This window comes from Mus pahari, chromosome 3 (assembly GCF_900095145.1).
Source record: "Mus pahari chromosome 3, PAHARI_EIJ_v1.1, whole genome shotgun sequence".
Classification (NCBI taxonomy): Eukaryota; Metazoa; Chordata; class Mammalia; order Rodentia; family Muridae; genus Mus; species Mus pahari.
In genome coordinates, this window is record NC_034592.1 from 152,387,465 (window position 1) to 152,452,355 (window position 64,891).

The following is a 64,891-nucleotide window of genomic DNA, read 5'->3' on the forward strand; positions in this document are numbered from 1 at the left end:
AAGAAGAAGAAGAAGAAGAAGAAGAAGAAGAAGAAGAAGAAGAAGAAGAAGAAGAAGAAGAAGAAGAAGAAGAAGAAGAAGAAGAAGAAGAAGAAGAAACTGAGTTTGCAGGGGGAGGTACCAGGTGGAGTGGGGAAGTTGAAGGGGCTCAGGGGCTCTGTCTGATCTTCAGGAACCACATTTATCCTTGTTCTGGGTTGGGGGGGGAGGGTTTGTTTCATGGAAAGAGAGACATACATTTTATACTTGGAATGCAGACCAGTCGTTTGTAAAGATGACTGCAGCCATACCTGTAGAGTGTGCTGTGCACGGCGCCTCCTCTCTCCTGCATGCTGTCTGTATGATGTCCGCTGTTGTGCTAGGAAGAAGGGAAAAGACAAGCTGTTCTGCTTGGTACGCAGCAGTCTGCGAGGTTGGGAACACAATGCTGTACATATTTGTATATACTGACTATATCGCCCGCCACGTACAGACACAGATTTTCTTATATTTACATGGTTCTGTTTCCTACCAGACTAGCCCTCAATGCAGGATTGTTTTGCATTGGAAAAAAAAAAAGTATATGCTTGTCACTTTTCCCCTGATCATTCTTCAATAGCTTATGGAAGGACTGGGGCTCAATTTCCTAAGAAATTCTAAGAACAATGTGTGTCTGCCTGCATGAGTCCCATCCGGTCGCTGGATCCAGGGAAGAGCTGATACCCTGACTCAGTTTCCTTCCAAAGGCATGCTTTACCCCATGGGAAAACTACAAGCTCATCCATGTAGAATTAGCCTCTTTGTATGTTATCTAATAGTGCCTGGAAGAAAAAAAAAAAGATTTTCTTAACGTCTTCTTTAGAGGAAGAATTCATAATTGTCAAAATTTGAAACATTAGCTTAATTTTGTTTTTATGACCTTGTGCTTCCACCCCTTATTTATTCTGTTACTGTTGTAATGGGGCCCCAGGCCATTCCTGACATCAGCGTGTTCCTCCTCGGCATTAAGGATGTTTTTAAAATTACACAGATTATTGAGCCAACAGGCTGTTTTAATCAAAACCATGTTTCACTTGTTTAGGAGGCTTATAAATTGTCCTTGCAATGAAGAAGACAGAAGAAGAAGAAGAAAAAAAGAAAGAAAATAACAAGAAAGAACAAACATTACAAAACCAAAAGTTCTCCACTAGGGAGACTATACCACCCTGTGGCCAAACAGATTCATCACAGACAGGCGCGAATCGCCCACCGCCCTGGGAACCCAGAAACTACTTCTCTTGGTGTCTCATCATTTCAAAATTCATTCTCAAGGCCAACACTGTTTGCAAATTTCTAAAGGCCTTTGCCACCACATTTCCACTCAAAGGCAAATGGTCCAACTGGAAAAATCATCTCCCGGTGGGAAGGATGAAGAATATTTCAGAAGAGATGGACCTCTTCCTTTGGTCGCTGGGCATCACCAGCCTATCACAAGCCTTCCTCACTACTAACAATCTGGTGTTGATGTTCCTTAAGAGTCACGTCTACAGCCTGACCTGCTTAGCTCCTTGATGAACAAAAATAACTTATATGCGGACCCACTTCAAGCCTGTGCCTGCCTATGCCGCCTTTGCCTGGCGGTTTTCCGCAGAAAGAGACGGTTTTTAATATTACCACTAAAATAAATTCTGAGGGCGGATACGAAGAAAGCCCTTGAATTATATTTTTAAAAAGCCATTATTTTGTACATCTAAAGAGTGGGCTTTTTTTTTCTAAAGGTAAATCATTCTACTTTGGGGATGTAATTAAAACCCTAGATAACCAATAATACTTTTGGCTGCTATGAAAACATTTCAGCGTACTTGTCAAGGTTGTATGGAGTGAGCCCCATATTTCCATCAACAAGTTATCTATAAGTATATTATTTACATTTTTAAACATGATCTTTTGTAGCAAAAAGAAAAAGAAAAGGTCTTTCCCCACCCCACCCCCACTCAGCTGTTATTGAAAATAGACTATTCCTATCTGAAACCTCATGCTAATCCACATAGGAAGTCTTAGCTTCGGATATAAGGACCTGGGTGTGTTCGCTGTCAGGTTTGCCTGAGGCTGCCCTCCATCATAATTCTACAGACATGGAACCACGGTTCGGGAACCTGGCTGTCTTGGCAGCCTTGATGACTCGCCAAGACGCTTCTCAACCATTAGCTTGGCAGATGTTCCTCATTTCAAACTCCTCCTTTGGCCAATTGAAACAGGGTGGGGTGGGGGGAATTAGAGGAGCAGAGAGACAGAAAGGAGAAAAACACACAGATGCACTTAAAACATGAAAAGAATTATTTATATGATAAAAATATATTTAGATTTTTCAAAGCACAAGACTGAATCGAAGTGCTCTTTTTATGCTTCCTGGAGATGGCTCTGTTAAATGTCTTTCTACGTCAGGCTTTAATAAATCTGTAATGACATTTGATGGATTGATTTCTGCCTGCGTGTGGTTTTTAAAGATGGCAAAGAGAGGAGACAGGCAAGGGAGCGGGTAAGAGGTGGGTGGGGTAAAGCACCCTCCCACAAGGAGGCCAGGGAGGTGGGGTATTGGTAGGCCTCTCCTTGTAGACCTGATGACCCACTTCCAGCATCTGCTCTCATTCCCATCTGTCAGGGCTAGTTCCTTTTTCCGATGCCCACGCCCCTTGCTTGTTCTCTGGGCTAGCCCTGCAGGCTCTCCTATCCCAGGGCTTACACCTGAGTGATTGATAAGGACATTGCTGCGGACGGCCCAGCTCTCCCTACCGAGAGGTGGCGCTTCCGGGCACTCGGCTTCCCTCCATGATTGATCCCCTGCATTTCCTTTAATGTCCTGGGAGCATGGGACCCCGTGTCACACACACAGGCTGCCCAAGCGACAGTGAGGTGTGGCCTGTGCTCAGCTGGCTTTCAGTAGCTTGACTGCAGCTGACCTGAGCTTGTTAAATGACGATGGCTGTGGAGCCACTTGTTAGCTCTAATTCTATCCCTTGGCTCCGCGCGTTGGTGTCACGTAGGAGAGACCGGACTAGATACAGCGCGCAAGGGGAGCAACCGAGGCACAGGTAGGGATGAACAATCCGGCACAAGTCAAAGAAAGAGGATTTGGGTTTCCTGGGGACCTACTTTGTGCTGGGTCTGAGGGCGACTTTGACAAATGAGAATGGCAGTGGCTTGGGGCAAGACTTGGCCTTTGAAATAAACTGTACTAAAATCTAGGCTCGGTCACCCGCCATCTGCGTGCAACGCCAGGAAAGGCTGCAGAAGGAAGGAGACACTCTGCCAGAGGGAATATGAGAGACACACAGAGGTGGCCCACCAGGCTGAAGTCACAGGATTCCAAAGGGAAATGATGCTGAAGGTAAAAATCCAGGCCATCTGTTAGGTTGTCTCAAAAGAGCACTAAAGGGCCGGGGCTCCGTGGTTAAGAAGACTGGCTGCTCTTCCAGAAGACCCAGGTTCAGTTCCCAGTCCTCACATGGTGGCTCACAACTGCTTGTAACAACAATTTGGGGGATTTGGTACCTTCATCTCGTCTCTGAAGGACCAATACCAACAGCATGTGACAACTATACACGTGAAATAAATAATACATTTTTTTTTTAAAAAAAAAGTTTATTTTTTGTCTTCTGTGCATTGGTGTCTTGCCTGCATGTATAGCTGTATGAGGTTGTCAGTTACCATGAAACTGGAGTTGCAGATAGTCGTGAGCTGGCATATGGGGGTCCTGGGTGTTGAACCTGGGTCCTTTGGAAGAGCAGCCAGTATTCTTTAACCAATGTGCCATCTCTCCAGCCCCAATAATACATTTTTTTTAAAACAAATGAAAGTGGGCCAGCAAGGTGCCTTCGTGGGTAAAAGCACTTGTCATCAAGCCTAAAGATCTAAGTTTGATCTCCAGGAGTCAATGGCAGAAGAAAAGGAACAACTCAGGCAAGTTGCCCTCTGACCTCCACACGTGCTCCCGGAAGTTGAGACAGTTCCTCAAGTGTAGCCGTCCAGCGGCGAGCTGATGAACTGGGTTACTTGAAAGGGGGGGCTGGAAATGAAAGAGGAACAGGGTAGAGAGAAGGATGAAGCCAAGACGACAGTTTCTGATCAAGGCTCAGAGTTTAGTATTCAACACTGTATTTATATAGGGAGAGCTCACAGACCCCCACACATACCCTTTGTTCCTGCTAGATTATGTTACTTTGTTTCAGCTGGATTATGTTGCGTAGCAAACTCTGCAGGCAGTCTGCACCTGTAGGAAATTGCAAGGCAGAAGACTCCACCTGAGTCGTTAAGGTCCAATTGTGGCAAACACTTAAGGTCTTTTTTAGCCTGCTCATTGCTGGGGGAAGGGCACACCTAAATCCCTCGCTGATCCTCTCTTTGAAGACAATTATAGGTTGGGTGGACACTTAGAGCTAACAATCACATTGACAAGGATGACCTTGAACTCCTGATCTTCCAGCCTCACCTCCCAAGTGATGGATAACAGATGTGTAGTACCTCTTGGGATTGATAGACTTGATTGCGAATGATCTCCTATTGGCCAGGTATCGAAGGCTGGGGCCTCAACCTTTGAGCCACTGCCCTCAGAGCAGCAGAGGGTGGGAACCCAGTCCTCACCTCTCACTTTTGTTTCCTGGCAATGATGTGAGCCATTTGACTCCACTATACATTGCAGCCACTGCCTTACCACAGCCCCAGAGAACACAGCCAAGGCATCGTGGACACTTTCCCCAAAACTGTGACTCAAGATGGACCCTCTCTCTTTATAAGTTTCTTGTGTCGGGAATTTCAGCATAGTTACGGACAGCTGACTCTCACACAAGAGGAATAGGAATGGTCAGAGGGGTTTTAAGAACCATTACCACCTGGTATGTGGGGTCATGCCTGTAACCAAGCAGAAGGTTACAGTTAAGACCCACAAGTTCAAGGCAGGCCTCGTCTATACACAGTGAGTCCCAGCCAACGTGGGCTTCAGAATGAGATCTTGTCATCTAAAAACCCTGGGGAGGAAATCTGAGAATAGAAGGCTGGTGCAGCCAGGGAAGACACAGAGCGCAGAGCGACACGTATGAAGTCAGAAGTGGAACTGAGTAGCACTCAGGGAAGTGACCAAGGACCGTGGGTAGACCACCCAACATCCCAGCTCCCTTAGGATAAGCCCCAAACTCCTGGAGTCTGTGAGGAGCTCAGTGGTAAAGCATCTGCCTCTCTCACACAGGAAGCCCTCCCTGGGTTTGATCGCCAGTGCCATCCAAAGAGGAAGGGGAGGAGAAGGTGGAAGAGGAGGACAATTGGGAGCTACAGAAACGATCTCCTGGCTCAAGCCTGCAATCCCAGCTACCCAGGAAGCTGAGGTGGGAAGACGAGGGCTGGGGGGTGAGAGCCGGGGGCAGAACTCTTGCCCAGCCAGCTTATGCAAGGCTGTGGATTCAACACCCGGTGCCGAGAAAAGCATCCAACAATAGACGGATATACTCTGAAGCTATTATAATTTTTAAATGCAGGGACTGGAGGGCTACCAGGGTGACTCGGAGATTAAGAGCACTTGTTGCTCTTGAAGAGGACCCTCGCTTGGTTCCTGACACCCACAGAGCACCTCACGACTCTAGCTGTTAACCTAGTTCTAGGGGACCCAATACCTTCTTCTGGCTTCCAAAGGCCTTGCACACACACACCCCAATACGGGACATACACACACATAAATAGAAGTAAAATAAGCCTTTAAATTCAAGAACTGGGGACTGGAGAGATGGATCCGCGGTTAAGAGTACTGACTGCTCTTCTGAAGGTCCTGAGTTCGAATCCCAGCAACCCCATGGTGGCTCACAACCATCCGTAATGAAATCTGATGCCCTCTTCTGGATGTCTGAAGACAGCTACAGTGTGCTTACGTGTATAATAAATAAATAAATCTTTAAAAAATGATTCAAGAACTGGTGTAAAAGCAACCAGACAACTCCATGAAGAAAATATTTAAAAATATTTTCATTTACTGAAAATATTTAAAAATGAATGTAGTATAGTATAAAAAAATTTAATTTATGAAGAAAAGATGCAGTAATGTTCATTAAAACACTGCATTGTGGATGGTAAACTTATCAGGACCTGAAGCTCAGTGTCTATGTTTTTCCTAGATATATAATTTAAGATTCATTAATTTAATCTAAAAGCAGAATTACAAAGTCACTAGAGAATAATATAAGCAGGAAGCAGGGTTTGGTTGGGAAGTTACTCGAGCCTTAAAAGCTTTGATTCCCTTCCTTAAATTCTTTCTCCATTACACACAAAACACATAATGAAAACAAAAGGGGGAAAAAGTGCCTCAAAAAAGTCATCAAAAGCAAGAAACACAATGAAAAGCCAGAAACTGTGTGAAACCATATTAGCCTAAGATTTCCTAATGGGGTAGCATTACATTATCTCAAGGAAGATAAATGCATATACACCTTTGCTGTTTTGAGACAGTCTCCTATAGCCCAGGCTGGCCAGGAGCTAGCTGAGGCTAACCTTAAACTCCTGACCTAGAGTTCTGGACCTACACATCTGTGTGCCACCACTTCCACTTCTGAGGTGCTGGGAATGGAATTGCGGGGCTCCTGAATGCTAGACAAGAAATGTAACCACAGAACTGCCTCCCCAGCCCAAGAGTGCCTGCCTATGGAAATAGACAATTCTAGGTAAAACCTCATGAGCCAATGGTGCACAAATAAACTCAAAAGGTCAAGCAACAAAAAAAGAAATATCAAGGGACAGTAGTGACCAGACTTGGAGGAAAATAAGAAGAAAGCGACTTTACTTTTAAAACAGACAAAAAATAAAATCAGATGTTGCCATTCTTCGAGAAGTTTCAGAAGGGATTGCCAGGCCCCACACACATTGCTGCTGGCAGCAAAACTGGATGGGAACCTTCCAGAAACATATTAATAGAATTTATCAGTCTTCCTAAAAAAAATGTTAACACCTTTAACACCAGTACTCAGGAAGCAAAGGCAGGTGGATCTCCCCGTGAGTTTGAGGCCAGCCTGGTTTACATAGTGAGTTCCGGGCTAGCCAGAGTTGTGTAATGAGACCTGACTCAATAACAGAGGATGAAGAAGGAAGGGAGGAGGGGAAGGGGAAGGAGGGGGAGAGGGGGAGGAAGGGGAGAGGGGAGGAGGAAGAGGGGGAAGAGAGAAAGGAAGGGGATGAACAAAAAATGTATGAAAATAAGCAGCAAGCTTATGAAAAAACCTTCACCCATTCAGTGGTCCTACTGAGTGTGGAATAGGGGCTTACCTGGTAAGACATGACACTAAGAAGTGGCCATGTCCTCACCAGAGCCGATGAGGTCCTCAGCCAACTTCATAATTAATTTTGCAGAGGGTTCGTTGTTGGGTTTTTTGGTTTGTTGTTGTTGTTGTTGTTGTTGTTGTTGTTGTTGTTGGAGACTGGGAGATGGCTCCATCAGTAAACTGCATGTCTATATGCAAGCATAAGGACATGAATCCACGTAAAAACACTAGGCCTGATGGTACGGCGTAGAAACCCAACTCTGGAGAAGTACAGACAGGTGACTCCCTGGGGCTCAGCAGCCAGCCAACTTAGCATGTCCAGCAAGCTGCAAGTTCTATGTAAGACCATCACCAAAAATAAAAAAACCAGGGTGCAACATTCAAGGCTGACTTCTAGCTTCCAAATACATTTGCACACAGGTCCTCTATCTTTCTATCTATCTATCTATCTATCTACTTACCTACCTATCTATCTATCTATCAATCTATCTATCTGTCTGTCTCTTACATATACACAAATTACTTAACTAAGCTTTAAAAAAAAAAAAATGATTCGTCAGGCGTGGTGGCACACACCTTTGACCCCAGTATTAAGGAAGCAAAGACAGATGGAGCTCTGTGAGTTTGAGGCCAGCCTGGTTTACACAGTGAGTTCCAGGCTAGCCAGAGTTGTATAATAAGACCTGTCTTGAAGAAAATGAAAATGAAGGAAAGGAAGAAGAGGAGAAGGAGAAGGAAGAGGGAAGAACAAAAAAAAAAAAATGAAAATAAGCCACAGGCTTATGAAAGACCCTTCATTCATTCACCGGTCCTACTGAGTGTGAAACAGGGGCTTACCTGGTAAGACACTGCCAAGTCCGCACCAGAACCAGTGAGGTCCTCAGCCCACCTCATTCACTTCACAGCTGAGAAGCCCCGCCCCCAGCAACCAATCTGTAGGATGAGAAACCCCATACTCGAGTACACTCCGTGCAGGTTTGGCAAATGGTGGGGCCTTTAAAAACAATGGCAAGTGCTGACAAGGGCGTGGTAGAGCTGTCCCCTGAGAGGCTGTGCCAGAGCCTGACCAATACAGATGCAGATGCACGCAGCCAACCGTCTGACTAAGTGCAGGCACCCCAATGGAGGAGTTAGGGGAAGGACTGAAGGAGCTGAAGGGGTTTGCAACCCCATAGGAAGAATAACAATATCGACCAACCAGGTAACCCAGAGCTCCCAGGGACTAAACCAACAACCAAAGAGTGTACATGGAGGGACCCATGGCTCCAGCTGCATATGTAGGATGGCCTTGTCTGTCATCAGTGGGGGGAGAGCCCCTTGGTCCTGTGAAGGCTCATTTCCCCAGTGTAGGGGGATGCTAGGGCACTTAGGTTGGAAGAGGGGTGAGTAGGTTGGAGAGCACCCTCATGGGAGCAAGGAGGATGGGGAAGGGGATAAGGGGTTCAACTGGGAAGGAGGATAACATTTGAAATGTAAGTAAATAAATTAACCAATAGAATAGAGATTGAACCCTTATTAAAAGTAGGTTACAAAAAAAAAAAAATCTATGCCTACAGTTCTGAGAGGGAAGAATGTGTTTTCTACACTCTTGCTAGCCATGTCTGCCTAAACCCATTTAATGGTTCTCTGGAGCCCCAAGATGGGGTGACAAAGGCTTCAGCGGACCTGAGAGAATGGGTCTCGCCTGACTGCTGCCACTCTAGCACATTCTGCTTCAGCAGACCTGGATCCCTTTACGTCCTGGTAGCCACCAGGCATTCTGCCTCAGCAGGACCTTTGCAAACGCTGGCATCTTCCATCTTTGCTGTCGTTCACCCGCACGGGGACAGCTCTGACGAGGTGGAAGTATCTCCCACCAGCAGGACTTCTCTTTGGCAAAGACCGTTGCAATTGAGGTCACTTGTGCTGCCTGCCTCTGACAGTCCCAGAAGGCAGGACACCTGTCCCTCCGACCCTCGTCACTGTCATCTTCATGACATCTCTATGCCCTCCTCCCCTACAACATCCCAGCACCAAGACCACCCAAGGCCCCAGATTATTAGAATCAAGGGACTCATGTGTTTGAGCCTCACCATTAGAAGGGGCTTTTCCTGGCTTGGTGGTACATACATTCCGTCTCAGCACTTAGGAGGTAGAAGCAGAAGAGGAAAGAATCTAGTATATAGCAAGTTCAAGGCCAGCCCAGATTCTCTCTCAGACCTAGACACCCTTCCTCTGTGTGTCCTTGGATGTATTCCTCGAGGAGTCCTGGAGAAAATGTGAGGTGCCCACAACAGAGATGACAACACCACAGCCAAAGATGCATGGCAGGTCGCATGCCACGTGAAGAAATGGATCAAGCCAGCCCCAAGCCTGCCTTCCAGCCCTGCCCTATGGAAGCAAGCAGACAGCTTTGTCTCATTCCATCCTACACGTGGTCCCTGCCTCATCCCCTGTCCACAACCACATACAGGCAGCCAGCCGCCTGGGCAGGAGGACAATGGGCCAGCCGTTGCCTGGTAAATGAGGGTTTTTTTTTTTTAACATTACCTTTAAACATTTTACACAATATGTGTTAAAATATCACCAAGAATCTGCTGTGCATCAGGCTCTTGAGGGGAATTATCTGAATTGATCCTTTATAGGGGCCATAAAAGTATACTATCAGCAGGGACGTTGGAGCTTGAAACTTTAGTCAATAGCATGCTCTGTGCCCTTCCAAACAAAACACACCCGGGAGAAAGTATCGTGTGTTCTGGTGTTATTAAAAGATTAGAGGAGGCCCTCGGGAGGCAGAGACAGGTGGATCTCTGTGGGTTCCAGGCTATCATGGTTGACATAGTGAGTTCCAGGATAGTCAGAACAACATAGTGAGACATAGTGAGACCCTGTCTGGAAAAAAAAAAAAACAAAACAAACAAAACAAAACAGAAAAAGCAAAATCAAAAAGTCAAGGGAGGTGGGGTGGGACTAGGGGTTGCTGGAGAGATAGCTCAGCAGTTCAGAGTGCTGCCTGCTCTTCCAGAGGACCTGGGTTCCATTTGCGGCTCACAATCATTGGTAACTGCAATTCCAGGGGATCCAACTTCCCCCTTTGGACCCCCCAAGTCACCATGGGCATGAAGTACACAGACATACCTACAAGCAAAACACAACATGTGTGTGGGTGCGTGCGTGTGTGTGTGTGTGTGTGTGTGTGTGTGTGTGTGAGAGAGAGAGAGAGAGAGAGAGAGAGAGAGAGAGAGAGAGAGAGAGAGAGTTTAAAAAATATACATATCATTGGGAAGCTGAGGAGCTTGGTGACTTAGACCTGTGATCCCAACTAAGGCAACAAATTCCTAAGTCCAAGTTCTATGTGGGCTACAGGGTGAGGAGTTCGAGGCTAGCTTGAGCAACTGCGTGAGACCGCAACTCAAAATAAAAAGTAGAGCTGGGGATGTGGCTCAGTGGCCCAGGGCTTCCTTAGCATGAGCAAAGCCCTGGGTTGAATCCCCCATACTCAAAATAAAAAATCATATGGAGAGAGAGGACTGGAAGGAAAAACCCCTCAAGTTAAAGCTAATGTTCAACAAGAGGGCTCAGCAGGTAGAGGTGCTTGCTGCCAAGCCTGCTGACCTGAGTTTAACCCCTGGGACCCACATGATAGAAAAGAGACCAACTTCTGAAGTTGTCCTCTGACCTTCATTCCATGTACACCCACACACACTTACAACATAAAAGAAATTTTAAAAAAAAAAATGCTAACACCGCCCATACACAGAGAAGTCAGATACCCTGACGTGCCTCTGGCAATCTGTCGGACAAGGCTTGAAACCTAAACTCATCGAATGACTCTCAGCGGCTTCTCAGACACCCCTGGATTGTGAGGCAGGCAGCAGCAGCAAGAAGGTCACACAGCTCCTGCCCCTCACACTGGTCCCTCAGAAATGGTTTGCAATACAGACTCTTGGGCCCCACCCCTACCCAAGCATCTGCAGCATCTGCAGTGCGCCCAGAGGTCACTGAGAGTCCAGTGGCCACAGATGAACCACCCTCCTGTACCACGAGAGCCAGCAGAGATGTCGTCTGTGATTGTTCGCGCATGTTAAGTCCCTGGCCCCAATCAGAAACTCCCTTGTGAGCCTAATTATACTTATGGGTGTTCTGTGACTTGCTGTATTCCCATAAAAAGAAAGAAAAATGAAGTTCTCTTTCAGGTTTTCAGGGTAGATAATGTCAAATATTTACAGAGCAAACATCATTCTAGAGGCGCCCCATTCTCTCCCGGCTGATTAGGGGGCTGTCAGTCAAGCTGTGATGGGAGGCCTGTCAACCCTCTCAACAGAAAGAAACCTCCTGTCATGCGGGCTAAACCGTGTGTGCTGCCATGTCAGGGATGCAAGGAGCAGCCTCCCAGGGCAGGCCACCCAGGGCAAGGCTCCTGGAAGATGCTCAGTCTCTGTGCAGGGGGATGGCTTGGGGCTGCCTGCCCGGTTAAGATGATACAGGAGAGGCATGGCCTTCGCGGGAGGATGAGAAGCTCCAACATTAACCAAAGGTTCTCAAACCCAAAGGTCCCCGGCGTCTGTCAGTGCCGACTCAACGCATAGAGCTGGCCTGACCCCAGACACGAGAGGTTGGGAATGAGGCCTGAGATGTCCAGGTGCCTCGGGCTTCCAGTTGCTGCCCCCTCCCTGCTGCGCCCCTTCCTCATCTTCTTCCTCCTCCTCCTCCTCTGAAGACCAACCGGACTTGGAGAATCTGCCTGCCGCAGTGGTACACGGCACAAGTCTGTAATCCCAGGACGCAGGAAGCAGAGGTAGAAGGATAATTGAAGGTTTGAGGTCTCTGTGGTCTTTGTAGTAAGTGCTAGGCCAAGGAGAGCTACAGAGAAAGAGCCCACCTCAACCACAACAACAACAACAACAACACACAAGAAGGAAGAGCAGAAAGAAAGGAAAAGAAAAATTAAATAGAAGAAAAGGACAGAGGGAGATGGAGGGAGATGAAAAGAGGCAGGGAGAGAGGGAAGGAGAGAGAGAAGAAAAGGAAGGAGAAAGAATGGTTGGAGGGATCAGGGGAGCCAGCTATGAGCCTTCGCTACTCTGAGTGTGGACCTCCGAGCAGGAGCTTCGGAGTTACCTGGGAACTTGGGTAAAATGCAGCAGGTCAGAGAAGTCCACCCCTACTGCTGAGCAGACTATAACTTCAGGAGATGGCTCCACACACTGAACTCTGCACCTAACAGGACATCAGAGTCACCTGGGGTGGCTGAGGCAAGCAGGTCTCTAGGTCCACCTTGGTTAAATAATCTGATTATTTGAAGGACAGGAGCAAAGAAATAATGTATTTCTCCCAGCACTCAGGAGGCTGAGGCAGGAAATCTGTAAAGCTGAGATCAGTGTGGGCATCAAGAACAAGACCTCATCTTGGGAGATTAAGAGCTGGAGATGGAGGGTTCTGTGGGGGAGCATTTGCCTGGTGAACGGAAAAGCTGAGGGCTCAACTCTCAGCCTGGGTGTGTGCAGAGGGGTGAGGATCCGCCTGGGAAGACTACTAAATATGTAAATAGACAATAGGCCAGGCAGGGTGCGATAGAGCCTGCCCTTAACCACAGTCCTTGGTAGACAGACAGATCTCTACATTCAAGGCCATTCTGACCTTCCTAGGAGGTTTCAGGCCAGCTAAGACTACATTCTGAGACCCTGTTTCCAAAAAAATAAAATAAAAACGGGAGGGGACGCTGGCAGTGACTTTTTCTTTTGCAGAGGACATGAATTGGTTCCCAGGAGCCACACGGCAGCTCCCAGCCACTGGAAGCCCAGTTCCAGAGGCTCCGATGCCCTGCTCTGAGCTCCATAGGCTTCTGTACTCACGTGATGTGGATAGACTCGGACAGGCGACTCGGGCAGGCTCACACACATGCAGACAAATCAAAGTCATTCTTTATTTTCTTTTTCTTTTTTAAAGGGGAGGAAGGCTGCGGGGACAACAGCCTTGTTGGAGAAAGTATGCCACTGGAGGTAGACTGTGAGACTTCAGAACTCACACACACACACACACACACACACACACACACAGCTTCAAGTTTGCTCTCTGTGTTGTCTGTGCTTGAAGATGTAATCCCTAAGCTTCCTGCTCCTCCTATGTCCTATGGCTCCTGCCTGCTGCCACCACGCTCCCCACCAGGAGGAATTCTCACCCCTTTAGAACCTTAAACCAAAATAAGCTCCTTCTTCTCTAAGTCACTGGGTCATGGCACTTTATTGTAGCAACAGCAAAGTCACCGATGCAGGGGAGGAAAGCATCTCTCTGAAGATGACTACGCAAGCTGACCCTCCTCTAGCATGGCTCCAGGTGAACGAAACAGTGCAAGTCACGTCTGTGCTACATTCAGGTTTATAGAATGAAATTAACAACAGACAGAGTGACATGTAAACGTCTATTTCATTAACACAAAATATTAATTCAACACTGAGCCGATATGAAAAACATTTTGATGAGGACTAACATTCAGGAGACCTGACCCCATCCATTCCCAGGAGAATACATACCCAGCTTAGCGGCACACGCCTGTAATCCCAGCACCCAGAAGTTAGAGACAGATAGGAGGGTCAGGAGTTCAAGGTCATCCTCAGCTAGATAGCAAGTTGGAGGCCAGCCTGGAATACATGAAACCCTTTCTTTTAAAACAATAATGTTACTGTATTGTTCGCTTCTCTGTTCTAAGGCTTCACATTCCTAGGCACATTTACACGCACAGCAAATTGAGTCTGAACCAGTCTGGTTTCAAGCACTTGGCAGCCTCACCTGGCTGGTCACCACACTGGATGGCTGCTGGGCTTGCCATGTCTGTCCCTGAGGAAACCCAGGAATGATGGCACATACCTAGAATCCCAGATCAGGAGTTCAAAGTCACCCTCACAGCTGAGACCCGGGTCACAAAAACCAACAACAAAGCTGGTGATGGTTGCCGTAGTAACTCCATTGATGGGTGGTACCTTAAAATGCAATAGGGGTCCGGGAGGTGCTGAAGTGATGGCTCAGTGATTGAGAACACTGGCTGCTAGAGGACCTGCAGTGATTCCCCGCACCCATACTGTGATTCACAATAGGACCCAGGCACACACACAGGCATGACTGTTTTGTCTGCATGCATGTACGTGTATCCATCATGTGTGTGCCTCATGCCCAAAGAGGCCAGAGGAGAGTGTTAGATTACTGAGAACCGGACCCACAGAAGGTTGTAAGCCACCATGTGGGTGCAGAGAATTAAGCACAAGTCCTCTCCAAGACCAATAAATACTGTAAACCGTGGGGCCATCTCCAGCCCCCCAAAAAGACATCTTTTTTTTTTTTTTAAAGGAATTAGACTTCTCCCAGGCTGTTACCACCAGGGTAGGTTCATCATCAAAGGAATGGTTCACCTGGATCTTTTGGTTTTCTCTCCGGGGAGTCTGAATTTACCCAGGCCTGTTAGGAGACCTTAGTAAATATTTGACCATTAACCATCTTCCCAGAGCTGCTTTCTTCATTAGCCACACCCCATAACCCTCCTTCAGTACAAGGTTCATCTAGCTGTCAGCCAGAGAAACTGTTTTATTGAAAAGACTCATGACATAGTGAACAAAAGCTTAGGAAATAAACTCTAATCCCCAAAGGAGCACTCACTGCAGCTCCACTCACACTGAAATATTCAATTTATAGCCTATATCGAGTCCTCTGTCTATAATTTATTACCCTAAGTACAGAGGAGGGTTTTTTTAATACAAACCAATTTCAGTATACTTTGCTATTTTTCTTGCCTCTGTTAAAGCAGAAATAGCAAATTTTGCAGAGAGATTAGGAGACACATGCAATGGAGATTCACAGGAGAACCTCCTCCTATCTCCTGGTTTCCTTCAGACACCAGCTGGGAGCCCAGGATTGGGCTGGGTGTCCTGGACACTTGGATTGCTTCCTGGTCCCAGGTGGTTCTAATATACGCTGAGCACCACAGTTCTTATCAAAACAGAAATGGGGCCAGTGGCGTGGCTTGGAACGAAAAGGCACTTGCTCTGCAAACCTAACGACCTGAGTTCCATCCGCAGAAGCCATAGTGGAGGAGAGACCCGAGTCCACACACACACACACACACACACACACACACACACACACACACACACACAAATAATAAAATAATTGAACGAACTCATAGAGCCAGGAAGGAAGGTACTGGGGACACAACAGCATATGGACTAGACAGCAACCTTGCCTTGTTAAGTTGTTCGGTAGCCAGGCAGTGCTCACCTTTAATTCCAGCACTCAAGAGGCAAGGGCGGGCTGGTGAGATGGCTCAGTGGATAAGAGCACCCGACTGCCCTTCCAAAGGTGCAGAGTTCAAATCCCAGCAACCACATGGTGGCTCACAACCATCCTTAACAAGATCTGACTCCCTCTTCTGGAGTGTCTGAAGACAGCTACAGTGTACTTACATATAATAAATAAATAAATAAAATCTTTAAAAAAAAAAAAAAAAGAGGCAAGGGCAGGTGGACTTCTGTGAATTCAAGGCCAATCTGGTCTACAGATTGAGTTTCAGGACAGCCAGAGCTACACGGAGAAGTCCTGTCTTAAACGAAGGGAGGGAGGGAGGGAGGGAGGGAGGAAGGAAGGAAGGAAGGAAGGAGAAACAAAGAGATTTGTTTGTACTTGCTGGGTTTATGTCAACTTGACACAAGCTAGTCATCTGAGAGGAGAGAGCCCCCCAAAAAACCACCTCCATAAGATTGGGTTGTGGGCAAGCCTGTAGGGTATTTTCTTAGCTATTACTGATGTGGAAAAGCCCAGGCCATTAGGGGTGATGCCACCCCTGGTTTGGTGGTGTGGGTTCTATAGGAAAGCTGTCTGAGCCAGCCACAGGAAGCGAGCCAGTCAGCAGCGCCCCTCCATGCTCCTGCCTCCAGATTCTCGCCCTGCTTGAGCTCCTGTTCTGACTTCTTCTAGGATGAACTGATACATGGAAGTGTAAACCAAATAAACCCTTTCCTCCCCAAGAGGTATTTGGGTGTTGTGTTTCATCACAGCAATAAGAACTCTAAGACACTGATGTTCCGAAAATAAGAAAGGACATACATTCGCAAATTAAATAAAAACTGAAGAATGTCGGGGAGCCGGTAAGGCTTCACCAAGAAGTGGCATCCAACCAAAGATCCAAGAAATGGAGGGAGAGGACAGATCTGAAGAAGAGTAACTACAACGGAGCAGACATACTCTGGTTAATGGTATTCTCTCTCTCTCTCTCTCTCCCCTTCCCTCCCGAGTGTCACCACAGTCCATTTGTACATGGGTGCTGGGAATCCAAACTCAGGTCTTCATGCTCACCTAGCAAACACTACCAATGGTACACCTCCCCCACCTCACCCCACCCCCACCCCCCCGTCAATGTCTTTAAAAGGATGCTGCCGGATGCTACACTGGAACTGACTCTCAGGAGAGCCACTAAGGAAGGACGATTGGGTAGAGACCTGATATAACATCCTGAGTAAAGGGTGGACCAGGATGGTGGTGGCAACTAAAAATATAGGAAGACGCGACTGCATTTTAAATACACTGTTAAATTAGAACCATGGCGATTGCGTTTATGACATATTTTGTGTTGTGAAAGCAAGATGGGCTCTGAGAATAATTTCAAGGTCTTAGCCTGAGATTAAAAATATTAAAAGACTGGTACAGTTGTTTTCTGAACAGGGAGGTTTTTGTTTGCAAAGTGAAGATTAAAAATTCAGCTTTGTCCCAGCACTTGGGAGGCAGAGGCAGGCGGATTTCTGAGTTCGAGGCCAGCCTGGTCTACAGAGTGAGTTCCAGGACAGCCAGGGCTATACAGCGAAACCCTGTCTCGGAAAAAAAAAAAAAAATCCGCTTTTGACATGTCCCACTGAAATGCTGTATTAATTAATGCTGCATAATAGATTTCCCCAAAACTCAGCACATAAAATGATAACTGCTTATTACTTCCCTAATGTGACTCAGAAGATCAGCGGCAGTTCTCCTGAGGGCCCCACAGGAGGCAACATCTCCAGGTCATGGGAGGTAGATCATCTGAAGCCTCCACTATGAGCAAAAGAACAACTTCGAAAGTGGCACCTGGGCTGGTGAGATGGCTCAGCGGTTAAGAGCACTGACTGCTCTTCCAAAGGTCCTGAGTTCAAATCCCAGCAACCACATGGTGGCTCACAACCATCTGTAATAGGATCTGATGCCCTCTTCTGGTGTGTCTAAAGACAGCTACAATGTACTCATATAAATAAAATAAATAAATCTTAAAAAAAGAAAGAAAGAAAGAAAAAGAAAAAGAAAAAAAAGTGGCCCCCAATCCCCTTTCAAACTGCACCTCGCTGCTCCCAAGTCATCCATAGGTCAAGGCAAGAACTGCAGAATCTTAGTGGCTAGCCTCTGAAACTGGCTCTGTCCGGTCAGACCCAGTCAGGCTCCACTCTCCACAGAATCTGGAAACATCTTTAACACCGTCCCGACTGCTTTTAGGACCTCGAGAAGGAAGGCGCAAGGCTTGGGGGGAGTCCCCCAGGTCCCTGCGTGTGAACACTTGGTCCCTAACGTGGTGGTGTTCGCGGTGTGTCACATCGTGGAAATCGGACCTAGCTGGACAGAGGAGGTTGCTGGGGACCCGCCGCCATGCCTGTTCCAGCTCTGCTTCCTGACGCCAGAAGCAGCAAGTGGCTTCACGCTTCTGCCACCACTCTTCCCACGGTGACACACCGTTCCCTCAGGGCGCCGAAATAAAAGCCTTCCCCCTTGAGTGGTTTGAATCGGGTATTTTGTTAAAATAATCAAAAAGGCAGCCCTGCTAGGGGAGACAGTGAGCTGCCAAGGTTTGGGGTCTACGCAGTGGGGAGGCTAGCTGGGGCTACACAGTGAGACCCTGCCTCTAGAAAAACACATGAGATGGGAATGGCAGGCTGAGCGCCAGCATCCATCTGTGCTTCGTGGGTGTCGATCCAGTGTGGCCAGCTCCCACCAGCTTCGGCATGCAATGCGATGGACTTTAACAGCAAACTGTGAGCCAAGATAAACTCTTTCTCCCTTCAGGTCAGGGCATTGTATCACATAAACATTAAAGACACTAAAGCAGAAAGCAGACACGGAATAGATAGATAGATAGATAGATAGATAGATAGATAGATAGATAGATAGATAGATAGACAGATAGACAGATAGAGATAGATATAGAGATAGGGATAGAGATAGAGATAGAGATATCACACACACACACACACACACACACACACACACACACTAATAGAGGGTCTCACTATGCAAGCCCTGACTTCTGACTAACTGGAACTCACCATGTGATCAGGCTGGGCTCTAACTTGTGGCAATCCTCCTGCCTCCACCTCCTGACTCTGCTGAGCGTGAATTCACAGAGATCCACCTGCCTCTGCCTCCCAAGCACTGGGACTAAAGGTGTGCACCACCACCTCCTGGCACACGAATACATTTTTCTCGGGGTCTTATACATGGCTTTCTAAGTTTCATACTCTCAGCCCATCGCTCTGGATTGGTCATCCTGAAGCTTCCTCTTAGGGGAGGGGTATGAGGAAGCATTTGTACGTCTGTCTCTGATCTCTGAGACAACAGAAACATTGCCAAAGCCCTGACCCAGAGCCAGGCACAGGGCAAAGACCTGTAAATCCAGTACTTAGACGTTAAGAGAGGAAAAGCGAGATCCAGGCCAGCCAGGCGACACAGGCAAGACCAGTCTGGACGACCCAGAGAAACTCGCTCCATAACAGCCACGCGAGATGGCCGGTGTCTTTAATCCCAGCACTTGAGAGGCAGAAGCAGGCAGCTCTCTATGAGCTCAAGGCTAGCCTGGTCTACATAGCAAGTTCCAGGTCAGCCAGGGTGATACAGTAAGACCCTGTCTCAAAGTACCCAGATACATAAGTGAGCTCTGACTACAAAATGAAGAGACCGGGCAGTTTACAGTACATTCATATTACATATAATATAGCAGTTTGTGATCATTTATAATAGGTTGAGATGTGACGTCATTAGGCTTCAGGGTGGATAAGGGAGTGGAGGAGACCTGAACCCCAGTTACTTGTGCAGCTGAGGCAAGGGGACTGCAAGGTCAAGGCCCACCTGGGCAACTTGATGAGACGCTCCCTCAAAATAATCAGCAAATATGGGGCTGGGGATACAGCTCAGTGGTCGGGGGCACTTGCCTGACGTGAGCAAGGAAGAGCCTGGATTCAAATACCAGCATCACAGAAGGAAGCAGAAACACATAGACTCTAAAATATGACTTATGGCACTTACAAAACTGTACACTTCGGACGGTTATGACAGTGAATGTTATGTTCTTTACATATTTAACATACACACAACTCTGCAGAGCCTGTGGGACTGCGGGGCTACCCACTGGACAATGGCTGCCCTTTTACATGCCTGAGGCCTGGGTGTCCCGTGTCATATAACTTACAGGCCTCCTCAGACACTCCCCACTTGGTGCCACGAAGCCATCCACATGCTGGTCTATCTGCTGCACCCCACAAGGCCCCCTGGTATCCAAGATGCCTCCTTTGCATGGCGCCACCTTGCTTCTTCCCGCATGAAAGCCCGGGGAAGGGTTAGCAGGGCAGAACCCTGAGAGGATTGCAGGGCCTCGGTCCCCAAATCCTCTCTAATTACAGTGATTGTTATGTTGGTGATCAGCCAGAGCCGGCGTCGGCATTAAACAGTCATTTATCAAACCCTGAAACTCTTTCTTCAACAGAAAATCATGACCCTGGCCCTGCACCCCCGCAAACAGGAACCATTTATGTCACCCCTTGTCAGTGGGGAGGCCAGGGTTCCCAGTCGGTTGAGGCAGCTGACAGCAGACAGCAAGGCCTATGTCACCATGGAGAAACAGGCCTGTCACTGGTGTGTGTGTGTGTGTGTGTGTGTGTGTGTGTGTGTGTGTGTGTGTGTATACACATGCAAGTCTGTGTTAAAGAAGCTTAGGGTGTAGATAAACTGAGGCCCTGGCATGCAGTCCACACAGAGCCCCAGCCGAGTCTCAGGCCACTTGAAGGAATGGAAGAGAAAAACCCCAAAAGTCTTTGTTCTTTTTTTTTCCCCCTCTGAGACAAGGTCTAACAGCAGTGGCTAACCTGGACTGTGTACACTGGGCTGGCCTCAAACTCACAGTGATCTACCTGCCTCTGAGCCTGACTTTTTGGTCATTTTTGGAACTAAAGGTGTGCGCACCACCAGGCCTGACTTCCTTAATGCCTTGGAGTGAGTACCTCTGTGTAATTCCTATGGCTAACAGGTTGCCACAGTGGGATTCTCTCAGGGCAGGGAAGATGGCTCAGTGGTTAAAAGCCCCGACTGCTCTTCCAGGGCACCTGCATTTGGTTGCCAGCATCCACTGGATGGCTTACAACCCTCTGAGTCTCCAATCTTGGGGATCTAACGCCCTCCTCTGGCCTCCACGGCACTGCACGTATGTGGTATGCATGCATTCATTTAGGCAAAACATTCATACCTATGAATTAGAATAAATCTTTTTTAAAGGAATCTAATCTCATAGTTTTTGGAAGTTTGAAGTTCCAAAGTACACAGGACAGGAAGAGCCTGTCTCCAACCAGACTATTGTCCAAAGCTGTCGCTGCATGCTGGGCCCTTCCATGGCAGAGAACAACAAAGGGATGTTCTGCTGCCATAGCACCGTACAGCATCAGGACCACCTTGTCCCAGAGAGGACACAGCTGCAGAGCCAGCTATAGGGATCTGTCAGGGCTACAGCTAAAAGCAAACAACGAAGGTTCGAGACTGCTCGGAGGCACTTCTTTGCTGTGCAACTTAAGTGTAGCGTGTTTAACCTCGCCTGGCCTAAAAACCTAAGGGTGGAGGCTGGGAGGTGTGGCTTCGTCTGTAAAATGCTTGCCTTGGATGTGTAAAGACCCGGTTTCCATCTCTGACACCGCCTCATGCTGGGTGTGGTGGCAGAGAGGACGAATCTTTCTGAGTTCCAGACCAGCCTGTCCTATGTAGTGAACTGAAGGCTATCTAGAACTGCATGCTTTTAAAAAATAAAATAAAAATAAGTCTCGTATTAGTAATTATGACAAAACAAAACACACAAAAAAAGAAATTATGAAAGACAGTCATCATATCTCCTGGCCGTGTAACCAAGCAAGAATTTAATAAGTCGGGTGTGGTGGCACACGCCTTTAATCCCAGCACTTGGGAGGCAGAGGCAGGAGGATTTCTCTAATCTTTTAGTAATAGCCCTTTCAGATTTCCTTTGGGATCTATTCCTATTCCCAATAGATAAATTTTGGGGGTGGCTCATTTCCGGAGGATGGACAAAGATGAGCTATCTGGTCCAACCAATCCGGGATACCATGACTAGTTCAGCCATCAGCTATGCAACCAAGACCAGTCAGTGAGCATTTCCCTGGGACTTATAATAAAATAAAAAACAGAGAGAAGGAAATTAAGTGGCCTCCTCTTTTCTGCAGTCCTGTCTTCCCCTACAGCAGCCGTTTTCAACCTGTGAGTGGAGACCCTTTTCGGGGTGTTGAACAATCTTTTCTCAGGGGTCGCATAATAGATAATTCTGCTTATCAGATATTCACATTACAATTCACAACACTGACAAAACTGCAGTTATGAAGTAGCAATGAAAATAGTTTTCTGGCTGGGGGTCACCACATGAGGAATTGTTTTAAAGGGTCAGTACAGTAGGAAGGTTGAGAACCACGACACTTGCTAGACTGGCAGTCAGCTGCTCAGGGGGTAGTGTTAGTGGAGCTGGGGCTAAGTCCAGGCCCAATTTTGGTGGGTCATAGATAAGAATCTCAGAGCTTGCTGGACAGTGGTGGCGCACGCCTTTAATCCTAGCACTTGGGAGGCCGAGGCAGGTGGATTTTTGAGTTCGAGGCCAGCCTGGTCTACAGAGTGAGTTCCAGGACAGCCAGGGCTACACAGAGAAACCCTGTCTTGAAAAACCTAAAAAAAAAAAAAAAAATCTCAGAGCTTTGGGTTAGATGTGACTTCTTGTAAATGGAGTTATGTATTTTCAGGCAACCACTGCCTTACTTTTATTATTTTGAATCATATGCATGCTGTGTGTATGTGCACATGAGTTCAGGTACTTTGGGAAGCCAGAAGTGGGTGTCAAATCCGCTGGAACTGGAGTTACCGACAGCTGTGAGCTTCCCAGGGTGAGTGGACCTGAACTCAGGTCCTCTACAATAGCCACATGACTTCTTCCACTAAACCACGTCTCCGGTATTTTGCTTTTATGCCTTTCACTATAATGACGTTCGGTGACATTTTCCAGGCTGCCTTGCTCCCCTTTTGTGAATGGTAATAGTTAGCACTAATATAATTTTATTGCTATATTTTTTATATTTTTTAAATAATCTCTCTCCTCTGGCAAAAATCAAAATATGGCATTCTACAACTGTTCAGTGCCGTTGGTCAACGAATTATGGAAATCTGTGAAGAACTGCCCCAACAGAAAATTAAGTCTTTCATTCTCTTTGAAATAATTACGCCAGAGCAAAAAACATACTCTGCCTGTGACAAAGTTCTCAGGGCATCCTGTGCAGTCTCCCCAAAATGAGGGTCTGCTGTGAACTCTGTCTCCACAGCTTCACAGATCAGAACCTTCGATTTGATAGTCTCAGGCCAGACATGGTCTGTATCGGTTTCCCCACAGCCCGGGATGCTGGTAAATTTCCTGAACCTGGTCAGAATCCCAGGGATTGCTCATCTAGGCTGCTCTTCCGGCCTTTGTCTCCAACTTGCAACCGGTTGCTCTCCTTAGCAAACGCTTCCCCCGTGTGGCTAAACGCTGCATAACCTGCACGAGGAACAGGGGACAGAGCTTCTCTGCTACACCAAGTCAGGAAGTTGCCTTCATCTGCTTCCTTTACAACCAAACCCTGACCTTCCGGAATTCTCCAGAGAAAAGCAACCCAACCTGAGGAGGACTTCCCTTCAGGGGAAGGGTATCCAGCCTTCATTGCACAGGTCACACTTTGACCCTGGGCCTTTAGTTTCCCAGTATGTACCAAGCAGAGGACGCCATACTCTGTGAAGTTCAGATATTAAAAAATTGAAAGCAAAGAGTCAGCCAGATTGCTTGGAGAGTAAGAAGTGCCTGCCCCACATGCCTGACAAACTAAGAGAGAGACTCCCCAGAGCCCACAGAAAAGTGAAAATAGAGAGCCAACTTCAAAGGGTTGCCCTCTGACCTCCAGGGTACCGCGTGTCACAGGCACCTACACAAGGCACCGTATGCACACATACAATAATAATAATAATGATAATAAAAGAAACAAATGTTAAGTGCACAGAAGCATCCGAGGTTGCTGGGCACAAATAAAGGTTCAGGAAAGATTTTCTATATTTGGGGCGGGAGGGGGTGAGTTTTCAGGATTACTTTTAATATTATTATATATGTAGGTATGTATCTGCATATATGCGCACATACCCAAGGAGGCCGCCACAGCGACCAGGTGCCCTGGAGCTGAACCCCAAACTCCGGGCTTCTATTGAGCAGGAAGATAATTGAATTTTTGTAGCTGGTTTAAGAACCATCTCAAAGGGCTGCAAAGATGACAGCTCGGTGGTTAAGAGCACAGGCTGGTTTTTTTGTTTGTTTGTTTGTTTGTTTCCGAGACAGGGTTTCTCTGTGTAGCCCTGGCTGTCCTGGAACTCATTTTGTAGACCAGGCTGGCCTCGAACTCAGAAATCCTCCTGCCTCTGCCTCCGAAGTACTGGGACTAAAGGCGTGCGCCACCATGCCCAGTGCACTTGTTGTTGTTCTTAAGGAGAGAACTGTGTCCTGCAGGGTGTTCTCTGGCTCCCGCTCACAGGCCCTGGCACTCACCCCCAACAAAAATGTATGTTATTCTGCTCTAACTGTCCATGGGGTTAACGATCTAGGAAAGGCTAGAGTAGGTAGGTGGGAAAGGATTCCAGAACAGGACTCTGTCTATGCGGGCCCCTTGGTAGCCTTCATCCCTGCTGGGTGCAGACCGTCCAGTGTGACTGTTTAAGGTCACCTACACACCTGTTGGTTATCCCTCATTCTCAGAGTGAACTTTGGTGGAATCACACCTTGGTTTGTCATTGGGGCCTCAGGAGTAGTGAAGGAATTTTCCCAAAAGGAAGGAATGTTAGCAACACAGTGCGTGCCGGTAATCCCTGCACCTGGGAGGTATAGAGGCATGTGTAATGCCTACTCGGTGAGTTTGAGGCCTAAAAGCTTCAATTTTGTTGTGCTGAGCTGAACTCCTGAACACGGCAGTGGTCTGGCTCAGAGGGTAACCCTGTATACCACACACCTCCAAACCCAGAGAACGTGGTTCTGAGGATGGGACCTGGGGTTTGCCTGTTACCAGGCACTCGTTAACTAAGCTACAGCTTTTGGTCGTTGTTTAGTTTGGTTGGTGTTTTGTGTGTGAGAATGGAAGTTGGTTTGGGGACAAATAGCAGTATAGCTCCGGGTGGCTTCAAAGATGTTCTGTAGCCAACTTTGACCTTGACTTCCCAATCCTCCCACCTTCTACCACCCCACCAAGTGCCTTTGGAATGGAGAAGATTCAAAAGCAAGAGCTAGTGACTAGACATGAGTTGAAGCTCTGCAAAAGTCACCACCACACACAGGCATGCATGCGCAGTCTTGCATGCACGCACATTCATTCACACACCACACACACCACACACACACACACACACCACACACACCACACTTCCGAAGCTCACACAGTCTGTCATCCAATGGGGAGAAAAGGCAGTGGAGGAAGGGTGAACGCAGATCCTTATTTTCCATTATTCAGACTTCAGTACTGTTGGGTGATTTGAACCGTTTGCAGACTATTCCACTTGGTAGATTTTTTTTTTTTTTTTTATTGAGAGCAATTTCATCAGGATGGCAAGGGCTGTGGAAAATACTCACTACTCAGAGACAGGATCGGCTGCCAGAGCCACTGCGCATCCTCTCAAAAACCCAAAGCCCCCAACATCACTCCAGTCACACAGAACTCTAAGCACCAGGAAGGAGTAGCCACAGGAATGCCATGTGCCCGATGCCAGCGCCACCGTGTGGCAAACGTATGAAGCTTCCATTCACTTGGACTGAAAGATTTTTGGCCAGTTCCTAAGCTTATGAGATTCATACATACTAGCAAAAATGTCAGACACATAAGAAAACTTAAACGCATCCCTGTACCACAATTGTAAGATTTGAGTGTATCTAATTTGGACAGAATACGATAGCAACTGAGCCACAATCAAGGTGGAGGCCAATAAAGATTATCCCCTGCTACATGACAATCTAAGGCCAACCTGAGTTGCGCTAAAACCCTGCCCACCCCCCAAAAAAAGAGATAAAAATTTTTACAATTGGGGTGTGGGGGGGTGGGTTGAGACAGGGTTTCTCTGTATGGCCCTGGCTCTACTGGAACTAAAGTTATAGACCTGGCTAGCCTTGAACTCAGAGATCCACCTTCTGGATGCTGGAATTATTAAGCCACCATGCCTGGCAAACATACACACACACACACACACACACAAAGTGCACACACCAAACCCTGGATGGAGAGATGGCTCTGTGGTCAAGAGCACTGGCTGCTCTTCCGGAAGAGTTCAGTTCCTAGCACCCACACGTGGTGGCTCACAACCATCCGTAGTCACAGCTCCAAAAGGGATCCCATGCTTTCTTCAAGCCTCAAGCACCAGGCACACAGGTGCACATGCATACATGTAGACAAAGCCCTCACGCGGGCAGGCATCATCCCTTGGTACTGGAGTAACAGCTTGTGAGCTGCAGTGTCCTCGGAACCCTGGAATCATCTTTTTAAATGACAGCCAGGAGGCATGGTAGAGCAGAAGAGGAGACAGGCTCAACTCTCGCACTGCTGCACGGAGGGCCAGAGGTTCCAGTTCTCCCCTCCAGGATGACCCACTGGGGTTTTGCTGGTGGCTGGCTGGTATGCTGTCTTTTTGAGACAGACTAGGCTTAAACTCCCAGTCCTTTTGCCTCCACCTCCCACACGCTGAGATTCTGGGGACAAGCCACCTCAGGACACCTTGCCCTTTTCCACTTGCAAAGCAGAAGGTGGAGGCATCCTAACAGGTGGGGAGCAGACCTGACTGAAGGAGGTCCTGTTGGAATGCCTGCTGTTGGCATAGGCACCGGGTGTCAAGGACTCCATCACAGAGGAGACAAAGCCTCCGTCAGTCGAATGACAATGTATGTTGGACATGCCCACCATAGCTCTCCCCCCACCCCCCACATTCAGGGGTGACTCCTCCCTACAGGACCAGTCCTACCGAGCCGAGCTAACCCTGTCCCCTTGACTTACCTCCTTCATCAGCTGTATGCTGTGACTACCTCTGTTCAAGTCTACATAATCAACAGGCTGGGCTTCCCCCTTAGCAGAGTGCTATGGCTTCTCTAGCCAAGCCCAGACCACCCAATCCCAACTTTCCTGTGTGTCCGTGTATCTCTCTTCGCTCCCTCACTGCCCCGTCAGGCCCATCCCTGGAGCCAGGCTGGACACTGCAACCACAGAGATTACTAAGTCCATTCCCACCCTGATTTGTGTGGTGTTTCACAAGCGACCCCAGGGCTTAATGCTCTAAGCAAGAACTCTGGCAACATTCTCGGCCTAGTTTGTTCTTTTTGTAAACTAAACTGGGTTTCTGATGCCTCTGGGGGAAATACCAAAACAAGACCTGCAGGTTCTTCCCTTAAAACTTGGAAGTGTCACCATCAATGGCTCCAGTAGGAACAAAGACCATTGCTTGTCCCCAGCTTTGCTGTTCAACTGACAACCAGGGCAAGTTTTCAAAGATATGTATGTTTGAGCTAACTGCAGGTTATGATCTAGACAGCTGCTCTCTGCTCTGTTCGGAGTCCAGTCACCTCCATGGCTATCCTCAGGAAGGATCCGATCCTAGGGACAACCCAGTCCCTGCCCACGTGGTACCTAACCCAACAGGTCTTATGAAACCTGACAATCCACATTTCTAATGATTATGCTATTCTGGGGCAACGACAAAGCCCTGCTTTAGACAAACAACTTCAAAAATAAATAAAGGTAAAGGCCTCCATTGGAGATGCAGAGAGTAGCGCTGCATTATGTAGAGTGGGCTAAAGTCATGGTGTTAATTATCACACAGAACCCAGGTGTTCAGACCAATGGGAAAAGTCAGACTAGACTGTGGACAGGCAAGAACTGGAGAGCAGGGTAACTCAGTAAGGGGAATGTGTGTGCGCACTCCACACCCTAAAAGATGAAAATAACAAGAAAAAAAAAAAAAAACCCTACCCCTCTCCCTGCTCAAAGTGAGTTCTAACCTCCTCCATTTCTCGCGGTGGAGAGAACTCAACCCTTCAGAGTGCTTGCTGCTCTGCGGGGAATACTCTGGCCTCTGTGGCACCTGCAGTCACATGCACATAATTAAGGACTTGAGAAACAGCTCAGTGGTTAAAAGCACTTACTGCTTCTCCAGAGGACCTGGGGTTCAATTGCCAGCAACCGCATAGGGCAGATCCCAGCTGCCTCAAAGGATCCAATGCCCTCGGCCCCCATGGGTGGTGTATTCACATGCACGTGACGTGATTATAAGTAAGTCTTTTAAAGTAAGAAAAGGGTGGGCTGGAGAGTCAGGAGCACCCATCTGGGGTTGCCAATAAGCTCCTCCAGCTCTGGCCCCTGTGGGTGCTCACAGATACACATACTGAAAATATTTTTAACTTTATAATACAAAAGAACCCAAGACACTGGTCTATTCACAACAAAAGGGTGAAGCCACAAAAGCAAACCCTGGGCCACCAGGAGACACTGTGGACTGGCCAGACACACACTCTGGGCTTCAGAGTGGCCAGCTGCTTACAGCGTCACCCACAATGGTACATTCACTCTGGGGTTATTCCTGAAGGTCGAGGGGCCACTAAGTCAGGAGGTAGTCAGAAACTCAGTCTTAGTTCTAACAGTATTTCCGAGTCACAAAGCAAGCTTAGGGGTCCTGCGTTTGTTCCTTTCAGATTGGCCTGGAATTCACAATCTTCCTCCTTCAGCCTGAGCTACCAGGCCCAACTCACATGCTCTTCTTTAGTTTCAATCGATGAACAATGGAACCTTTCAAATACTCTATTACATTTTATTAATTGTATTTATGTGAGTCTATGTATTTATGTGTCTTTATTGTACTTATGTGTATTTAGGTATGAGAACCAGCGATTGAACTCAGGTCATCATGTTTGGAGGGCACATGTTTTTTAACAATGAATCATATCACTGGTCCTAACAAAGCTTGTGTGTGTGTGTGTGTGTGTGCGCGCGCGTGCGCGCGCGCAAACCAGAGGACAACTTACTTGCAGTAGGTTCTCTTTCCACCACGAGTACTGTGGATGCAACTGAAGTCATCAGCTTGGCAGAAACTACCCGCCTTTACCCACTGACACATCTCTCCAGCCCCATGGAACTTTAAAAACATTTTCCCACGCCGTGGGCTTTCATTTTGGGCCACTGAAAGCTTAAGCAGAAAGGTGGGGTAACCTTCTATGATGGCATCTTTCTGACTTGCCTTAACCCACTGGTAAGCTTGATATCCTCACAGGCTAACTCAGGCAGAGGAGGAATCCATTCACCCTTGTTCCAGCCAAACCCCGAGACAGAGGCAGGCGGATTTCTGAGTTTGAGGCCAGCCTGGTCTACAGAGTGAGTTCCAGGACAGCCAGGGCTACACAGAGAAACCCTGTCTCGAAAAACCAAAAAAAAAAAAAAAAAAAAAAAAAAGCTAAACCCAATTCCACCTTGAGGTTTAACTTGTCAGTTCAAGGACATGGTTTAGAGATAAGGGCAATAAAACCCTAAACTGACAAAACCAGAGCTCATCCAGGCCAAGGGCTCAGTGTCTACAATAGTGTCTGTACTGGCTAGCTTTGTGTCAACTTGACACAGCTGGAGTTATCACAGAGAAAGGAGCTTTAGTTGGGGAAATGCCTCCATGAGATTCAGCTGTAAGGCATTTTCTCAATTAGTGATCAAGGGGGAAGGTCCTCTTGTGGGTGGGACCATCTCTGGGCTGGTAGTCCAGGATTCTATAAGAGAGCAGGCTGAGCAAGCCAGGGGAGGCAAGCCAGTAAAGAACATCCCTCCATGGCCTCTGCATCAGCTCCTGCTCCCTGACCTGCTTGAGTTCCAGTCCTGCATCCTTTGGTGATCAACAGCAGTATGGAAATGTAAGCCGAATAAACCCTTTCCTCCCCAATTTGCTTCTTGGTCATGATGTTTGTGCAGGAATAGAAACCCTGACTAAGACAGTGTCTCAGTGTAGAGGAGGGCTAGGGAAAAAAATGGCTCAAGAAACCCATCAACTGACTTACTAGCATCCTAGCTCCGTTGACTCAAAAGCAATGGGCATAATATGTAAGAAGTTATTTTTGAGGAGGCCACAAAATACATGGTCTGGCAGAAGTTAGTATGTATGAAATGGCTGGCCCCAGCAGGGGCTGGAGACGTTGACAGCCCTGCAGGAGGATCCAGGTTTGGTTCCCACAGGCTAGCTTACAATGATCCATAACCCTAGTTCTGGCACACATGACTACATACACATACATGCAGGCAACACATTCACATAATCAGTCTTTATCTTCTAAAGATTCACACTCATATAGTTCCGAGTTAAAGTTAAATTCTGAGGTTTGCTTTCCAAAAACCCAGGAGAAATCAGGCGTTAACCCCGGGACCTGGGAAACAGATGCAAGATAGCAAGTTTGAAGCCACATGCTGAATCAATCGGATGGGAGCCTGGGCTATACAGTGTGCTACAGAAGCAGTCTCCAAAGAAATCCAGGAAGGGTGCTTAAAGTACTGAGTGCTTCCAACTGCCATCCCAGGGAGGAGGGGTGGGGGGAAGGGAGTTGGCTCTGGGGGCTAAGAGCAGTTAGTTAGGGTTCTGTACTTAGCACCACATGGTGGCTCACAACCATCTGTAACTCCAGTTCTCAGGGATGTAACACCCTCTAACCTCCATAAAAAAAAAAAAAAAAAATATTTTTAAATAATTAAGCAAAAATTGAATTTAAAACTGGAAACGGGAGCCAGGCAAGTCAGCTCAGTGGGTTAAGGATTTCTGCAAACCTAACAACCTTCAGTTTGATTACTAGGAGGAGACAACTAACCCCTGAATGTCCTCCTTCTCTCTGCCCCCCAACCCCCGCCTCTCACTCACACACTCACACATTCACAGACACACATCAGGAACACAATGAAAACCAGAACACCAGAATTGTAAAACACCAAATCTATATTTACATCCACATATAATAACATAACTTTAAGCTGAAATATATCATAAATAAAGCATGTCTACTGACAACTTAAGTATCAACAATTAAAATAAATCAAACTGGAATGAAATAAATACATTAACAAAAATCCAACAAATGTACCTCTTCTCACATGTACTGTCGCCTCACAGGGAAAGACACAGAGCCAGTAGTATCCCAGAGTTAATACTGATGACAAGAACACACTAAGCACAAAGGACTGCTTAAAAAGGGGGGAAAAAAAAAACCTGGAATTTTCATGCATTCAGAAAATATAGCTAGAGAAATCTGAAAGGCCCCAAAATTTCAGCATTACACACATTGACTTGTTTTCTAATAGATTTGGTGATTTTTTTTCTTTTTTAAATACAGGTTTAATTTTTGGCCCCTATGCTATATGACCCCCTCCAAGAGCGCTTCCTGTACACTCACTGCATTTAGGCAAAGATGGCGTCAATCAACTTGCAAATGTGTTCATCTTCAAAACCAGGCTATAAAAGTGCAGACCTAAGAAAACAGTCTAGCTTATGTACATATGGCTCAGCTTGTGGACGGGAACGGGTGTATGTTCCTGACACAAAAGCTCTTTCTACAAGAGCAGACACATCTCAGCCCAGGTCTCCATTCAGCACAGGAGGTAAGACGTGTCCCAAGGACCCCTCATGGTACACAATGAGGTGGGGGATGTGGGGGAGTCGGGATTCTTTGAGCTCTTCACCCTTTTGTCCCATCGAGAGGGGTGGGGCAAGAAAAAGGAGCAGTGCAAATTTATTTTTGAAACAGTTTCTTAATAAAATATTTTGGGTTTGCTAAACCCAAGAACTGTTGAATAAAGTCAGATATCAAAGGAACTCAAGTTTAAAACACTGAGTGAGCTAGCTGGTGGCTGTCTTCCCTCCATCCCGAGCTGCCTGTGCACTGAGGAAATCACCCTGGGAAACAAACAATGGAGAGGCCCGGGCATCATCTCTCCCTGCCTGCCAGGAGGGCTCAGCCAGCAGCTCCTCACCCAGACTCAAGGTGTCCCCACCTCCAACACCAGACACATCAAGACTCCAAATATAAACTAAAATATTTCCCTAAACTTTCCACTCCCTTTAAAATTGCTTCCAAGCACGCAATTCACACAAGGAGATGTGGCAACTCTCCCAATCTTCCAAAAGAAAAGAACTTAGATGGCTCCCCACAGAGCCTGGCTCTCTGAGACATCGACAACTCTACAGAGGCAGCTTCTCTGTAGGCAACACCCGCTCAAAAGCCACCCCACCCCAACCCCAGGCAGCATGCTGGGGCTCCAGGACACCGGTACACACTAGCTCTACCAGCTGGAGTAAAAGGTGCCAGGTTAGTGCCTGCTGACCTCAAGATGCACAGCACATCACCGAGTGTCAACATTTCTATCAGCAATGTGAAGACAAATAGACTCAGTGAGAATATGCTTTAAAACATGTTTTAAATGAAAAAGCATAAAAAAGCAGAAAATGCTCAAATCCTTGCGCTCCATGAGGGAGAGACACACAGTACTTAAGCAAGTTTACCACATCGGTATTTACAGTTACCTGAGGTGCAAGCTTTACAACATCCCCAGCCCACCCCACCCCACCCCAAATGATTTCTTTTCAGCAGCTCTCAAGTATGCAAAAAAAAAAAAAAAAAAAAAAAAAAAAAACTTATTTGGTCAATTCTTTAAAAAAAAATATTTAGGGACAAAATAGATTTCAGTCCCTCTGGCGCACTGCCCAACGACTCCCAGTACTAGTTTTTATTGCTTTCTGGTACAAAGGTTAACAGAACTTGAAAGAATGTAGTGTTCCTCCCCTGCTCCTCTCGGGTCTATGTACAATTCAGTCACAGCTTGTTCAGTAGCTATTGTCGTGCGCTCTCAGAAGATGAACCAATGTATGATTCCATGGAAGTATGTACTTGCATCCAGGGACCTAAAGGGAAAGCATTGATAGTGATTAGAAAAACAAACAATCATTAAAGGATTGTAAGAAATAAGCTGTAGATGGCTCCGCAGCTACTACACCAGCTCTACCGGAGAACCCAAATTTTGATCCCAGCACCCATGTTAGAGAGCTCAATAGCCTGTAGCTCCCAGGGAGCCTACACCCTTTCTTTTGGTCTCCTAAGGCACATTCACTCACAATGCAGATCGACGAACAGAATCATCGGATCTCACAGCATGTGTGAATCCATCGAGAGGGATGAGGGCGTGCAACGGGTTTCACTTACTCCAACCTACACAGCTGATGGACTACTCAGGGGAAGGAGACAGTTATACCAGGGACCAGGACCAGACCCAGTACTTGGTACATTCCATCTGGCACCTCCAACTGCCCCCCAACTCCGAAGGGGACACAGGTGCGCTGGCTCACTCCTGTAACACCAGTACTGAGAGAACTGAGGTGGGATTACCAGGTTCAAAGCCAACCTAGGTTTCACAGCAAGACCCTTCCAAAAAGAGGAAAATCAGAATAGCTGGAGACATAGCTCAGTGCTAAAAGATCTTGACTAGTGAGGGCGAGGTACTTGGTCGGATGCTCACGGGAAAAGGGGAAGGAAAGGCCCAGGAACGCCAGCATCCTTGTGCCCAGGCTGAGACGCGTTACAGGACAGGCCGACAGCGCTGGCAGCCTCCCCGAGCTCAGGAAGCTTGTGCCCATCAAACCTGTGAGCCCTGAGGGAAAACACCTCTTCCTGGACAGGCCAGAGCTTCACAGTGCTTTCAATCACCTCTGAACTGAGATAGCAGGCCCAGGGTTACCTCCGTGTAGAGCCAGGCCTATGTCCTCACTGGCTTGGAGTGTGTGACCGCAGCCTGAGCTCGGCAGGCCTATAGTGACCCAATCGCACTGCTGTGGCAGGGAAGCAGCTATAGACTGTATGTAAACAAATCTCCAGAAGAGCAGTCAGTGCCCTTAACCACTGAGCCGTCTCTCCAGCCCTTGTTCTGTTTTTAAAGACAGGGTTTCTCTGTGTAGTCCTAGCTATCATGGAACTGGCTCTATAGACTAGGCTGGCCTCGAACTCAGAGACCTGCCTGCCTCTGCCTCAAATGCTGTGATCAAAGGCATGTGCCCCCACCATCCAGCAAGTATTATAAATTTTCAAACATCTTTTTAAAAAAAACAAAAATGGGGGAGGAGGGCCTGGAGAGATGGCCCAGTGGTTAAGAGCACTGGCTGCTCTTCCAGAGGTCAGGGTCATATTCCCAGCACCCACATGGCAGCTCATAGCTGTTATTCCAGTTCTGGAGAAGTAGACACCCTCACATAGACATACATGTAAGTAAAGCACCAATACACAGAAAATAAAAATAAATCATTAATGAATTAAAAAGAAAAAATTGGGGCCGGTTAGATGGCACTCGCTGCTGAGCCTGATGATGGGAGTGACCTCCCACTGGGGAAGGATACAAACTACTCCCTAACAGCACTCTCTGTGTACCCGCCACACTGAGCACAAATCCATCAATCCACAAACAAATGTCATTCTAAAACAGTAATAATCACTTTTAGAAGTTGAAAAAGAAAATGAATTTGGTATTTATTCAAGTAAAGCCAACACAATGCATTTAAGGACAATAACACTCACCTTTTCCCCAAGAATCAGAAGTCAAGGCTTTTTGTCATTTGGTCGGTAATGTGCATTTCCAATAAAATTCTCATAGCTTCTCTTCTGCAGCATGCTGTTAGATAGGTGCTGATGTGACACGGGCCTCTTTCCTAGTTGGGAGAGAGAGAGAGAGGTGACTCAGAGCCCACTACCAGTGACAGGTGTCTGTGTGTGTGTCTTTAGGCCTTGATGACAACGCTCCCCAGCGTAGCCCCTTAGACTAAGAAAGAGCGCCGAGCACACCTCTAACCCCAGGGCTGAGGTGGAGGCAGGCAGGCGTCTGTTGAGCTGAAGACAACCAATGCTACAACAATATCAGACCTTGTCTTTTCTTTAAAAAAAAACAAAACCCACACATTCCAGGCCTGGTGAGACTTGCCCTTAATCCCAGCACTTAAGAGGCAGAGCAAGGGGACTATCTAGAAACTTGAGGCTATCCTGGTTTACATAGTGAATCCCTATCTTGAAAACAATAAATAAACTTGGCACACACACACTTAAAGTGAACACCAACAATGGCCCAGGCACTAGTCAGTAAGACCCAAGGCCTGGGTCTGGAGAAGGGAGCTGTACTATGTGTTCATTCACACATCAATCCCAGCAGGTAAGCCTACACATGCACAAACCAACTCTGTAGAAGAGGAAAGGGGGTGAAAGACACTGAAACAACCTATCCACTTAAACTGTGGGATACTGGACACCTGAACACACAGGCAGCAGACACTAAATCTGGACTGAGGAGGTAGCTTAGTTGGCAGAGTGCTTTGACACCAGTATCCACAAAGCACAAGTTTCTTCCTCATGACAACTTTGAGACAATTCACTGCAGTGGATGAAAACACTTTGTTTTTGTTCCTAGCAGGATGTACCCAGAATGCACTAAACTGATAGCTTTCTGGGCTTTACCCGTGGTGTACAGTTAGTGATCTTTAGAGCACTCAAACCCTCACTACAAATCTGCAGGAGAGCATCCTGGCCGACCTCCTCCAAGCTCAGGAAAGCACCAGAAATCTCCATGAAACACGGGAAAAGAAAAGGCTCCCTATGAGAACTCCAAATCACCAACAAGGTGCCCACTGCTACAAGACAACCATCAGGGACACACCAACAGCAACCCCTGTGCACCAGTGCCACACAAGACAACCGTCAGGAACATACCAAAAGCAACCCCAGTGCACCAGTGCATAAAAGACAACCGTCAGGAACACACCAGTGCCACACACAGCTGATGCACTCTCTTCAGTCAGGAGCTCCTACTCTGCTTCTAACAGGCCAAGGGCCCAGCCATGTGTAGAAACGGCCGTGAGTGTGGCCATGAGTGTGGAAGGGGGTAGGGGGGAGTGTATGACAACCCTAAGCAAGGTTTCAGCGGCTCTCAGGCTTTCTTTTCTCCTGCAAAGATCTAGGTAGCCCAAGCTAGGCTCGAACCCCCTCCCACCAGTCCAACTGTCTCGGCTTCCCAACGCGACCAGCTAGCACCTGGACTTCAACAGCAAGGAAAGGAATTACTTTTATCTTACTTTTATTTTTGTTTTATTCTACATTTCCTCAAGACTTAATCCTGTAAGTTAAACCCTGATAGTCCACAATCCATTGCTTTGTATGAGATATGGTACATTGGTTGCCTGCAACTGAGAACTCAATGTTCCTGTGTGGTGTGTTTAAACCCCAGCAGTGCCTACAGTAATACCTTCGAGGGTTGGGCTGGTCCCTGTATGTCCCACAGGTGCACAGGTATACAGGGGTCCAGAGGCACTGTAGGGCTTCTGCACAGCCAGCACACTGGGCGACTCTACCTCCCCAGGGCTCAGGAAACGGGCTTTGTGGGGCAGCACAGGCGGTGGGCGCACACACTCTGGTGGTAGCAAGGTGATGCTCCTGACGACATGGTGCTTAGGGAGCTCAAAGCCCCTTCTGCCATTGGGCCCCGCATGCTCTGTGTCCAGGGACACCGTGCTGGACTTGAGTCTTTTGGGATGTGGCTCACTGTACTCTGCTGCGGCACTGCCAGAATTCCGATGGCAGTAGTAGTCTCTCCCTTGCTGCGCCCATGGGCCATCAACCTTCACGGGATAATCAACAGAACCGTTGCTATTATTACTGCTGAGGGGGGACTGAGATGGGGGAGCTGGCAGGGACTTGGGTTTTGGCTCAGGTCTCTTCACCTTATCCATAGCAGCAGGGATGCCACCTTTGGGAAATAGCTCTGACTGCTGCTGCCTGGTGGCACTGGGCCCCCCGGCATTGAGTTGTGACCTGTGTGACTTCAAGTTACTTGGGGCTAAAGTGCTGTTGTCTGGTCCTGAAGTCTGGGGAGCTTTGCTTGGCCCCGAGGCCCCCTGCCGAGCCTTCTCTGGGTGCAGGGATTTAGCGTGTGATGAGAAGGCAGTCTTGGCCTTGGGCTTGTGCAGGCCAGACAAGGGAGGGACATCTTTTCCCAGCAAAGCAGGAGGGCACCCAGTACGCCTGTTCCTCAGCACAGACTTGCTGCTGCCATTCTTGTGCGGGTCAGGGTTGTACCTGTGCTCAAGTCTCTGGTGCATCATAAGGACTTCCGGATAAAAGGTTTTGAAAGTACAAAAGGGGCAGGCAATGCTAGGGATCAGACACTTGCTCAAAGAGATTGCAGGACAGGCATGGAGTGGCCCAAGGGATAGATTCAAAGGCCTGTCCTGGCAGTCAGCACCGGGCTTATGTCTGTAGTCAGCCTCCTGATCCATCTTCTCCCTATGGCCAGCTTCCCGTGCTAAGGGCCCAACCCCCTCTAGTCTGCAGGCAGGGCTGCCGGCCCGAGGCTCCCCTGCTTTCTTTGTCTGCATGTCCAGATAAGCAGGGGCAGGGCTCTTCCGCACTTTCTCAACACTATCAGCTGCGTGTTTATGGAAATCCTGAGTATCCTTGTTGTGTGCTGGTGAGAGAACACTCTGAAAGACAGAAGGCATCTCCTTAAGCTGCTTGGCAGGTGCACTTCCCTTAAAATCTTTGGCACCATCAAGAAATCTCTTTAAATTTTTGGTCTGTGCACTGTCAGCCGTTAATAGCGCATCCTGCGGCTCCTGGCTCCGGCCTTCATTTTTGGACTCAGCGGCAGCATCCACTGGCTGCTTGTCTTTGTGGTGTCTCTCCAAGTGGTACCTCAGAGATGTCTTCTGAGCTGCGGCATACTCACAGAATTCACATTTGTATGGTTTTTCACCTAAAACGAGATATGCCACTGTATCATGATGTTTAGGAAAGGTGTCAATAGAAGTCTGCAAGCTAAGCAAGCTATGACAACCAAACATAGTCTGTTCCCTCTGCCAATCCTCACAGCTAGGGCACCAATGCCCCAGTGCAATGCACTTGAAAATGTAAACCCGATTCCCAGTAAGAGCACGCTTTAACTGACCCAACCTTCACGGCTGCCCTATGGCAGCATCTGCGCACTTTTTCAGCACAGTGGACTACCAGTGTGCCCAAGTCAAGGAAGCCTCCACCTTCTCACCCGTGCCATCACTGCACCTACATCAAACAGTACCAAATACACCCTTCCTTCACTCCAAAATCATAAAAGGGTTTTAAAATGTGGCATTTAAAAATATTACAAGTTTGCCTTAAGATATGGTAACCATAAACCAACCTCAAAACAGATGCCAGTATTCAAGCTGCAGTGATGTTATAGACCACAACAGCTGCAAACATCACATACTAAAGCCATCTGAACCACACAGCAGCACACAATTGTTTTAGCTAACACATGTTTTAAAACCCCAGTCCTTTACCTGTATGCGTTCTGAGATGAATATTGAGGTAATAGTTTGAACGGAAAAACTTGCCACAGTAACTACACTCTCTCGAGGACGGGAGGGGCTTCGCTTTTCCTCCATCATCATTTTTATCTTAAAGCAGAAACAAAAATAATGGTGTGAGTCAGGTCAATTGCGGGATTCAGGAATTCGGACTCCAGGATTCAACACAAAACATTTGGGGGAAACCATTAAGAATTATTTTAGCTCTGGGTAGAAGTTTCAAAGGCTAAATAACATACAAAATGCCACCAGGCAGCCTTTCATGTCTTGGGCTGTGTGCTTTTGTTTTGGAGACAAGGTATATAGCCTTGACTGGCTTAGAACTCAGACACACGCACACACATACACACACACACACACACACACACACACACACACACACACACACACACACACCCTATACCCTGCCTCCATAGTGTTGGGACTAAAGATGTGTGCCACCAGGCCCGGCACTACCCTGTGTATTCTGAATGCAGTCTGGTGCCCTAGTAAAGAGGTTTGTACTTCCATCGTAAGAATGACCATTTAAGAGATGAAACTTGGGGTCTACAACCCTGTAGGTGAAACAATATGAACTAATCAGTACCCTCAGAGCTCGTGTCTCTAGCTGCATAAATAGCAGAAGATGGCCTAGTCAGCCATTGTTGGGAAGAAATGCCCCTTGGTCTTGCAAACTTTACATGCTCCATACAGGGGAATGCCAGGGCCAAGAAGTGGGAGTGGGTGGGCAGGGGAGCAGGGTGGGGTATAGGGGACATTCGGGATAGCATTTGAAATGTAAATGAAGAAAATATCTAATAAAATAAGTTTTTTAAAAAAAAAGGAAAAAAGGGCTGGTGAGATGGCTCAGTGGGTAAGAGCACCCGATTGCTCTTCCGAAGGTCCAGAGTTCAAATCCCAGCAACCACATGGTGGCTCATAACCATCCGTAACAAGATCTGACTCCCTCTTCTGGAGTGTCTGAAGACAGTTACAGTGTACTTACATATAATAAATAAAAAAAAAAAAAAAAAAAAAAAGAGAGAGAGAGAGATGAAACTTGACAGGCGCTTTCTGTCCTTGATACTTGGCATATGCTACAGCTGGTTCATGCTTAAGGTAGATGTGTGCCCACTGGCCAGAAAAACTGTCAGAACTTAGAACCAGTATTTGGAGGTAATATAAAACCTCCCAACCACCAGCAGAAAACAGGCTGAGATTACAGAAGCTACCACTAGAGGTCGGCAAGCACAAAATAACCTCAGAAACAGCCCAGACTTGGCTTTGCACAAGCACCTAGTAAAGCTGATCAAAATTTAGCCAAGTTTGGGAAGATGGAAATCTGTGATTTCCAAGCAATCTCGTATCCAAAAGAGGCCTGGCTTACTAGACCTCAAAGGCAAGGCTGAAGTGCCCAATGAGAAGGACCCATGAGGACAGATTCTAACTAAACTGGCTGGGACTTTCCACTCTCACCAGCCCACCAACTTGTAAATGATGTGCATCTGTGAAGAGGGTTCCACTAGTCCCTGTCAGTCCTATCTGGGTGGTATCTCTCTTAAAGTCTAGATCAGGGCCATGGTGTAGCAGGGCAGTCAATCACAACTACACAAATGTCCCACCTGGGGTCCAAAATACATAATTAAACTAAATTTTGCCTTACAAAACTTTATTTTCAGGCCTCTCCCCTTCTCTGTCAAATGCTGCACTCTTACTAACTCCCAAAGACAGGTACACAGCAAATGCAGGTGGACTGAATGGACTAGACCACCTCCATTACAGCAGATCCTGTTAGGGAAGGGGATCCATAAGCACACGATTCCCTAAGGTGGTCTAAGAGGCTTTTAAAAGTCATCACAGCCTCTCTTTTTCAACTTCTTGGAATTAAGAGTAAAGCAGACTGGAGGGCAGCACAGCGGGAGAGGCCCGCTGCACTCACAGCTCTGCCCACAGCTCACCCTGCCTCGAGCTGTCACGGTGTGAGCTTCGCTACATCACATGAAAATGCCTAGGGATACCTCCGTGGCCTTCCCAACGTCTGGCACCTGTCTTATGGCCTGGAACTTGGACTATACTGTTCTGTGCAGGGTTGTAACTATGGCTGAGCTCAGCCTAGGAGGAGTGCCCAAAGTGGATGATCCTATTTTGCAAACAGGGAAATCTCAAAGAAAGGTTGGGCAATGTATGATGGGCCACCAGGAACCACAGCCAGACTCCAGCGCTCCCACCTGTGGCAAGCCAGGCCAAAAAGCCTACCTACCCCAGGACCCCACCAAGTTGTCCACCATGTACAATGGCTGGTAGACTCCTCTAGGGATCTGCAGTGCTGATGCTGCAGAACTGCACAGGTGCAAAGGCCATCTGTGAAGTTCTCATGACATCATGGACTTCATGTATCTTTACCTTTCTGGGGATTAAGGAGTGAGATATGCTAAGCTCCAAGCGTCATGAAAGCCAAGTTCCTAAAGTGCATTAGTGACCAGAAAAAGAATTGGGTGCTGGTTCACATGCACAGTGGCTGACAGATCTTACTCTTCAGACTCACTGTGGTCTCAGAGAGGACTTGCAACATACTACCCAGTGGCCACACACATCTGGAAGTGTTAGAAGTAACCCATGGGCCACACCCACACATCAGAGGTGTTACTTTAAGCCTCACATTCAGTGACATCAAACAATGGTTCAAGTTGGGTGGGCAGCAAGAGGAGGCTTTCCAGGAGATTGGACAACAGCTTACTTCTATAAACACCATTCGAACACACCAAATTCATGGATAAGGTTCGGAAGTGGGCCCTCACCCCGCTTCATTGCAGCAAAAGACCACGTCAGAAGCTCCCTCATGAACACTGGCCTCACAAACACCAAGGTGATCAGAGTACACTGGGCAAGGAGTCCCACTGCATGAGTAGTGGACGCTGAGGAAGCCTCCCTGACCCTTTTGAGAGCATCAGAAACCCATGTAGGTGAAAACATAAACAAGTCTGTGATAGGCAGACTTGAATGCCAGAAATGAATGCCAGAGAGCTGGTAAAGTCCTGGGTCTCAGTCCCATAATTCCTAGCACTCTGCACCAGGTCATAGCCTCCTCAGTCCACTGCCTGAAGAAGCCAGCAGCATCCTTGGTCTCTACCAACTGGTGCACTAGCTATAAAAACTAAGTCCTCTGGGAGCAAAGGATACAGAGCCCTTTCATAATGGAGTTTTGGACCAGCCTTTTAACTCAGCTCCTTATTAAAGAAATGAAAAGGGCCTGTGATGCTTCTATGAGACTACACAGTGATACCACAAAGCAGAGATAAGAGCCTGACTCCCAGAGCCCCCTGCAACAAACACTGCCTGGGAGGCAGCAGAGTACTCACCCAAATGAAGCCCTTCAGGGAGCCCATCCTCAGACCCATCTTCAGAGCCCCCTTCTCGGTCCCCGGCCCCACTGTCTTCCAGAGTGGTGCTGAGGTCTGGGGAGCAGGTCCCAGGCTGCCTTGCATCCACAGCCATGGTGGGTGATAGGGCATCAGTCCTCCTGTCCTTCCTGTGCACCCTCGAGTGCAGGACGAGCTGGTGGTATGTCCTGAAGGCTTTACTGCACTCAGAACAGTGTGTGGGCTTCTCCTTGCTACTGGGCAACTTGGGATCACTATCCCCAGAAGGCACTTCACTATTAGCATGTCTAGGCTTCTCTTTGTCTTGGGAGAGACCTGGACAACTGTTTCTACTTGTTTTGGACTTTCCAGACCCTTCCGCCTTACCCCCAACCCATATTTCCCCTAGTTCCTCTTTCTCTGAACATGAATCATCATTGTCTGTGCTTCCTTCTTGGCCTGACTCTTTCACCTCTTCTTGGGCAATGGCCACTTTTCCTTTGGTAGCCAACTGCCATGCCTGGTAGGTGGTGAATGGGTCAAGCTGAGGTATGCAGGTCGTGGGCTTCACTGTACTATCTGCAGTTGATCTGGGTCTCAAGTTCAAAAACTGCAGCAACTCTTCCCTCGGGGACGTGGGCTCCTCTTGGTGGGCATCAGGGGCTACGTTGCTGGCACTGGGAACAGTTTCTTTGGCATGAACCTTACTATGTTCAATGAGGATCTGCTTATTTGGGAAGAGGAAGCCACAGACCATGCAGATCTTGTAGGGAGTGGAGATGTTCCCAGCTGCATGTGGCTGGACCACTTCATTGATGGTGACTGGACTCTCCATGCCTTGCTGAAGCTTGCTCCTGGTGCCAGACTTGCCATTGTGTGTCCGCATGTGGTTCTTCAGGAACCACGGCTCCTTGAATCTCCTCCCGCACATGCTGCACCCGTACGTGAAGGAGTCCTTATGCTTCTTCATGTGGCTCTCAACATCAAAAGCCACTGGGAATGTCTGCCCACATACATCACAGCTCAACTCCTCGGTGTCTTCACTACTCTTCTCTAACGGTGGCTCTGTTGGCTCCTGACCTTTATCAAGGGGACTTAGGTACTCGGCCTCCACACGCAGAACAGCTGGCTCGCAGAGGGTGGGCCGGTGCTGCAGGAGCACATGCTGATTGAGATCCTCTGCCTGAGAGAAGACCTGGCTGCAGAACATGCAATCCAGGGGCATGTGGCCCTCTGCCGCGGCCATGCTCTTCTCCTGAGCAGCTCGGAAGGGGACTGCCGCCGGCCCTTTTATGGGCACAGCATCATCCACCTCCATCTGGGAACCTAGAGAACCTCCAAGGACTTCCGGCCCGTCCATGTACACAAGGAGGGACTGGGTCGGCATGCTGCCAACCACTTCAGGGTCTGATAGGATGGGCAATCCACTGTCTGCCGAGGATCTCTGCAGTTAGAATAAGGCTGCTTGTGAGATATAACCACTCAAAACCTCCAGGAGCCCCGGGTGTCAAAATCAGAGCACCTCTAAGGTCAGAGGGATGAGTATATTCCAGAGCTTAGGGGAGCTCAGTGATGGAGATGGCTCTTTGCACAAACAAAGCATCCAGGCTGCCCTGGGCTGTGAGTCAGACGTGCGTCAGCATGAGGGCAACAGCTTTGTCCATCTCCACTGGTGAGTGGCTCAGTTGAGCAAGACTTTGATCCCGGCAATGTGAAGACAAGGGATTTCCAAAATCTGAAAGGAAAAACACAAGCCTCAGTGGGGAAGGCTCAGGAACAGGGCTTGGCCTATGAGTCACATGATCTTCTCCACAGAAAGGGACTAGACTCAACTGCCTCACCTTTAACTAATCCATAATGCATCCTGCTAAACATGTTTGTTAATTAAATCACTAGCATATTTCCTAGTGGATACACTAAGTGAGTAGAATTTCAACCAGTCAGGAGACTTAAGCCAGAGCTCTGCTCACTGAAATATAAATGCCAAGTTTAAACAGGAAGTGGCAGTGATAGGCTGGCCAGCCTGGGTTACACAGTGAGTTCAAAGCAAGCCTGGACAACATAAAACACAGTCTCAAAAACAAATAGGCCGAACTTTAGGATAGAATTGTCCCCAATTCGGCTGACTGGGATGCCACCAAGATATACACGAATCTCCTACCCAGTGACTACAGGAGTTAGAAAAGCACAACGTGGTAGAGAGCATGCCTACAATCTCAGCATTCATGAGGAAGCAGCAGGTGGATCTGAGAGTTCAAAGCCAGCCTGGTCTACATAGCCAACTCTAAATAAGGAGGAGTCCCTGTCTCAAAAAAGAAGTTAAGAAAACGAGCTGACATAATCAGACAGGCCCAAACCCTTAGCAGATGACAGGAACCTTTCCTTCATTACGCATAGCCCAGGACCCTGTTGTTTCAGGTACTTGATGCTGCCATGCAGGCTTCAAAGGGGAAATGACCTGCTAGATGCAGAGGCCACTTACTTTAAGGGTCCACATTTCTTTTTTTTTTTTGGTTTTTTGAGGCAGGGTTTCTCTGTGTAGCCCTGGCTGTCCTGGAACTCACTTTGTAAACCAGGCTGGCCTCAAACTCAGAAATCCGCCTGCCTCTGCCTCCCGAGTGCTGGGATTAAAAGGTGTGTGCCACCACTGCCTGGTGCACATTTCTAACAGGCCTCCTCCAACCTGGCTCTGTGTGGCTCATTCTTCCTTCAGAAAATACACCTCCTACCCATCTCACTTCACCTTCCACTGAGCCACTGGCCAGGGAAAAGGGAGTGGCTTTAGATTCTATGGACTCCGATTTCTACTCTTGAAGATTTAATCCCTAAAAATGTCCTTCATAGCACAGAGAGGGTTTGTTTTTAACCAGCCTTGCCTCTTCTCCTATGAAGTTTGTGAACTCAGTCAAGGAAACAAAAAGGCACCAGAGCACCTGCCGCGGTCCTCCCTCCCTCCCTCCGCTCTGCTCCCAGCCCTCAGCAGTCATGAAGCTGGCTCTTCCCCTTCTAGCAGCTATGAGACTCCAGGGCAGACTGGCGAGGAGCAAGCTGCTGGCAGTGCTTTCTCTTAGTTTCCGCCTTTGTTGCTATCACAATGGAAGACAAGTATCTGGAGTTTACCATTCCATGACATAACAGAGACCTGAGGACTAAGGTCTAGCCTAAGTCAGGACTTTCGAGGTGTCACACAGCAAAGTGAACTCAACCCAGGGTGCACTTTCTGAGGTTAACACTACAGCAAGGTGGACAATCACTACACCCTTTCTATGGCCGAGGACAACTCTACACAACCAAAAAGCTCTGGCAGTATTCTCAGATTTCTACACAATCACTAAGCAGACACCCACAACCCAGGCCAGAGGGTTTACTGCACCTGGAATACAGTCAGTTACCAGGCGTCCCTTCTTTGAAGCTCTACAATAACCACTTTAACATGGCAGAAAAGTATTAGCAACACCCAATAGTGAGGTCCAGGCCAGCCAGGAACTAATGGGAAACCCTATCTCAAAAAAGTTAAAAGTAACTCTGCTTGAGTTGGGGCACAGGAGACAGGAGGGGAGGGCACCACTGACCGTTAAGCCTAGGCTTTTAGAACATCACTCCTCTACAAGGTCCCTTTCTAAAAGGTTACCAATCCCTGGCTCAAACCATGACCCTCCAGGGAGTAGGGTAACAGCCGCAGGAAGCATCTGTCTGTCCCAGGCAGTCAGATGGAGAAGAGCAAAGCTGGAAGCACTTCCTCCTCCTGAGGTTTCTACAATAGTTCAATAGTCTAACTGTGCTCAACTCAAGTCCTAGACAGCTTTAGTTACAGCATCTAAAGGCTCAAATGCAAGCCTGTCCCACACAAGCCCTGCCCACCAAGCTCAAGACTACAGTCCACATCTAAAACAAGCCTATGAGGAAATTCAAATTTAAAAGCCAGGTGGTGGTGGTGCACACCTTTGATCCAAAGGACAGAGATGCTGGCTGTCCTCTGCTCTTTCTCTAGGACCTGGTACTGGACTAAAAGATACCCAGAAATTTGACAGAAACAAGGACTAAAGCAGGACACATCTCTCAGGTTATAGTCCCTGCCACCTCTGTTCTGATGATAAAATGAACCATAAGTCAGAGGTTACACCCCATGACTGACCACTCTCTGCAACCAAGCTGTAACAGTATTTAAGATACATTTATTTATTTATTTATTTATTTATTTATTTATTCGGGGTGGGGGGGTATGTGCACATGCGCTGAGGGTTGGGTAGGAGAGGGATGTCAGATCCCTTGGGAGTTTCAGGTAGTTGTGAACCAGCTGGCATGGATGCTAGAAATTGAAAACAGGTCCTCAGATGAGCAGCCAGTGCTGTGAACTAATGAATCATCTTGCCAGCCCTCCAAGATGTTTTGTTTAGTTTTTGTTTTTTGAGACAGGGTTTCTCTTCACAGTATGGCTGTCCTAGAACTCTGAGTTCCATGGTAGACCATGCTTGGCCTTGAACTCAGAGACTGCCTCTGCCTCCCTAGCACTGGAATTAAGAGTGCGGCATCAAACCTGGCTTCTCCCAGATTTCTTCCCCATACTATAAAGCTGAAAGCTATCCCTGAGCTGAGTTGAGGCCAGAGTGCAGTCAGCTGCAGAGCACCAGGCTACACCACCGTACCATGTGTAGGTCTGGGGTTGCACTGTGGCACTGACAAAAAAGACTGTACCCCCCTGAGCTTGTCCCCTCCTAAGGGCCACCAAAATCTGGTAGCAGGTGCTCACACTCACCCTCCTCAGTAAGAAGTTGCTAAACTCCTGCTCAACTGTAAGGCAACAACAACAACAACAAAAAAAAAAAACTAAAAGTACAAGTGCGCCAATTAAAACCAACTTGCTAAACTCTGAAAGAATTGCAGAGTTTCGGAACCGATCAACAGCTGTGCTACTGTAATTACTACCTAACAATCAGTCCCTCTTCCTCAAGTGTGCAAGCAAATGTAGCTTTCCCAAAATGTTCTAGCCTTCCTCCTAAAGTGCAAGCAGCACCAGGACTGCCCAGGGCCTGCTTCAAGAACTGCTTTTTGACAGAATTGAAGAACATCACCACAATCCAACTTTGTTTGGATGCCAGGAAGACAGGATTCTAACCACAAAAGCTTGTTACAAAGTACTTCAGTGGCTCAGGGGTTAAGAACACTGACTGCTCTTCCAGAGGTCCTGAGTTCAATTCCCAGCAACCATATGGTGGCTCACAACCTTCTATAATGGGGTCTGATGCCCTCTTCTGGTGTGTCTGAAGACAGCTACAGTGTAGTCATATAAATAAATAGATCTTTAAAAAAGAAAAAAAAAGTCTGTTTTAAAAACTTCAAACTTCATTCCTGTAAAGGATGAACTGAGCCAGCCGCCAGTCCCACAGCTCTGGAGCCAGCTAGGGCCTCACTCAGAATGCCTTACATTCTGAGAGCATGCTGAGGCTTAACGCCCATGAAAATTACTCAGTCGCTTTTATATACAACAAGCTTTGAAACTCAGTAAGAAGCATATGGCTTTCACTGCTCAAGTATGTCTGATATTCTTAAAGTCACTAACTAGACACTGATGTATGACTAAAGTGACATTGAATTCTACCAGTACCTGACTGAAAAGTTATCAATTATACAAGATACTGTAAAGGCCGACGATAAACTGCTCAAAACAGCTAAGTGAGGAACTGCCACTTGTGATAGCTCCTGTACTCAGGCTGGGAAACAACACGCTACACAAATATGCTCATAGCTAGCTGCCCACAGCCTTCAGACAGCACATCTGTGCTCTTCCCATGAGTATGCTAGCTCATGCTTAGCAAAGGTTATCCCACCCCCAAGTCAGGAGGGAACAGTAATTGTCTGCTGACACGGCATTTATGGCTCTCACAGGCAGAGATCGGCCATGGGCTCCAACCCTTCACTCAGGTAAGAGATGCTCCAACAAACGCCTTAAGGCACTCAAATCACACAACTAGGCTCTGGACAATTTCCTTCCTTCCTTCTTTTTCTTTTTTCCTATTGTTGTTATTGTTGTTTTGGTTTTTCAACACAGGATTTCTCCGTGTAGCCTGGGCTATCCTGGAATACACTCTGTAGACCAGGGTAGCCTGAAAATCATGGAGATCTACCTCTGCCCCCTGCTCTATTCCAACCCCTCCCCCTGCCCATTTTGAGATTAAAAGCATGTGCCACAACCACCCACAATTCCCTGTTATTTCTATCTTTAAAAGTATGAAATTAGGGCTGGAGACATGGCTTGATAGTTAAGGCACTACTGATTACTGATTACTCTTCTAGAGAACCTAGGTTCAGTTTCCAGCATTCACATGGCAGCTCACAATCATTTGTAACTCCAGATACAAGGGACAGGCTACCCTCTTCTAGCCTCTAAAGGCACATACACAGTGCTCAGAAGTATACACAGACCAAACACCTACACAAATGGGAGGGGTGCTTAAGATTTATCTACTTGGGCTGGAGAGATGGCTCAGCTGTTAAAGGCTAGACTCACAACCAAAATATAAAATTTATCCACTTGAGTGTTCTGCCTGAGTGCACGTGTGTTTGCACCACCTGTATGCCATGCAGGATCACCGGAAACTTGGAGGTATGAATGGTTGTGAGCCACAAATGTGGGTGCTGGGAACCAAATTCAAGTCCTCTGCAAAGCAGCAAGAGATGTTAACCTACTCTTTTTTTCTGAACCCTGTAAAAGGACTAACTTCTACACCAGCCTACAGTAACAATCAAAGCTATCGTTGTTTAAAAACCTATACTGTGTATGTATGGGGGAAAGAATGCATGTGGAGATCAAAGGGCAATTTTAGATAGTCAGTTCTCTCCTTCCAACATGTATGTCCCAAGAACCAAAATGTAGGTCCATCAGGCTTGGTGGCAAGTGGCCTGACCTTTTGGGCAATCTCCATGGCCCCTAAACCTTGAACTGTCTTGATGGTTCCACAATATTCTAAGGGAAAAATGTCCAGGCCAACTTTCCTTGGCAGGTGAGAGAGTGGGGAAATAGTTACAACTCTCAGTTTAAATCCAGCATCATAACCCCACACATCACAGGTCAAACACTACTTTAAGGCAAGGTGAGAAGATCCTGGGCAAAGCAGCCCAGTTTCTTCCAAGTCCTACAGAAAAACCCAACTCCAACAGAATGAGCTCAGAGGACTGCTGGATAAACTCCAGCCCTTTCTTAATAAACTGGAAACTGCCTGACTCACCACGAATCTGTTCAGATGTGCTCAAGTATCCAGTTTTACTTTCAATATTATCAACCTAAAGATACTTTTATCTGTAAACTAGCTTTCAAATGCCCCATGTTGATCTGCTTTAAAACATCTTATTGGGTGGAGGGGGGTGATGAGATGGCTCAGCAGTTCAAGAGGGCTGCCTGGTCTTCCGAAGGTCCTGAGTTCAAATCCCAGCAACCATATGGTGGCTCACAACCATCTGTAACGAAATCTGATGCCCTCTTCTGGAGTGTCTGAAGACAGCTACAGTGTAAATAAATAAATCTTTTTAAAAAAAAAAATCTTATGGGACAAATGACATTCTTGATAATTTTCAAGTAGACAAAATGGAGCATTGGTGTCACAAGTTTCTCACAGTTAACTTCTGCCTGTTCAGGGCATCCTTGTATGTCATGTGCTTTGAGATCTGCCAGGACCAACTGCACAGAGGAAAAGGGTTTCAGGAACCTAAAGCAGCAAACCCCACATTTACCTAGGCTTATCAACTCTAGAGACTACAATGACTCAGTGTCTATGTTCCTGGCACATCTGTACACATAAATACACACATATACACATGCATGCATGCACACACACACACACCATGTGGCACCAAGAACTACACACTATGCCACTTTTCCCCAAGTTTCCGCCCAAGGTTAAATGGGCAGAGTCTAAATCAGAGCCAATTTAACTAATTTAAGTAGAATGGGAGCTCAAGAATACCCTTCACGCCCAGGTACTGTCCTCAACCTCACAGACTTCACCTTCCACCATTTACTATAAACTTAAATAAATGCTAGTTACCTGTTTGTATCTCAAATTAAATAAAAATAAAACCTCTTTTCAATAAATAAGACCATTCATTGCTGGAAAGATTTACCTGTTAAGAGTTAAATCATCTGCTACTAGGAAATAAAAACTGCCACCAAAACTGATTTGTGTCCTGTTGAGTACTGGACTATCCAGAGTGTCAAACAAATCACTTCTTCACATGATAAACTGTTTTACAGCCACCTGGCCATTCAGCACTCTTAGACCTGAACCATCATCACAGTCACCTATTAAAAAACCAGCCTGACTCTGGGGTAGGGTAGGCCAAAGTCAACTGGAAACACTAAAGAACAAAAGCCAAGAAGAGGACTCACTCCTGCACATACACCTTTGCTCAGCTGCCTCTCCAGGTTCACTGAATTTATTTCTCACCTTTATCATAAAATTACCAAACTGGCCCCAAATTTCTAGTAGCTCATAATGTTGCTTGCCTGGGCAGGAGGCAACAGACTGTTTAGAAAGCTGCAGTCAACAAACATTCAAATGGAAGTTCTTTAGGCAGCTCAGCATAAAGGGGTAATTTGTGGTAGCAGCTGGCTAACAGGGACTTCTCCCCCCCCCCCCATCCCCATTTCTTTGGAGGCTAGAATATCCAAGAGCTAAGCTTGCTCATCAAAAGGTTTTAGGAGAAAATGGTAGTGTACCCCACTCCCATCCCCCACTAACTTCCTTCAAGGCAAGATTTCTATCTGCCCTTGTGGTCTGAATTCAAAACCCTTTGGCCCACATACCATTGCAAATTTGCCTGGCTATATTACTGGCTGGCCAAGAACCTTAATCCAGATCACCTAACTGAAAGGCCAGCTTTTCAGCTCCTTCTACAGTGCCCCCACAAGGAGGCCATTAAATGATATTCCACCAGACTTGCCCTACACAGCAAGGCCAAAGACATTTCCCTTGTGTAATAATGCACCTACTTCCACGAGCATTTAAACTAGTTAACAGCCATCCCCCTGAAAAGTCAGGAGGTGAAGTGTGTGAGCTGAGGCTCCTCCACATTCAGCTTCCTTTCGTGCCTGTAGCTAAACCTATCCTGGTTCACAATATTTATTAAGATAGAAATCCTTTAAATTCAATTTTGGTAGCTTTTCTACATAGGTCGTTCAGGTTTTTATTTTCTGATAACCCTAAATTAAAAATTATTCCATACACTCAGCTGTGATCAACTACATTTTGATACTAATAGTCAACAGTTTACCCAAACTGCCTGCAGTTGTTCTTTCTGATTCCAAAGATGGAAAAGCCACTTTTGATGTCTCAGCTTCCACTTCCCAGATTATTAATTACACACATGGTCACGGGATTAAAATGCAATCAGGAACCAGCCATTTAAAACAAATTATAGCTAGTGACCTCAAAAATCCAAAATTCAGGCCACACAGCACACATGAGACAGAATAATCTAAGAATAATGCTTTTCTAGCCGCCTGAACACCAAGCTTCCTATGCAGTACTCGAAGGCCCCTGTCATCTGTGTTCACAGCAGTCAGACAGCAGATATTTTATGACGTCCTGTGTTTTAGGCAGTCAAGGGTCATTAAAACTACTCCAAAGTTCTTGTCAACCAATATCATGTTTGGAACTAGTAAGAAAAAGCCTGTCATTTGATAAAGTGAAAAGGGAGCTCATCTTCTGGAACCCCGAGGCTCTAATCAGGCAGTTCAGAATGAGGAGGGCTCCTGGGCTAGGGATGGCAGCCCTGCTGTGGCAAAACAGCATTTAGTACTCAAGTGATGTTAAGGGAGAAAAGTGATTAGCACTTATCTGCCAGGAGACAGAGCCTGAGTCACGAGGGCCACTGTAGGCCTCAATTACTTCATCAGTTTATAAGAGACTTGATGATTACGTCTTATTTTCAGATTTCCTCCAAAACAAGCCCACTGGAAAGGATTAGGGGCTCCTATCCACCCCAAGTTTCTCTGCCAAAAATGGAGGCTAACAAAGAAAATGCAAATCCCTCCCTCTTGAAGAAGCCAGAGTCAGAACTTTCTCTCCCCCTCTTCCTCCCCTACCACCTGGGAGGGGAGAAAAAGAGAGAGAGCTATTATTAAAATAGATTCTTCAGCATAAAGGGGAAAATTTTTCTAAGCGGTATCTTAGTTCCTTTTTTAAAGTAAGAAGTGAAAGGGAATAATACGAAGCCAAGACAATCTGGGAGTGTCAATCTCTTCAACCTCGCCAGTTATCCCACAAGGAGACCAGACTGCAGAGGTGTAGTGAGGACGAAAGGAGCCCAAGACTAAAGAAACGTGGCCTTCCTCCAGTCAGGTCTTTCCCCTGCTTCCTCCTCCTGACTAACGCTAACTATCTACAACTCAGTCTTCAGCAGTCACTGCCTCTTGGATTTTATACTTACATAACTGGAAAGCTGGCAGCATGGTGGAGGGACTCAATCAAATCAGGATTCAAAATTAAAACCAAAATAACCAAATAGCCTAAATATACCACCAGGCTCCAGAAGTTTGAAAAAAACAGTATCTCAAAATAAAAACGACTTCTCCAGCAGGAGGGGGAAAAGTCATCTACCATTAAGGACACACCTTAAAAGTTCTCAGCACAGTAACTAAGCACACACTAGTGATCTGATAGATACATTCTCCAGACAGAAAGCAGTAAGGTTAGTTCTCTGCGCTTGTCACTACAAAAAAATTTTTTTGAAACTAGACCTGTTACTCATCCTTCTCGAAACAAAAACTTAACATCTGATATCTGATTTAGTACCAAGGTGGTCGATTCACTCTGAGAAAAGTAGTCAAGAAGAAGGCTGTGGACGTTTTTCTCTTACAAAGAGAGGTGAAAGGCCCCCTGAGGCCCCTACCTACTTGCCAGGCATGGCCAGCAGCTGTGGCTACCCTGCCTCTTCTTTTGTTGGCCTTAATCTCATGTCAAGTTATTCAACCACCTCAAAAGGGATGAAGACATAATTGAATCAACCTGAACTAAATCAGACCTAGGCCTCTTAAAACATACAACTTAATGGCTCCAACCCATCCCAAACCAGGAAACTGGCCACGGGATCCTGAGGTACACATGGTGCCCTACAGCCCTGGAGCCCAGGCTGGCGCCCCTTAATCAACACATGCTCAGGAATGCCTGTTTCTCAGAGAGGGAAACTAAGGCTCACAGGACACAGCCCTTAAGATTGGGAACGACCACCCGAGCCCCCGACCCAAACAAAAAAAAAGTTAAAAAGTTTCTGCTACTGTGTGAGTGCGGACTGGCCCCCACTGGGGACCCCAGAAGTGGGCCCCCAGGACTTGGGCTCACTTCAGGAAGCAAACCTTTCGGGAAAAATCCCCGCCCGCTGTCCCCACCCCCACCCTCCCCGCCCAAGAATGCGCTTCCCGTGCGCCGAGGGTCTGAGGCGGGGGCGCCCTTCACTGCGCGCCCGCTCGCGTCCAGGCTAAACTGAGGCGCACGGGGCGGCGCCCTCGGACGTGCGGTTCCGCCTCCCGCCACCCCGCACGAACTTCCCACGGGAGTTTGCGGGACGTTCTAAGTTTGGGAGTGAAACCGAACACCTTCCCCGGTTGGTGGGACGCAGCTCCCGCAGGGGCCCGGACCCCCGACGGCCACGCCGCGCCGGGCAGGCCATTGTCTCGGCCGACCCTCCCAGCCCCACGCGCGGCCGCAGTCGTGAGGACGCGGCCCCGGGGCCCCGGCGCCCCTTTACCTGCGGCCGTCCGGCTGCACCGCCCGGCCGCGGGCTGAAGGAGCGGCAGAGGCGGCGCGGCCTTTGTGCGCCTGCCGCTAGCCCCGACGGCGCGGGGACCGAGACGGGGCCGCGCCATGCCCGCCTCCCACGGCCGCGGGCGCCGGGACCCCCACCCCCACAGCGGCTCCGAGGGGCCGGGCTCACCTCGGGCGCGGGGCGAGGGAGCGGCGCGGGCGCCCCCTACTCGTCCGCGCGGGGACAGTGCAGGCGCGGGGTCCCTGCGCGGGCGGGCGGCCGGCGTCCGGCGGGGGGACTGTTGGGGCAGAAAGTGCTCGCAGCAGCTGTTGCGCCCTCCCCCCCGGCCGCGCCGCCGGACGCCCCGCCCCCGGCCGCGCCGGCCACGCCCCCTCGGTGCCCGCGCGTGTGCGCAAGCGCGTCCCTGACCCGCCCACCGCTGCCGGCCACGCCCCCCACGGACCCCCGAGGCGCGAGCCCCGCGGAGCGGCGCGCGCACCCCACTCCCACCCCGTGGGCTCCCGCGCACGCGCGCCCCGCGCCGTGTCCCGCCATCCGGCCTAACGTGGCGCGCTCGCGCCCGGGCGGTTCCAGTGACAGGTATTCTGGGGGTGGGGGGGCTGCAAACGCAGCACGCAGGCGCACAGCCAGTCCTCCCGAGCCGCCTCCCCCTCCCTTGCAAGGTGCGCCCGGGGAGGGGAGGGGAGGGGCCGCTTGCCCAACTCCCGGGTCGCCCAGAATCACGAACAACAACAACAAAAATAATAATAATAAAAATTAAAAAATAAACCAACCTTGCCACTGACTTCGGGAGCTCACAGGATAGCGGTGTTCTGAGGTGTTCTGAAGGTGAACTCTTTCAGAGTCAATGTGAGGAAGGTCCGGGACCTAAAAAGAATAAATTTCTCTAAATTATATATTCTTCAAAAAGCTTTTTATTTCCTTCCTTAACACCCTGGGCTTATGTTTCTATTATAGTTTCATAGCTGAATTTGGACTTGGTACCTAATAAATCTTAGTTTGCACAGAAATTTACTTGGGTGAAACTAGGCTTAAAAGTGTGGTCAAAAACAAAAACAAAAACCACACTTCTTTACACCCAACTCACTTAAAGCGTTTCCCTACTGTTTTGTTCCTGAGTCGTATTAAAGATGAAAGAAGACAAGACAGGAAAAGGTTTGACTCCAAAGCCTGGGACTGATGTCCCGTTTTAAGCAAGCCCCAGGGAGGAACTATGGCGGCCACAATCACATTCAGTAATTTTTCTGCTCCAAAATGAAAATGAACTCAAATGTAAAATAGATTTATTGCTTAACACCGAACAGTCGAAAAAAGTTGGCCCTCGGTGTATCAAAAAGTGGGCAAACATCAAGAAAAGCATTCATACCCATTTCCTAAATCAAAAGAAGCGTGGGGGTTGGGGGGAACGGGACAAAAAAGAACCGACCGGAACTGGTAAGCAACGCAGTCCTTAATAAATAGGAAGAAGAATTCAAGAAGACAGCTTAGCAAGGGGCAAGAATCTGCCTTGTACAATGTTTTTGCTGTCATTTTACATAGAACTACCAACCCACATATGGTCTCGTTAGTCTTTTTTTTTTTTTCAAAGGAAGTGAATCAATTACTTACTCACAATTAATTAGCATCGCTGGAAGTAGATCCTTAAGCCAGCCCTGATTCTCATCCAAGCCCAGAAGATATTGATCATTTTTAGTACTAGGGTTCCTTTTCTCACCACAGATTAATATCTTTCTCTAAAGTATTATATTTACACTATAAATATTATAAGGTATATTTATAAGGTTAAAGCCTTATAAATATTCACGATCAAAATGCAACAGCTCAGCAAACATTCATAAGCAGACTTCACTTAACTTTGACCCCCCCCAAAGAAAAAAACTAGGGAGGGGAGCTTTGATATAAAACAAAGAAAACTATGACCAAGTAAAGTGGCTAGAGGTTGAGCTTCAGTCTACATGTTAATGGATAACCTTTGCACTCTGAAGCCTTGAATACTGTAAACACAATAGCTGATAGTTTAAAAACCCTAGTGTGGCGATGGAACAGAAAGGAAAGTCCAAACTTCTCAGCAGCAATAGGGAAACAATCAAATATTTTGACAAACAGTCATTTGGCTAAGAACAATGAGACTCGGGCTCTCAGACCTTGTAGCTACTGAGTTATTTTCAGAGCAAAGGAAGAAGGGGGGGCGGTTCTCCATGCCCTCACAAAGCCATACTCTGTTAAGCCATTTTGGCATCAGATGGTCTGTTACTGTTCCTCATCCCTCTCCTCCCACCACCACAAATAAGGGGGAGGGGGACTCACTACGTTGTAGCTTTTAAAATTGAAAGGGATTTGCCTTCTCTGGTCTATCTGCTAAGAGGTTTGTATGAGATCCTGATGTCTGAGAAAAGAATTACAAAGAACCTTCCCTCCTGGAGACGTGCCAACAAAACTGGGAAATCGTTGCAAAATTCTGCCAGTGACGGCTGAGCTTGCAAACACATACCGTGTTTTCCAAGGGACATGGAGGGATCGGAATTCCTGCCTTAGAATGCGGAGGCTCGTGCCTCGAGTTGATTTGGTACACAATTAAAAGTCGGAAAGTCACAGGAGAACCCGAGGGACGTTTGGTTTCGTAATAAGCAGCTAAGAACTCCCCACTCCTGGGCGAAGTGGAAACTGAAAAATCGAACGTTGGTCTCCACGGCCTTGGCCCCGCCCACGCGGAGCCCGGCTTCGCCATCACTCACTTCCCAGGCTGCGCTACCTCTAAAGGAATCAGGTGCTGGAGGACGCAGCCACGCAGAGTGGGACCCGGTTTTTCCGTCCCTGCTGCTGGGATCTGCACGTGTAGCCAAACTCAGGTCCCAATCCACATCCTGAACCCGACAAACCTCAGCCACCTCTCGTCTTTTTTGCAGTTCCAAAACACCACACACACACACACACACACACACACACACACACACGACACATTTCCCAAAGTGCGCTTATAAACTCACTCGCCATTATCTCTGATTTCATCTTAGTGCTGGCAGGCCGCTTCCTTAAACTAACATCTGATTTTCTATCCAGATCCTTTCCTGTATCCGAAAATCTAACAAAAACAAGAGCAAGCCTGGATTTCTGTATATACATCTACAGAAATTATCTTTCTTGAGACTAAGTCCTAATTAGAAGTGCAGATTAAATATATAGTCCTTCCCAAGTATTTATTTCACTGTGGAACCGATATAGAGAAACAGCTTGGAAACGAAATCCCCGGAGCTGCAGCAGAAACGGCGCAGACGCTCAAAAGAACTCAGTGTGAAGGACAGGAAAACCAGAAAAACTGCAGGCAGCAGGAAACGGGAAAAGTTCGTCCGAACCTGCATTTACAAACTACAAAGGACATCTGAGAGGAAGGCAGGGGCAGCACTCCTCCTGAGACTGAAAGCAGCACTAAATTAAAGAGAGATAACAAACAAAGCCGAGGGAGGGCACTCCACTTTCCCTTCCTAAATTTCAACCCCATGGAAGTCATCTGTTTTGAAAATACCCAGTAATGTTAGGAGAAAAGGAGAGAGCAGAAATTACCTTTCAGGAGGGAAGGTGGTGCTGGGACCTGGGAATCCTAGGAGCCAGCCAGTCCACCTGGCCCGGAACAATACCGGAGGAGATGTGATTGCTGGTTTTTACAAGCAAACCAAGAAGGGAGGGGCTAAGCGCAAAGCTCAATTTAAATAGAGGTTGAGATATAATCCGACTTGATTGACTAAATCAACCTTGATTGGACTGAGAACACCATTTGATTCTAAGCACATCTGCCCCTTCCACAAGTTTGCCCCTCACAGACACAACTGCCCCTTCCTCTAATACTGCTGGTTTGCAAAGTTGCCCTCTCTCTGAATGTTCGTGGGAACTGCCTTAATATTCATACATACAACATTCCCAGGGAAGCCCCTCTCAAAACTTCCTCGGCTCCACAGGTTTTCCCAACGAGACAAGGGAGGACAGAGAAAAGAAACAAGCACTGAATTCAATCACGGCCACCATCTCAATGAAGAAATTCATTTTCTCTTCACACTCTCAAACCAAAACACTTTGGAGGCAGGAAGGCATTCAAGGCTGGTCTGACTGCTTGAGATCCTGCCTCAGAAGAGACAGAAACAGGAGGGAACACAGTTCAGGTGCTGCTTGCCTGTATGCAGGGGCCTGGGCTCCATCTTCAGCTACGCATGGTAGCCTTGGCTGGGGTGCCAGCACTGGGGAGGTGGAGGCAGAAAGGTCAAAGTTCAAAGATATTCTTAGCCAAACAGTGAATCTGAGCCCAGCCTGGGCTAATTCAAAATCCAGTCTCAGAATAATAATAACAACAACAACAACAGGCCCTGGCAGTGCCTATCTTTGATCCCAGCACTCTGAAGGCAGACACGGAAGCAAGCAGATCTGTGACTTTGAGGCCAGGCTAGTCTACATAGTGAGTTCTAGGACTTCCAAAGCTATAGAGACCCTGTCTCAAAGAACCAACTAATAATGATGATTATTTATATTATATAAACAAATTGTTATTAATTTATTATTATTATTATTATTATTATTATTATTATTATTATTTAAAGCTACAGGAATACTCTGGTACTGCCAAGTATGTATGGTGCCACCTTGTATTATAATCAATAAACTTTTCTTCCCCACAAATAGCTCTATTAAATTATATATACAATGTATTTATCAGCCTTCCCTTTGGAGCTGGGGATGGAGTTGGGGCCCCAGAATGCATCCCAAGCACCTCAAAAAATCCAAACCTCAACTCTACTTCTGTGTCTCTACACCCAGCAGGCTCCCTTGCACCCGTCACACACTGTGACCCTGTGCAGCTTGTGTGCAGCTTGACCTTCATGCTTTCTCCATCCATAAAGCACAAGCGTCCCAGTGGAGAGCAGAGCCTGCCACCATGCTCAGTGGCTTCCCACTGCCTTGAGCAAGAGGGAACACCTTCCAGAGCTGGCCTGGCTAACCTCTGGGTCTGGCCACTACCTAGCTCTTGTAAACTCATGTCTTAGCAGGATCCTCACTTGAAATCCTGCACATATCAGCCAACAGTGTTCTCAGACCAGGGCTTCCCCCAGTCCTGCCTCTGCCACCATTACTTCTCACACTCACACAAAAACCCTGCCCGCCTTCCCTTCTTTCCCAGGGTATGTGACATGGCGGCCTGGACAGGCACATCCTCCTTCACTCAAATCCTCAGGCTCCACCACTTAAGAGCTAATCCTAAATATTATCCTAAATAATCCTGAACTATTATTTCATCTCTGTTCAGGCTCAACTTCCTTACCTAGAAAAGGCTATGGTTAAACCTCACCTGGTGGCTCAGGGCAGTAACCCCAGCTGCTCAGAAGGCTGAGGCAGGAGGACTAATTACAAGTTCAAGACCAGACTGACCAACCTGAGACCCTGTCTCCAAATAATAAAGGCTGTGAAGGAACAAGCTAAGAGGAGGCAGAGGAAGGTGAATCTCTGTTAAGTGTGAGGCCACTCTGGTTTTTAGAGAGACTCTGTCTCAATCAATTAATTAATAATATATATAAATCAATAATTAAAAGTGTGACGGTGAGCTGGGCATGGTGGTGCACACCTTTAATCCCAGCACTTGGGAGGCAGAGGCAGGCAGATTTCTGAGTTCGAGGCCAGCCTGGTCTACAAAGTGAGTTCCGGGACAGCCAGGGTTACACAGAGAAACCCTGTCTCGAAAAACCACACAAAAAAAAAAAAAAAGTGTGACAGTGCATTGAGGGGGTAGAAGCAGGGAGATCAGGAGTTCAAGGATGACCTGGGTTACATACCAAGTTGTAAACTATCCTGTACTCCGGGAGATGCTGTCTCAAAAATAGTGATAAAATGAACCAATTATGATGCCGGATGTGCAAAATCCTCAACACTTAGGAGGCCTAAGTAGTTTGCTGTTTCAAAGCACATCAGGGCTGGGGATGTAGCTCAGTGGTACAGCACTTCCCTAGCATGCAAGGGGCCCTAGTTTCCATCCCCAATACTGCCAAAAGAAAAATTAAGATGTTAAGGGACATGGGCATGCTAAGAAATAATAGTAATGCAATTATCCAGATTATCTGCAGAAATGATACATATTTACATAACTATAGAGGCTTCAGATCTGAGCCAGCCTGGTCACCTCCTGGTCCAGACACCTTGAGCCAGCAGCTGTAAGCACAGGAGGCAAAACAATGAGTCCTTGTCCCTCCTGGGCTTATCTCCCAGAGACAGACAGAAGGGAACTGGAGAGCAGAAGTAGAGATTCCCTTCCCGGAAATCAGGCCTTAGGTATTACAGGCAGGTGTGGTGGTATCTCTGTGATCACAGAATAGGGGAGAGTAAGCCAGAATATGGAATTCCCCACCAGCCAAACACCACAGTAAGTAAAAATTAAAAATAAAAACAGCTCCTGAAGCTGTCACTATTTGGAAAGGCGTTTGCCTAGCATGCACAGGCCCAAGGTCTGGTCTGGAATGTAGAGTGTGTGGTGGCTCATGCTTATAATCCTAGCTCTTGAGAGGTGGAATCAGAGAGGCCAGGGACTTAAAGGCAAGCTCTACTACCCCCCAAATAACTGGGCGGGGGGGGGGGGCAAACAAAGAATCAAAATATAAATAATATAATAATGACTTAAGGAGACCATGGTGAGGCCTGGGGGAAGGGGTTGAGCCTGGTTGCAGTAGAATATCAAAGGTCAATCTCTTTTCTCATTCATCACACCAAGAGCATTCCATAGAGCTCAAACCCTCTTCATCTGTGGTTCGGGCCCCACTCACTTCTGATCCCTCAACTTTCCTTACCAGTGTTCACATGGCCTCTGGTACCCCTTTCCTGTCAGGTCATCACGCTCATCCCAACAGTTCATAAAAACATCCCTGGGTGAAAGATCGGTGAATGCTAATCAGCTGGGGGCTTCAGTCCAAGGTCCCAGAGTTTCCTGCACCACCCTGCTGATTGCACACACCAGCTCCAACTGGATCAATACTCAAGCCAGTTACTACCACAGTCCTGCCTCACGTCCCCAGTGTCTCTTAGAATAAAAACCTACAACAGACCCTGGCAGGATCAGTTGGACAGTTACCAACTGGATCCTCAGAAGACCATAGAGATGGATATATTGGTAGCAGTTCAAAACCTGCTGAAGCAGGCTGATCTTTGAGTTGGGAGGCCAGCCAGGGCTATAGAGAGAAACCCTGTCTCAAAAAACAAAAAGACAAAACAAAACAAAACCAAAAAAGAACCTGCTGCTGGTTCCAAGCACCCACATCAAGTTGCAACATGGAATACATAGTGAGATCCCAAGAAAAAGAGAGAGACGTAATAGAACTAGACAAAAAAAGCTTTCTCGGCTGTGGAATTGATTTATTAGTGTGGTAATGTAATTTTCTTGGAGTAAATGAATCTTTGCTTAGTTAGACAGACGCGGCTGGTCTATCATGTCTCCTAGGGCTGGACTCTGCTCGGATCCTCCCCACTGCCTCCCACGTGCTGGATTAAAGGCATGTATCATGCCCTGTCTAAAACATATTTGACACCCTATTTCCTGGATGTTCGGCCACAAAGAGCTCTGCAAAGCCACCTTCCCTTCTTACATTCTGTCCCATCAATACTACACTTGGTCACCAAGAAGTCACGACTCCCACCATGACCTTGAGTGCACCTGCCCGAGTCTCTGTCCCCCGAAAGAGAGAACAATGTGTGAAAGGTAGAAGAGTGGCAGGAAAGATCATAAAAATCAGGGTCCTGACGAGGACTTTCTCCACAGAGCAGAAGGCAAGGAAGGACGCTCTTGCCAGTCATTGGGCCTGTCAGTGTGGGAGGTAGAGCCAGGAGGAGCAACACAAGTTTAAATCACCCTGATCTACAGAGTGTGTTCTAGGATAGCCCTTGCCTCAGAAACACAAAACAAAACAACCACAAGAGCAGAGAAAAACACTTGCTGCCAAACCAGACTGGACAGACTGAGTTAAATCCCCAGGACACAGAAAGGTTGTCCTGTGACTTCCATGTGCATGCCATGGCACAAATGTGGGCTAGTACGTACACACACACACACACACACACACACTCACTCTCTCTAAAGAAATTTTTTTTCCAAAAAACAATAAATAAGCATCCCTGACTGGCACGATGTCAAGTGTCTGCTACCCCTGCAGTTAGTTGGAGGATAGAGGATAGAGTTCAAAACAGCCCTGACTCCCTGATACGCTACCTCAATAAGTAAATCAGTCTCCCAGAGCCTATGTTGCCAGCAAAGAAAACGTAAAATTAAAATCCCAAGCCAGGTACCAACTTTCCTCTATACTTCCTTCAGCTTCCCTTCAAAGGTGCTTAGTAACCTCCTGTCCTCCCAGGCCACACCTCTACCCAAGCCCCTCCCCTTATCCCATCATTCTTGATTATCTGCGTCACCCCCAGACCCCTTCCACCTTCCAGCCACACCATAGTCTTCGGGCTTCTGTCCTATAAGAAAAGCTCCTTTTTCACCAGAACATGACTCAGTTCATTCTCTGGACACCAGGATGCAAAGCTATATACTGTGGCCTCAGCCATCCCTCCAGCCTGATTCACTTAGTAAATATTTACAGTCCATTTCTAACTCTGAAGCAACTAAGCTGGGTAGTAATTACAGAGCGAGGCTGAGACCAGCCGAGAGCACTGCCCTCCTGAAGCTTCTATTTTAACAGAAGCAGATGTTCATCAGATTTAAACACAAGTCAGCACAGATGCATATAGATGTGGTATCTCCCCGGCCGTGTGAGAGAGGCAAACACAAGGTCGTCCAAAGCTTCACTGAAACAGGCAAAATCTTAAAACTTTGAATAGCCAAATTGCAGAATATAAATAGCGGTTTACATTAACAACCTAAGAGTCTAGCGATCCCATGCAGCTGGATCACCGAGATTATTAACACAATAATCTAAATCGGCCAAGTTCGCTTGCAGAAAGCTTTAAGTACGTATGGATGTAAAGCAGGCACCCCCTTCTAAAATAAAAGAAAACCACACAAGACCACAGACATACCCTTGAGAATGTTGAAAATCGGGAAAGACCCCCAACAAAAAGTCACTAAGTCTTGAATGAGAAAGAGAAAAAAAAAAAAATCAGAACACTTTTAGTGGTGTTTTCAACTTTCGTATAAGTAAGATAGATTTCTCTATGTAATTAAAAATTAGTGGCCTATAAACATATAATTAAGCAAAACACACAAAAAAAGCCAACACTCTTTCCTGGAAATGTAGCATCTGAAAAATTAAACTCAGAACAGAATTCAAATAAAAATCACGTGAGCTGGGGCACACCCATCATGCCTGAATTGGAGGCGGAGGTCAGAGGATCAGAAATCCAAGGTCATCCTTGGCTATAGGAAGGGTCTCCTTATGCAGCCATGACTAGCTTGAAACTCAAGATCCACCTGCCTCTGCCTCTCTAGTGCTAGGAATAAAGATGTGTACCACCACACCTGTCCTTAAATATTTATATTAAGTAAAGAGAGCCTGCATATGTGGAGGAAAATCCAGGAGTATACTTACATAATTAAATAAAATAGCTAAATATTGAGATCCTTCCACCCACAATATGAAGAAAACAGATGCCTCCTTCAAGGACCTCCTATTCAGGGACAAGATGCCATTCCAGACTGAGGGACCAAATAATCAAGGAACAAGAAGACCAGCCTGGCATGGAACCAGTTGAAAATTGACCTAAGGCAATGTGTATCATCTACCTGGAACCTTCTGTAATCTTCTGGCCTTGGTTACAGTAGAATAACAACTGGCTCAGTTATTAAGTGAACCATTTCCTTCTGACAGTAACATAGACCATCTCTGTGTGCTACAACTACTCAGATATGGAAGTATGTCCAATTTTCAGGTCCCATTTACAACAACTACAAGGATAACTGGTACACACCTTTAATCCCAGCAGCAGAGGCAGGCAGCTCTCTGAGTTCCAGGCCAAAAAGAAAAACTAAAAAGGAAAAAAAAAAAAGAAAAGAAAAGATGTACTGGGGCCATGGTCTGTGCAGGTGTCAACTCCACATCATGACTTGGGGACACTTGAAATCCCAGATGGCCAAGAGACTGTGGCTGGGGGATGGACAGTTTCTCACTTGCCTGGGCTACACAATTAGTTCTCTGATTAACTCATGTATGTAAATCCTCTTACAGCCAAGGAAGGCGGCACACACCTGTAATTCCAGCACTTGGGAGGTAGAGGCAGAAGGATTAGGAGTTCATGGCCACCTAGGCTACATAGCAAGTGAATGCCATTAAAACTTTGTCTTAAATAAAATAAGTATTCACCTCGGAACCTCTACCACACTGGGAGTCCTTTCTCTGTTTTCCTTAATAAAGTCTATGTTCCCTCTGCTTTAAAAAAGAAAAAAAAAAAAAAAAAAAAAGGTAAGCCAGGTAACCCATTAATGCCTATAGTTCTAACAGGACTAGGGGTGCTGAGGCAGGAGGATAAATAGTTCAACCTGGTCTTAAATATAAATAAATAAATAAATAAATAAATAGCCTTGTGCAGAAAAGTAAAGTAGGCAATAAAAATCACCACTTTCTGGTAGACAGACTTCTCTTGTTTGGGCCTCTTTATTTGCGAATAAAGCCATGTCGCATTTCACCTCGCCAATAGCATTTATTACGAAGGGTTTGGGCCTCAAGACCATAGAGAATAACAATCAATCAGCGATCACTTCCCGAATAGGTCTTCCAGGTCCAATCAAATACTCTTTGAAGCAAACTAAGTATATAGGGTCACCCCTATTAGAGCACCTTTGTTTGCCCTTGACACTGACTTAAATTTCTGGGTTCTAAACCAAGGTCTCACTGCCTACCTGCCGACCTACACCGTAAGTCTCCCTTCCTGTTTCCTCCCATCTCACAGATGAAAGAAAGGGCACTTGGAAACACTCAAAACACGATACTGGGGTTTCGGGCGCACAGCAAGCATCACCACTAAGACCACTGGTTCTAGCCTGATGGTATACATAATGGAATCCTACTCACGCAGGGAACAGAGATAGGGGGATTACAAATCCAACCTGCCTGGACTATAGAACGAGTTCAAACCTGTCTTAAAATAGAAAAACACAGGGCTGGGAGGCCTTGGGTGCAATGTCCCAGTACTCAAAAAGACACAAAATGCCAGTGAGTCACAGACTCCCACCATGACACCAAATCTAGGTAAACCCCATAGACGTATTGGGGGTGGGGGTTGGGGGGTGAGGGCAAGACTACGACTCAGATTTAAGTCCTGATTTGCCTAATCTAGACATTCAACCCTCAGCTAGCCGTCCTGTTATGAACAACGCAGGTGGAATTATCCGAAACCTGTACCTTAATATGGGTAATCCTCAGGGAACAAGCTTCTCACCCGCGCGAAGTACCTCCTCCGGGTTACTGCTTCAGAAGGAAGCCTGCCCAGCCTTAAATACCAACAGGTGGGCGGGCCAGCAGAGATCCTACCAATGGGCTTGCAAGGAAGCGAAATTTAGGGCGGGGCCCACACACACTCAAGCACCTGCTAGGGCCAGGGAGACCGGAAATGGACAGAACAGTTCTCCTGGACTTCCGGAACTCAATCTTGCCTTTGCTGCACAGCCTTGGCTTTTGCTCTAGTGAGAGGAATAGAATGAAGGTGGTGACCCTGAGCATAAGAACCCGTCACTGAACCCCTTGGTGGGTGGTTGGTTGAGACAGCGTCTTACGTAGCCCGGGCTGGCCTCCAAGGCACTGTACAACTGAGACTGACTTTGAACTCCTGATATTCCTCCTCCTCCTCCTCCTCCTCCTCCTCCTC

At 47.3% G+C, this 64,891-nt stretch overlaps 1 protein-coding gene across 3 annotated transcripts; it reads right to left on the minus strand.

Annotated features, from left to right (window-relative positions):
* Positions 1–30,522: 30,522 nt before the first annotated feature.
* On the minus strand, positions 30,523–56,714 carry Znf217 (zinc finger protein 217). 3 transcript variants are annotated; one of them, XM_029536807.1, is made up of 7 exons: positions 56,630–56,714; positions 53,842–53,935; positions 41,309–43,043; positions 37,944–38,060; positions 35,873–37,378; positions 34,162–34,292; positions 30,523–32,501 (listed from the first exon to the last, which is right to left on the minus strand). In XM_029536807.1, exons 3-6 carry the CDS (start codon positions 42,693–42,695, stop codon positions 34,183–34,185), a joined length of 3,120 nt encoding a protein of 1,039 aa, XP_029392667.1. In that variant the 5' UTR covers positions 42,696–43,043; positions 53,842–53,935; positions 56,630–56,714; the 3' UTR covers positions 30,523–32,501; positions 34,162–34,182. The 3 variants fall into 3 exon arrangements, with proteins under 3 accessions (XP_029392667.1, XP_029392668.1, XP_021048546.1); XM_029536808.1 differs by lacking the exon at positions 56,630–56,714 and adding an exon at positions 55,560–55,617; XM_021192887.1 differs by lacking the exons at positions 53,842–53,935; positions 56,630–56,714 and adding an exon at positions 53,237–53,404.
* Between the last annotated feature and the right edge of the window lie 8,177 nt (positions 56,715–64,891).

Bases quoted from the DNA above. Each gene is read 5' to 3' on its own strand.
- Znf217 (XM_029536807.1), bottom strand. From the start codon at position 42,695: ATGCCGACCCAGTCCCTCCTTGTGTACATGGACGGGCCGGAAGTCCTT. The intron at 38,061-41,308 runs GTGAGTACTCTG...TTCTGCTTTAAG, and splicing joins CCCTGAAGGGCTTCATTTGG to ATAAAAATGATGATGGAGGA. The intron at 34,293-35,872 runs GTATTACTGTAG...TCTCCCAACTAG, and splicing joins GACCAGCCCAACCCTCGAAG to GAAAGAGGCCCGTGTCACAT.